This window comes from Protopterus annectens, chromosome 8.part0 (assembly GCF_019279795.1).
Source record: "Protopterus annectens isolate FY-2018-M chromosome 8.part0, PAN1.0, whole genome shotgun sequence".
NCBI classification, from domain to species: domain Eukaryota; kingdom Metazoa; phylum Chordata; order Ceratodontiformes; family Protopteridae; genus Protopterus; species Protopterus annectens.
Genome location: NC_056741.1, coordinates 7,804,561 through 7,876,649, shown reverse-complemented (window position 1 = coordinate 7,876,649; position 72,089 = coordinate 7,804,561).

The window sequence follows — 72,089 nt, the reverse complement described above, 5'->3', positions numbered from 1 at the left end:
CAAGGGTACAGGATAGAATCACATACACATAGCAAACAGCAATCCATAGAAGGAGAAAGGACAGTAGCAGTCACTCATAGCAAATAGCACATTGTAGTATGGAACAGAAAAAAACACACATTTACAATAAATAGCACATCACTGCATGGTACAGGACAATATCACACACCCACTGTAAACTGAGTCATACCATGATTCAAGATAAAATTTCACACCTACAGCAAACAGCACATCACAGCTAAATATATTCTAGTATTATAATATCTGTGCATGATGTTCAGGTATTTGTGGAAGCAGCCTGAGTCAGAACGTATATGGTGTTTTCAGATATTCTGTAACTACTGTTTAATCCAAAGTAGGTGCTGATGAAAGTATATTGGTCATGTTCTGGAACAAGTGTAAATAATAAACTTTTCGAGTTGCATAAAAACTCCTTACCATATGGAGAACGTCGACTTCTGTGCAATAACTGAAACCTGGTTCAAGGCTCCACAGAGCACCCCAGCACTACCGGGCTACAACTCATACCACACATTTCGGCCACAGAACATGGACCGAAACACAAAAGGAGGGGGTGTATCCATATTCATCAAGGATACCTACACCTCTAGGTTAGTGGCACAGCATGATACCTCTGAGATCATCCATGAGCAACTAACATTGGGCAAATATGCAAATCAAATTGTGGCCTGCTATAGATCACCCTTCATGACCCAGGACCACCACTCTGCCTTTCTGGAGACACTGGAAAACATGACGGTCCTACTGAACACCCTGATACTGGGTGATTTCAATTGCCTTACCGTTAACTGGGAAAACTACTCAAGTACAAACACCCAGGTCCAGCAAATGCCCTGGATCAGCTAGTAAATTCCCCCTACCAGAGGTGAAAACATACTGGACCTGGTCATCACCAACATGGGCGACAGGTGTTCCTCACAGGAGGTCAACCTATCACTGGTTAGATCAGACCATAAACTAATCACTCTGGTTGTCAACACCACACCACCACCAACCAAGGAAACCACAGTGAAAAACTTTTCTAGAACAAATTTCACCTTACTTAAGACAGAGGTGGTAAGTTTCACAGCCCCCACACTAAAGGATAACAGTGTCCAAGATGCAGAAACCTTTACAAATGCACTCTGTGAGCACCTACAAGGATGCATTGATCGTGCCATCCCTAGCAAAACCAAGACTCACTCCCCTAAGAGAAGGAAACCAGTCTGGTGGACCCCTGCCATAAACAGGCTATACAATAGAAGGAGGAAACTAGTTCAGAAAAAAAGCAAATCCCAAGAAGGAAAGACATCCCTGATCAGTATCAGTAAGAAACTAAGGTCCTCATAAAATCATCCAAGGCAAACTTCGAAAGAAAAATAGCCAAGGATTCGAAAGAAAACCACAAAGCCTTCTTTAGCTATGTCAAGAATCTAAGTGGAAACTCACAGATATGCTCTGAGCTAGTGCAAAATAGCACAAAATATACTGAACCTATTGATATTGCCAACATCCTGGCACATAGATTCAGTGCAAACTTCACCCCCCTCTCACCCCCAAAAGGGCCCACAACAATACCGGAAAAATGTACTGTCCTGGAAATCACAGATACAAAGGTGAAAACAGCCCTTTCAAAAGCCAAATGCACAGCATCAATGGGGCCAGATGGTGTCCCAGGCTGCATCTTGCATGGACTACAGAACGAACTAACCCCCCACCTAAACACACTGTTCAACCTCAGCCTCTCCACAGGCTACACACCCACAGAATGGCACACAGAAATGGTTATTCTGCTCCACAAAGGAGGGGCCACAACTGATCCTGGTAACTATCGCCCTATAAGCCTGACTAGCCTGGTCTGCAAGGCTATGGAGTGCATCATCATGGAGCTCATTAACAAAAACATTGGGAACCTTTAAATACTTGACCCGACTCAGTTCGGCTTTGTTAAGGGCAAATCATGGCTACTAAACCTGGTTGACATCATCGAGACAGTCACCAAAGCCATAGATGAGGGGAAGGTGGTTCACACACCCTACCTTCACCTCGCCAAGGCTTTTGACACCATTCCCCACTTGTGAATTATAGAAAAACTCAACAGCCTAAACATAAACCCCTACATCACAAGATGGGTTGCCAGCTGACTTACAGACAGAAATCACATGGTAAGAATAGCGGGCTCCAGGTCCGACTCTAAACCAGTCACAAGTGGTGTCCCACAAGGCTCTGTCCTGGGGGCCCCTACTGTTTGGCATATACTTCTCAGAAGTACAGGCAGACACAGGAGGACTATGGCTAGCCAAGTTCACCGATGACTGCAAACTGGGAGCCATAATTGACTCCCCAGCTGAGACGGACATTCTCCAAAAGGGCCTTACTAAGACGGACACCCGGTGTCAAAATCATGGTCTCAAGCTAAATGCCAAAAAATGCATAGTCATCCCATTTGAGAAAAACAAAACACCCATGAATTACCACATAGGTGGCAGCCCCCTTAATACAGAAGAGGTAATAAGAGATCTGGGGACCGAGGTAGATAGTAATCTCTCCTTTGACAATCATATTCCCAAAGTAGTTAGGAAATCCTTCTATGTAGCCCATCTAATTACTAAATGGTTTGCATCTAGAAATAAAGAGGTTATAGTGTCCCTCTACTTGTCACTCATCAGACCCATCATAGAGTACAATGCCCCATTTGGTATGTACCTCACAAGACACTACCAAAAGCTGGAAAGACCACAAAAGTAACTCACCAAGAGGATTACTGGCCTCAAACATATGTCCTATGCAGCCCAACTAGAAAAACTCCAGCTGTACTCAGTGGCATATCGCTTACTCAGAGGTGTTCTCTGCCTGACTTACAAAGCCATGTCCAACTCAGAATTGATGGACATGCTCCACTTAAAGAAATCCAAGTCACTGCAAGTCACTCGCTCTAGTGAGCTAAACCTTGCCACAACAATAAATAGAACATGCTGGAGGGATAGCTTCCTGTCACAGAGACTCCACATGCTTTGGAACAAAATTCCTAACTACATTAGGCAGAGTCCCTCACTAACACTCTTCAAGAGAAACCTTGATGAGTGGATGGGTAACAGAAAATACACCCCTGGGATCACTTCATTGGCTCTTCTTGACAGATGCTCAGTTAATTAATCAATGGGGTGGCAAAAGCTGACACACTCTGGCTAGGCCTATAAATGCCCTTGGTCAGATAACCTAATACCTACCTATGAACTAGGCATCAATTCACATGTTACCAGATGGGTAGCTAACTGGCTCACTGATAGAACCCACCTAGTCAAAATAGGGGAAGCCACCTCAAGCAGTAGACCCGTATTGAGTGGCATACCCCAGGGTTCAGTCTTGGGGCCTCAGTTATTTGGGATATACTTTTCTAAGGTGCACACCAAAACCAGTGGGCTATGGCTGACCAAGTTTTCAGATGACTGCAAACTGGGAGTTGTCATCAATTTCCCTGGTGACGTGGACATCCTCCAAGAGGATCTCACCCAAATAAATGACTGCTGCCAAAAACATGGCCTCAAGCTGAATACAAAAAAATGCATCATCATCCCCTTTAGGGAGAGTGACATCCCCACAAATTATCACATTAATAACAATGTCCTAAGCATGCAGTCAACCGTGAAGGATTTGGGCACCCAGATTGATAGCAACCTAACTTTTGACCACCATGTTGCTTCCATTGTACAGAAAGCTTTCTACATGGCCCACCTCATAAGTAAGGGTATCTCATCCAGGGACAAGGAGGTCAAAACATCCCTGTATTCTTCCCTTATAAGGCCCATTATTGAGTACAACGCCCCATTCGGCATGTACCTGGCAAAGCACATGCAGCAGCTGGAGAGACCTCAGTGGTTCCTCACCAGGAGAATCCAGGGCCTCAAAAAATCTACCATACACAGATAGGCTAAAAGCCCTATCCCTCTACTCTGTTTCACACAGACCCCTCAGAGGTGACCTCTGTATGGAATACAAGGTGATCTCGGATCCCACCTTGATGGGACTGCTGCATATCCGCAAGTCAAGCTCTACTCGAGTAACCCACACACGCAGCCTCAACCTGGTCTGTGACATAAATAGGACTTGTTGGCGGGACAGATTTTTTGCACCAGAGTTTCCCCCATCTGTGGAATAGACTCCCTCTCCACGTCAAGTAGAGTGCCTCTTTACCCCTTTTTAAGCACAACCTGGATAACTGGATGGGAAGTAGAAAATACATCCCTGGGATTCCACCGTGTCCCTGCTGGACAAGGTCATTGGGTGCTTATTTGTCTATACATGTGCTAAAATCTTGACTAGGCTTATAAGGTCCTCAGGGCCAATAGCCTAGTAAATTCCTATGATTCTATGATCCTATGTCCACAGTGTACCCTACTGGAAAAAAAACAAAAGTGTATATAAACTATATACCATGCAAATTCATGTTTTAATAGTAGAAGATGGAACATACAGAGTTAACTTGCAAACCTTCCAGAAAATTAGTTGAAATTGTTTTCTGATTGTGTTATCTCTCAGTTTCAGTGAAGCAGACACAATGTCTAGAGCTAGAGGTTTTTGTATTATCTTGAAACAGAAATAATTACTAGATTTCAAATGTAAAAGTGTTTTATTGTTTTACGACTTCCAAGTTCTGCAAACATCCGAGAGATATGTACTTCTCACAGAGAGATGTTAAAATTCTGTTAGTATCTGTTTAGCATGAGAACTGAAGTCAGGTGACAAACAGTGATGTCATCCAAGCCAATCTTGCAGTAATGTTTATTATTAATTTAAGAAGTCTCTCAGATAGAGAGAGAGGGCATTTTGTATTTTGTCTTGGACCTAGAAACATTCAGTCAGCACTTCTGCCTGCATGTTGTTTGTAAGTAAGCCTAAGGGCATAGTATCTGTTAGATATAGAAAGGAATATATTACAGATTAGTTTAGATGTTTTCTGTATTTATTTGAGACTGTCCTGCAATGTTGTTTTAAAATATTTCCTGTGATTCTGAACTCAGAAGTAAATGTGTCTATTTTCTGAGTATTATCTTGTTCTTTTATTGTTTGTTATTAAATATATTTAAACCTATCTTTATGACCAATATTTGTGAGACATATTTAAGCTCATAGAGTACTTGCATATGTATTTGGTGACACTGTACAAGCCACTCCTAAATAGCCTTGCTCTTGGTCAGACTACCATTTGGATTAATAGTAATATTACACAGTAGGATTGGTCACCCTTTGTAAGGGCCTTATAGTAGCTGATAAGTAAGGGTGGCTGGTGGCAGCTGGTACTACCTTGTAGTCTGGGCAGAAAGGGGCATAGCTAGTAAACCTGTACCAGCCTTTCCCACGTGTGTGTGTGTGTGTGTGTGTGTGTGTGTGTGTGTGTGTGTGTGTGTGTGTGTGTGTGTGTGTCAGCTACTTGGGCAGGAACACAAAGAACTGGTTGGACAGAGAGGGTGCTGGAGGTCTTAGCTTGGTCACTCAGCTGAGATCTTAACCCTATAACTCACCAAGGATGATACCACATAGTAAAAAATATCACATTGTCCCACTTCTCAAGGGAGGTAACTGCAATGATATTTCCAACTTTAGACCAATTGCCACTCTCTCCTCTTTCAAAAATCCTTAAAAAATGCATTCATAATCAACACTCCTGTTTCCTTTACCCAATTCCTAACTTCCATTTAATCATTTAGCACTGTTCCCAAATACGTTTCTCCCTCACATAGTGCTTTGCTCTAAACACATTCATAGTTACACCCCTCCCTAACAGCACCTATCTATTCTACATTGTATATTCTACCTTTCCCACATTAACCCTCACTTCTTCTTATTTTACTGACATTCTGAAAGTCATTCCAAAGAAGATACTAAGACAACCTAACTTTCTCCCTTCATAGAAAATACTTCTTCCCTACCTACCCTCTATCAGCTTTCAGACTCCACCACCACTAAATAACCTTCTACCCTGCAGTTTCTTTTTTCTTATAGATCCCTAATTCCCCAACCACCTGCCAGCTATGACATCCAGATCCCTTTACATAATCATGTTACTGCTCATCTTATCCTCTGTTCTCCTTCTGCTGGGCCATCTGGCATCCTACCATGACTCTACAACAGCTCTCAACATCTCTCCAGCTCTGTCCTAACCACCTATCCATACTTCCTCCCTGCACTCTCCAGACATTGTACCAAACCTGTTTAATGATGCCTCTCCCCTTTACTCCAAATATAGGCTAATTAACTGCGTTTCACCTCAGACCAAAACAACATAAGGTGGAGAAATGCTTTCCAAAAACAAGTATCAGTAATTCCCCAATATACTAAAATCCTTCTAGGATGAGACATTCACCTTAATCCTGGCCCCACCTATCAGAATGAACATCAAGACAATTCTCTTCCACACACTTCTCTGACCCTACAACGGACAACTGCCAACCCCGGTAATCTTACTTTCACTGCTATAAATGTTAGAAGAATAAGAAATTAAATTTCTGAACAATACATCAGGATTAGCAAACACAATCCTCATATTCTCACTGTAACTGAAACTTAGCTTAAACACAGCATAAATGACTCCAAACTACACTCCCAGCTATGATATCTTACATAATGACCATATAAAGAGGAAAGTGGTGGTATTGTTTTACTATTTCCCAACAGGCACCAAATTTCACCTTACAACAAACTAATACCAGCATTTAGTCCATCAGGCCTTCCTATAACTTTCCTGAAATTAAGCAGTTATAAACAAATATATATCACTGCTCTTTACATCCCTCCTGGTGACAATATAGCTATACTGGAAGATAATCTACACTGGATATCCATAACAATTCCACAAGAAATAATACTACAAGCTGATCTGAATGTCAGTTGGTTGGACACAAACTCTAATTCCTCTACATCTAGCATTAACTTATTTGGCTTCACACAACTAACTGATAGCTCCACACATTATAGCAGGACATCAAATTCCCTATTAGACTGGATCCTAGTATCAGACCCTAGCAAATACACCACCTCAGGTACAATGTCTTTCTCAGTGATCATCTCACAATCTGTACAACCAGACATCTCACACATCCACTTAAACAGCATGTTTATAAAACAATGTGCAGCCTTTCCAAGTTTAACTTAGAAATGGTCATTACTAATCTATCATATATTAACTGGAACTTCCTAAAAATTCTTGTCTTAGATGATGTTGTAAATATCCTAAATAGCCTTGCAGCTCCTAAAAGGAAGAGGCTAAAAACAGATAATGCAATTTGGTTATCCAAAAAAAAGAGTGAAATGCTAATGCAGGATAGAGAAAAAGCATGGCAATATAAAACACCACAATATCTTGAAAACCTCATAACTTTTCACAATTGAACTAAAAAGCAAATTAATGAAGACAAAAACTATGCTATAATAGCTTGCAGAATAATAGAAACACAACCCTAAAAAATTATGGACATCCAGTAAAGAAATCTTGAATCCCAAACATAAATTTGACCCGAGCCCGTTTCCCAATAACTCAACACTCAAAACTACAATACAGTTCATCTTGTGTTTTACAGATAGTATAGCATGTCTAACCACGGATTACTGACATCTAATCCTATCCCTACCCAGCAGCCACTTATCACCAGCTCTACTTTCACCTACAAACCTGTGCCCACATCCTTTTAAACAAACTCAAACTATGCTCTCCTTCAGTTGAAATAGCAGCCGACAGCATTGCCTACTCTGTCTCAATCCATAAAAATAGGTCAATCCAGAAATCCCCACATTCCCTGTCTCTGGAAAAAGTCACACGTTGCTATCTTATCCCCACTCTCCAAAATACTTGGAAAATATATTCAAAAGCAATTGCTGCACTATCCCTGCAGGAAGAACTCATATCCACCACACAAATTGGCTTCTGTCCTTCCCACAGTATAACACTAGACTTCTAACCTATATAGATACTGTCAATAAAGCTAGAGATAATGGCCAACTAGTCTCCTCCTTATTTCTAGACTTGTCTAAAGCCTTTGACACAGTTTTAAACACCAAACTTATACTTCAAATGTCCTCATTAGGTCTCTATGGTTCAAACATTACCTATCCAATATGTATCAGCCAATAAAATGGCACTCCACCCTCTCTCTATACCTCCCAGTGTACCACAAGGCTCTATCTTTTGTCACGTCCTCTTTTACATTCTCACCAACAATCTTTACACATCCACACGACAGGCCTCCCTAATACAGTACACAGATGACTCAACACAAATTTTTGCACATTTGACAATGGGTCTACCTAAAAACATCAAAAGCCCACAATATTAAGGACCATATTCTTGAGAGGAAAGCATCAAAACCTCATTTCAATGAACAACCAGATCAGCAAGTAGACCCCTGACAACATGGTACACCTCAAAAATATTACTCAGGAAGCTTGACCACTAACTGAAACATGGCTTTGTAACTCACAACTCATGCTCAAGGCAAAACAGACCAAACTACTACTTTCTACCCCAAATCCTTCTCCCTTGAAAAAACAACATTTAAAGTCCCCTCTTAATAATACAACCATTGAAGTCACTCTCATAGCAAATTATTAGGGATGGTAGTAGACAATAATCTTAAATTCACCCTGCATATACAAAACTGCATAAGAAAAAGTCATCAAAACTAGGAATGCTTTATAGAACCAAAAACTGTCTCACCAACACAACTGAAGCTACACTTGCCATTACGTATCTCCTCCCTTCACTTCTTTATGGTGCTCCCATCCTTACTAACCTCCGGGCTTCACAAAAATTAAAACTTGAACAAAGTTATAAAATAGTTGCTACATTTGCAGCAAATTTCCCACTCAAAACTCACCACAGTATAGCACTAAAAATCTAAATTGGTTAGAACTCCCCCATCAAATTAACATGTACACAGTTTCTTACTACCTGTAAAATTAGTCAGAGTCCATCTGCTTGTCCAGCATTAAATTACATTCTACACAACTCTGTTCCCAGTCGGTCATTACCATCCAATGAGCAAAAACTCCTGTCTGTCCACAAACCTATCAAATCTGCTGGGCATTTGTACCATGTTGTTAAGGCCTGGAACTCTTTATCTCTATCCATCAGGTCAATACCCTCACTCCCAGCCTGCAAAACCGTTCTGGAAAGATATCATAACCAAAAGCTGGCTCTGTTCTTGCTCAACACCAGGATAAACTATATCCCTAAATGTGGACAAATACCTGTTCACACCTCACATCTCCTTACTCTCCCTTCTTCACTCACTTCTTTAGGGTTAGGGTTAGGGTTAGGGTAAGGGTTAGGGCCTTACTCTCCCTTCTTCACTCACTTCTTTAGGGTTAGGGTTAGGGTTAGGGTTAGGGTTAGGGTTAGGTCCTTACTCTCCCTTCTTCACTCACTTCTTTAGGGTTAGGGTTAGGGTTAGGGTTAGGGTTAGGTCCTTATTCTCCCTTCTTCACTCACTTCTTTAGGGTTAGGGTTAGGGTTAGGGTTAGGTCCTTACTCTCCCTTCTTCACTCACTTCTTTAGGGTTAGTTTTAGGGTTAGGGTTAGGGTTAGGGTTAGGGTTAGGGTTAGGTCCTTACTCTCCCTTCTTCACTCACTTCTTTAGGGTTAGGGTTAGGGTTAGGGTTAGGGTTAGGTCCTTATTCTCCCTTCTTCACTCACTTCTTTACTTCTACCAATTTCTCTGCCTTGGCTTTCTCTAAATATACCATAAGCCTGTTTTTCTCTCACTTCTTATTACAATTCTGATTTATATTAGACTAGCTTACTTTTAATTTCTCTATAAACTATAAATTTCTTTAACTATTAAAGCATTGTCATACATAGAACTTGTGTCTATTCTTAACCAATGTTTTCACATTACGTCTAATCTGGTATAATTATTTAAACTGCAGTTATTTCTTTATTATTATTATTTTAAAGACTATAAAATTATTATTAATACAGTATTTTGTAATACTTTTGAGTTTTTCTTTCTAGGCACCCGCTGGAAATGTGCTCCTACCCGGTCGAACTTTTTCACCAGTCAAATGTCAATAAATAAATAAATAATGACTCACTTACATGCTAACAACCTCTTCATCCCCACACAAAATGGTTTCAGACCAGGGCATAGCACTACCACAGCCCTCTTAAACTTCACCAGCACTATTAACCTAGCCAGAGACAGTGGCCAAATAGTTTTTGACGTCTCTGTCCAAGGGCTTCAGTACCATTTCCCATAGCCTACTTCTAAAACAACTCTCTTCTCTTGGCCTATCAAACACTTCCACCAATGGGTCTATATCACTTTGTCAAACATTTATTTAATCGAATAACTAATCATCGAAACCTGTACGTCAAAGTTCCAATTTAGCGAAGTACCTAAATATCGAATGTAAATTGATCGAATTGTTTTACTTGGCCAACACCACAAACATAAAATACTCTGCACAAGGCTTATTTAATAAAGGTTTTTAAACCTTTAATATGAGAGCTACTGCCTTCAGAAAAGATTCAACATCATATTTATCTCTGTTCTCAATAACAGCCTAGAGATGATTCCATACTACAGTTTACCCTTTTCCTCAATGTAGTGAGATCTTGGAGTTGGTATATTTAATTTGCGGGGGGGGGGTGCAAGGTGGCTTGCCCCCCTGCAAAATCGAAAAAGAAAAAATATGCGCAGACCAGTGTTATTGCACTTTATCATTTACAGACAAGTTTGGTGTTAATAAACTCATAATTGGTGTTAATGCACTTAATTGTTTACAGTTTATTGTCACAACGTATTTTACGTTTGCGGTGTTGGTCAAGTTAAATAATTTGATCAATTTACATTCAATGTTTAGGTAGTTTGCTAAATAGGAACTTCGATGTATAGTGTTTGATGATTAGTTATTTGATTAAATAAATGTTCAACAAAGTGATACAGTTCTCCACCAACTGGTTCTCCAACTACCTTTCCAATAGACTCCAGTCTGTTAAATGGATTCATTCTTAATCCTTCTTCCTACCAGTCAAAACAGGTATTCCCCAATGTTTCATGCTGGGATCATTGCTTTAAAACATATTTACCAAAAACTTACACTCCGCTAAATGTCAAGAATCCCTCATAAAATATGCTGATGATTTCACATTAATTTGTTCTGCTAGTAACATAATTATCTACAAAACCTCGCTCAAGAGTTGTATTCATCAGTTGAAAGCTGGTTCAATAACTCCTAGCTTCTACTCAATCCAAAAAAAAAAAAGCTGCTGCTATTCCTCCCAAAAGCCTTTATACACCTCAAATAACATTTCTCAATAATAGTATCTGATGCCATCCCGATAGAAGTCCCCCCCTCATACCAAGCTACTAGGCATGACAATTGATGATAACCCAAAATTTGACTTACATGTGCAATAGGCTATCATAACAAACTCATCAAGTATTAAGGGCACTCTGTAGACAAAAAACTACTTAAATGATTCATTCAAGAATCACCTAGCCTATGCACTCCTACTCCCCATTTTGCTATATGATTCTCCAGTACTGCTTAACTATCAAGCTTCCATCCAAAATAAGCTAAACCAGTGCTACAACAACGTACCAAAGTTTACCACTAACTCATCAAACAGAACCCATCACTGCTTAGCCCTTAAACAACTTGATTGGCTTGAATTATACAAGCAACTCATTTAGACACTACTACTCCTGGGGGTCTATATTCTAAGTTCAAATGCACAATTGTCCGAATGCTGAAACATCGAACTAGGAAGTTCGAAATGTAAAAATAGCGAAGCTGCGGAACACCAAATTTTTTCCCAGGGAAATAATGTGGTGGGACGTTTCCTCCACTGTGGTGCACTTTCGGAGTTGGTATATTTAAGTAGGGGGGGGATCCCCCCACATTAGGTACAGTCTGAAGTGTTCATGTGTTTTTTTTCATTTTGTACTGGAACAGCAATTTTTTTTTCCCTGGGAAAAAAAATCACTGTTCTCAGTGTTCGAAGTTCTTGCATTTCGAACTTCTGGGTTTGATATTTACAAAGTCGAACTTATGACAGTTAGACTATGTAATATAGACCCCTACTCCTGGTCCACAAATTAATATATAAACCAGAACAAAGCAAAAGCCCTACTAGACTTATTGTAAAGATGCACCCCTGCTAGGCTACTTCAATCTAGAAACAAAATGCTCCTCACTAGCTACTAGCCACAACTGACAGCAGGAACCTCTCTGTATCCCAGCTATGTAGTGCACTCCAGGAATTCTATCTCTTATCTCTTAAACACGCTAACAACCTTTCCAATTTCAAGACCTGAACAGATGAGGTGGCACTTAAATAACAGCACAGTAAATTTATAAAATAATACATTTAATCAATGTAAAGCGCTTTTCGTTTGTGTAGCTTACACAAACTTCTTCAGACATGTAATAGCAGATAGCGTGTGCCTTATAAACACCAGCTTATCAAAGCAATTAAACAATAAAAATACTAATTAACTTTTAAAGACGCTATACTAAAAAGTAGTACTGATAGTAATAGTAATACGGAACCACTTATGGTACAGGCTGCTGTGTGTGAAACCTCCTACATGAAAACTAAAAAGGCAACTAAAAAATACATAAGAACCATAAATTCGAAAATAAAAATATTAAAACAACAATACTTGAACAAATTAAATTAAAATAATATGATATAATTTCAAACAAGTTCATCTTAATAAACTTTTAATCTTCAAAATACTGCTTATAGAGCAGTTTTCATTTAGACCAGGGACATTATATGCGTTTAATCTAATCTGCCAGATGAGTTCAAGCTCATCCAATTTTAAGCCAGTTGGGCCCCCTCTTTTGTTCTCAGTGATCTGGTCTATCACCATAAATTTAAAGGAATGGTCTGGGTGGCAAAGGACATGTTTTGCCAGGACATTGTCATGTTTGTTTTTTTAATGGCGTAGATGTGTTCATAAATATGATCACGGAGACGTTGCTCTGTCTTACCAATATAAAATGCTAAACAACTTTGGCATTGAGCTAGATAAATAATCATTTTGGAGTTGCAATTGACTCTATGTTTCAAGCTATATGTATAACCTTCTAGCTTGAACCTATTAGATTCCGTAACGTATTTGCAATAATTGCAAGATTGACATTTATACATACCTACGGATCTACTTACACCCTGCTTCTGTTGTTCAAACAATACTTTGAGGTTTTTAGCTTTTATAAAAATCAGTTTTGGTTGGTCACCGAGTCTTTGGCACACACTATGGTCACTCCTAAGTGCTGCCCAGTTTTTACAGAAAATCTCAAAGCAATCCTTGCTATTCGTGCTATAGGTTGTGATAAACGCTGGCCGTTGAGCATGTGGGTCAAAAAAGGCAGTACAACTTTGAGATGGTGGTGTGTCTATCCTATCATTGTACTGTTGTTGCATTTGTACCCCATCTATAATGGGTTTGTAGATACATCGAAGGCATTTATGCAAGACTTCTTCTATGATGTCACTGACCATATGGTCAGGGTAGCCACGATGAAGGAACATGTTCTTAAGAAAGGAACATTCCGCTTGAAAATCTTCATCAAGAGTGACAATACGGGCTGCTCTGACCAACTGGCCCTTAACGACTGCTCGCTTTTGGTGGTGGGGATGGCAACTAGAATAGTGTAAGAAAGAGTTCAAATAAATACTCTTTCTATGAATACTAGCAGTAAATCTCTGGAGCCTCAAATCCTTATTCAGCTGGATATCAAAGTAGGCTGTAGTCATGGTGTTAAATGTGAACGTGAACTGTAAAAAGTGTGTAGTGGTGTTGAAATAATCCGTAACATTATCACTGATTGTGCTGTCACCATCTAACAATATAAAAATATCATCAATGTAACGAGTATAAAAAAATGAATTTATCCTTGAATTCACAATTACTAAAGACATATAGATGTTCCCAATTAGCCATGACTGAATTGGCTACACTTGCCCCACATGGGGAGCCCATTGCGACCCCAACTTGTTGCAGGTAAAAATTGTTGGCAAACATGTAGTTTTTATCAAGGAACAACACCAGTAGTTCATTAACCAGTGACATCTCTGCATTCTCAGCCCCATTAATTCTCAAGAATTGGTTGACCCATTAGATGAGGTACACATACAACAATAGTATGATGATAGGATAGACACACCACCGTCTCAAATTTGTACTGCCTTTTCTGACCCACATGCTCAACGGCCAGCGTTTATCACAACCTATAGCACGAATAGCAAGGATTGCTTTGAGATTTTATGTAAAAACTGGGCAGCACTTAGGAGTGACCATAGTGTGTGCCAAAGACTCGGTGACCAACCAAAACTGATTTTTAGAAAAACTAAAAACCTCAAAGTATTGTTTGAACAACAGAAGCAGGGTGTAAGTAGATCCATAGGTATGTATAAATGTCAATCTTGCAATTATTGCAAATACGTCACAGAATCTAATAGGTTCAAGCTAGAAGGTTATACATATAGCTTGAAACATAGAGTCAATTGCAACTCCAAAATGATTATTTATCTAGCTCAATGCCAAAGTTGTTTAGCATTTTATATTGGTAAGACGGAGCGACGTCTCCGTGATCGTATTTATGAACACATCTACGCCATTAGAAAAACCAAACACGACAACGCCCTGGCAAAACATGTCCATAGACCAGATCACTGCGAACAAAAGAGGGGGCCCAACTGGCTTAAAATTGGAAGAGCTTGAACTCATCTGGCAGATTAGATTAAATGCATATAATGTCCCTGGTTTAAATGAAAACTGCTCTATAAGCAGTATTTTGAAGATTAAAAGTTTATTAAGATGAACTTGTTTGAAATTATATCATATTATTTTAATTTAATTTGTTCAAGTATTGTTGTTTTAATATTTTTATTTTTCGAATTTATGGTTCTTATGTATTTTTTAGTTGCCTTTTTAGTTTTCATGTAGGAGGTTTCACACACAGCAGCCTGTACCATAAGTGGTTCTGTATTACTATTATTATTACTATCAGTACTACTTTTTAGTATAGCTTCTTTAAAAGTTAATTAGTATTTTTATTGTTTAATTGCTTCGATAAGCTGATGCCTGTTGTGTTTATAAGGTACACGCTATCTGCTATTACATGTCTAACCAAAACCACATTATCAGCTATGCGCCTTAGAGACAAAGCCTGGGGACTCTACCTGAGAAATAAGACCTCAGAACAACATATTGCATATAAAACCCTTAGAAATAAAGTTAAAAAGTTAATTATCTCTGATAAACAACAATACTTCTTCTCACTCCAAAACAATAACAAAACTAACCCCCAGAGATTCTGGAAAGGGATCTATACCCTTCTAAACCCTAGCAAACCTCATACCCCAACCCCAGACCCTAATATCCCAGACTTGGATTTAGCTACACAGTTCAACTCCTTTTTTATCGACTCCATTAGCAAACTCACCTCCTCCTTTACAGGCCCCACCTCACCTTCTAAGACACCCCTTCCTTCTATTGCAAATAACCCTATCCCCAATTCTATTTCACCCCACCTATCTTCCACCTTAACCACCTTTCAGACTCCCCCTCCACCTGTACCCCCCTCTAATTCTCCCTCTCTCCATCCTTCTCTACTTTCACTAAAACCTATACCCATGGCCACTATAAAGAAACTCCTTCAGAAACTGAAGCCATGTACTAATGCCCCTGACAATATTCCCTCCTACTTCCTACGTATAGCAGCAGATGCTATTGCTTATCCTATTAGCATCTTAATCAATCGCTCCATCCATGAATGCATTGTACCCCAATTGTGGAAGCAAGCATTCATAATCACCCTACATAAAGGAGGCAACAATTGCAACATCAGTAACTTTCGTCCCATTGCTATTCTGTCCCCCATTTCTAAACTTCTAGAAAAGTGTAAACACCTTCAACTTCTGCCACATCTCTTAGACAACAACCTGCTAACCCCTACACAACATGGATTTAGGCCAAATCATAGCACCATGACAGCCCTGTTGGCCTTCCTTGAGACTGTTAACACAGCACGAGATTCCGGTCACATCGTCTCCACCTTACTACTTGACCTCTCCAAAGCCTTCGATACCATTTCACATAACTTGCTCTTAACCAAACTGTCAGAACTTAACCTCTCTCCCTCTACCATAAACTGGTTCTCCAGCTATCTATCAAATAGATACCAAGCTGTAATATGGAAAAAGGCTACTTCCCCATTCCTCAGTACCCTTACTGGAGTTCCTCAAGGTTCTATTCTTGGTCCCCTCCTCTTTAATATATTTATCAATGATTATCACAAATCTATCCCATTTGCAAACATCATCCAATATGCAGATGATTCAACCATCATCTGCTCTGCCACTTCCCTCTCTGCTCCAAAACTTACTCAGGAAGCTTTTTTCAATTACTGAACATTGGATGAAATCAAATCACTTAGCACTCAATGCCTCCAAAACAAAACTTATGGTATTTACTCCCTCAAAATCCACTTCCTTCGACATGAGCTCATTCTCAATTACCAGCCAAAATAACTCACCCCTTGAAATAGTGTCCGAAACTAAGCTACTTGGTGTACAGATTGACAATCAGCTTAGTTACAAATCACATCTTCAACTAAACATTAAAAAAACCCATCAAAAACTAGGTATGCTATACCGTCAGAACCAATACCTTACAAGTTCTTCCAAAATCACACTCGCTTCCTCTTTTCTCATCCCCTCTCTTCTCTATGGGGCTCCATTATGGACCAATCTTCAGACTTCTCTAAAAAAACAGCTTTCCTCCTGCTATAACAAAATTGCCAAATTCGCCAATAGCCATAGGTCCACTACTCATCACTGTTCCTCTCTCCATAAACTAAACTGGCTCGAATTACCGAACCAACTCATATATATACAGCTGACTTTTGCTTACAAGCTCATCCTTAGCCCCTCTCTCTGTCCCTCCCTGTCTTCCGCCTTCAATATGCACCTACCTAACAGAGTCTTAAGGTCTAACAATCAAAACCTACTACAAGTACATAAACCATCTCATCCCCCAGGTAAGCACCTACTATCTTTTACCCTTGCTCGTCTCTGGAACTCACTTCCACCATCCATTCGTACCTCCTCTAACCAGTACATGTTCAAAAAATCTCTTCATTCATACCTAAGATCCCAATGGGATTGTTCTTGCTCCCTCCCCTCATAATTCTATGTTATCCCATTCTTCTTCCCATTCTTCTTCCCATATACGATACTTAACTCTTCCTATCTAAGCTTACATTCCCTTAGAATACCTACCCTGTAATGCAAGTCTATACAACTTTTTGAACGCATAAAACATTACTCTTTTAACTTATTCCCCTGACATTTATTCCACATCAGACTGCATTGTTTTAAATGCTTCTTGAATTTTTGAACCTAAATGTATTAAATGTTTTTATCTTTTACTCTGTATAAGTATTATTGTAATTTTTGCATGTACTTGTTTTTGTCTGTATTTGGAGCTTTTCTCCCCAGGACTCCATTGAAAACGGGTTCTTTTGGCCCAATGGACTATCCTGGTAAACCAACTGCAAATAAATAAATAAATAAATAAATGTCTGAAGAAGTTTGTGTAAGCTACACAAACGAAAAGCGCTTTACATTGATTAAATTTATTATTTTATTAATTTACCATACTGTTATTTAAGTGCCACCTCATCTGATCTGTTTCGTTTTTGTGTTTAACAGTTTGTCATAGCCTCTAGTCCGTTTTCTCAATTTCAAGACCAATCTAAAAAAATATCTGTATGACACCTGGACCTGCATAACCCTCAAAACAGATGCACAACCATGTACTCAGTATAACTACGCACCTCTTACTCTAAATTAACTACCACCTCCATATATTAGCAGGTAGTAATGGCCTCACATCAAAGACGCTCCCACTTTAATGATACCTGCTACTAATGTATGGTCTTCTACCTCTTCAGCCAACAATTATTATTTCTTTCCTCTCTTGTGTCCTTTCATAACATTCTCATCTTTCTACTAATAATTGTCTCTCCATGTCCTTCATTTTTCCACCTACTCATAACTTCTCCTCTATACTGGCACCAGAATACTCTGTTATTTTTCAGGTCCATACATTATTAGAATTTTGTCAGTATTTTGAATAACTATGTGTTAGTTTGCTTGACATGCGTTATCCACTTCTGCAGTGCGTCTTGCTACTTACAGTACAAATTACACCCCCCCCCCAGCATAATGTCTGCAATGGTAAGATCAGATCATAATTCAGTCTCCTGTGAAATGAATGTGAGGACAGAACCCCCATCAAGCCATAAAATCCTAAATAATTTTTCCAAGGCAATTTACCTTCTATTAAGTGATAGCATAGGTACTTTTAAAGCTCCCCTTAACCCTGAAAACACAGAGGCCTGTGCAGAAGTATTCACAAATGCCCTATACAACTACTTAAACAACTGGCTAGAAAGGGTAGTACCTGACTGAACTAAACCCAAGTCTAGCAGGAAAATCAAGCCACCATGGTGGACCCCTGGTATAAACAGACTATACAACAGAAGAAAGAAATTCTTGACTAGAAGTAAGTGGGAGGGTACACAACAGAGACAGAGAGAAAAAATCCCTCATTAGTCTCAACAGGCAAATGAGGGAACTAGTCAAGTCTTCAAAAGTTAATTTGAGACTTAAGTAGTCTCCCAGCAAAGGCTACCCACAAAGCATTTTTCAGTTATGTCCTAAATCTGAAGGGAAACATTCAACAGTGTGTTGAGAGCACTACCTGTACTCAGTCAGAAGAAATAGAAAATCTGTTGTCTGATAAATTCAACTCATATTTCACCCCCATCACCTCCAGTCAGTCCCCATGAAATACCCCCAGCCATTCCTTTGCCTAGTATTACAAAAGAACAAGTCATCACTGCACTCTGTAAAACTAGGAACATGGCATCAGTGGGCTCTATTGGAATCTGCTTGACACATGGCCTACCTGACCCACTCGGATCTCAATTTAACTACTGTCTCCAGACAGGCCTTGTCCCAGTAGAGTGGAGGACAGCAACATTCATTCTTCTGCACAGGGGGGAGGACAATCAACTGACCCAGGAAACTACCAGCCATTAAGTCTGACTAGCCTCATATGTAAGAATCTGAGGAAGGCACATGGCGAAAGCGCATATCCTGTTCTTGTTTTTGTTGTATTAAAGTTCCAGTTTTATGTCTGTGGTGTTACACTCCTTTTTTGTTTTCTTCTAATTTGTGTACTGGAATGTTCCTTGGTGGTGCTACTGGATTTTTGTACTGTAGCCTCATATGTAAGACTACAGAAAGGCTAATCATGGACCTGATTAACAACGACATAGGAAATCTCCCGACTTTAGACCCAACCCAGTTCGGCTTTGCCAAGGGCATGCCCTGCCTGCTCAATCTGGAGGACTTATTTAAAAAGGTCATTAAGGCCATGGCTGAGGGTAGGACAGTGCATACTGCCTAACTTGACCTGGCCAAGGCATTTGACACAATACTCCATTTGGGTATTATAGATTAACTCAAAAAATTGGTCATAAACCTCTACCTCACCAGATGGATAGCCAAATGGCTCACAGATAGCACACATGTTGTTAGCATGAAGACAATCACAAGTGGAGTACCACAGGGCTCAGTTCTGGGCCTCTTCCTGTTTGGGATATACTTCTCAGATGTCCAGGCAAATGTAGATGGGCATTGGCTGACCAAGTCTGCCGATGACTATAAGTTGGGAGCAATCATTGACTCCCCAAATGATGTTGATATCCTACAGAAAGGACTGACACAGACGAATGACTGGCATCAGAGCCATGGTCTCAAACTAAATGTGAAGAAGTGGATAATAATGCCCTTTGGGAAATTAAATACCAGTGCAAATTACAACATTGATAGCACCCCTTAAGTGTGGACCCAGTAGTGAGAGATCTGGGTACTCAAATAGTAATCTGAACTTTGACCACCATGTATACACGGTAATGAGAAAATCCTTCTGCATGGCTCAGCTTATAAGTAATGGCATGGCATCTAGATCTAAAGATGTCATAGTACCACTGCGCTTATCCCTCGTCAGACCAATAATCAAGTACAATATGCACCCTTTGGTGTATACCTTACCAGGCATCTGCAACAGCTGCATTGCCCTCAGAGGTTTCTCACCATAAAAATACAGGGTCTAACCAACATATCATATGCAGACTAATTAAAAGCCCAATCACTTCAGTTTCCTACTGATTACTGAGGGGTGATCTGTGGCTGACCTTTAAGGCAGTCTCTGACCCAGCCCTGATGCAAATGTTACATATTTTCAAAACTAACTGCACAAGGGCTACCTGCTGCAGAGATCTAAACCTGCTGTCTGACATGAATAGATCATGCTGGATCCATGAATAAATCATGCTGGATTCATGAATAGATCATGCTGGATCAACAGATATGTGACACAGAGATTGCCCCTCCTCTGGAATAGGTTTCCTAATCATGTGAAGCAGAGCCATTCCCTGACTATCTTCAACCACAATCAGGACATATGGATGAGAAATCGCAAATTCACTCATGGGGTGGTGCCCATGTCCTTTATGGACAGAGGTAGTCTGTAAAAATTGTCAAAATACCACTTGCTGACTCTTGTTATCTTTCCCCTAGGAATAACAAATTAGGTAAAATCTGTGTATAACTGTCTAGGCTTGTAAGGGTTCTTGAGCTGTTAGCTTAGTAATCTAGGAATCTAAGAACTTATAATATTTCTGTAAATCTATTTCAGTCTGTGTTTTTATCTGTTGTGAGCATTTTCTGCCCTTGTATATAATTACTTAGCAGTTACTATAAATGTTTTATGTGTATTTTTGTTGGACCTTTCTTCCCAACTCATTGCAAAATATTTAATCTATTGTGGGCCTTTTTCCTCTTGTATATAGTTACTCAACTACTGTTTATATGTTTTTGAATCTGTTGTGAGCCTTCTCCCTGGACCTCCACCAAAAATGGAACATTGGTTCAGTCAGACTTTCCCGGTTATCAAAGGACAAATAAAATAAATAAATTAAATAAAATAATAATATGAGCAAAAAATAATTGATTTTCAACAACTGGGTGTCTTTCTGGTGTCATTCTAGGGGGATCCAATATCTGAGAACAAACCACATTGTTTTGTCAAGGATGGTCTGCAACATTCCCCTCTAGGCTTTTGAATACTGACTAAAACTTTATTCATCCCCATAGTGACATTTTTAAGGCATTGCCAAATTGACAAACTTACCAACATAGCAAAATCAACTTAGCTGAAGCTCAAAGTATTACTGCTCATTGCCAAGAGCTTAAATAAAAAAATACACTTCCTTCAAGCCCTCCTCACATTTAAGAATACAGACATCTGTGCAGTTCCTGAGATATGGCTTAAAGCATCAGAGAGTACGCCAGCAGTGCAAGATTTCAGTGCCATCCAAACATTTAGACCAGTAGCTGCACAGACAAGGGCTAAAGGTGGAGGTGTTTCAATATACATCAATAACAAACATACCTCTAGGGTGGTCAGACAGGATGTCATGCTGGAGTTCCTCCACTTGCAGATCACCATAGAAAAAAATCTTATACCATATCCTAACCAGATATTAGTCACCCCTCCCCCATGTCCCAAGAAGCTCACCAATGCATACTTGGACTTACTGGAGACATTTACTGTAAAACTTAACACCCTGTTCATGGGAGACTTTAATTACCCCTCTATACCATGAAAATCCTACATGGCTTCAAATCTATAGGTACAGAGATTCCTGGACTTTGTAAATGTAAACATCCTTGACTAAATAGAGTATAAACCCACTAGAGGCTCCAACATACTGGACCTCGTGCTCACAAATATGGGAGAATGCTGCACCCCACCAATGTCTTGTCCTCCCTGTTAAGGTCTTACCAATAAGCAGTCTCCTTCAAAATCAACTCCATAATCCAACTATTCCAAGACAAATTGCCTGTTATTAAGTGATGGCTTGTCAAAATTCAATGTGTTTCCAAACCCCAAGAACACAGCAACCTATGCTGAACTGCACTTAGAAACTCTGTGCAACCATGTCAATGGCTGCATAGGGGCTGCTGTACCTACCAGAAGAAAGTCCAGGACTAGCCCCAAATTAATCAGAATATACAACACAAGGAAAACAATTATGGCAAAATTCAGGAAGTGTAATTCCAATAAAGATAAAAACTCGCTCATCAAAGTAAGTAGGCAACTGGGAGTCCTAATTAATGTCAAGTAAAGCCAAGTTTGAGGTTAAGATAGCCTCCCAGGTTAAAGATAACCATAAGGTCTTCTACAGTTATATCAGAAACTTCAAGGCAACACACAGAAATGTGCTGAACTGGTGCTTAATGGTGCCACATTCACTGAGCCTGTCAATATAGCAAACCTTTTAGCAGACAAATTCAGTTCCACCTTTAACCCCCCACCCCCAAAAATGCCTTCAAACATAACCCCTCCAACTATAACTAAGGAGCCTGTACTGGCTGCACTCACCAAAGCCAATAACATGGCCTCAGTGAGTCACAGTAATATCCCAGGATGCCTCGTGAATAGTCTAAAATACAACTTATCAGGACCCTGTAGTCATTATTTAACTATAGTCTTAAAACAGGCTTTCTTTCTTTCTTATGAATGGAGGACTGCAATGGTCATCACCCTTCATAAGGGAGGGGCTTCAGTTCATCCTGGAAATTATAGACCCATTAGTATGACTAGTCTTATTTTTAAAGCCATGGATAGAATTATCATGGAAGTTATCAAGAAAGACATAAGAGAACTCAAGATATTGGAGCCATCCCAATTTGGTTTTGTCAAAAAGGTCAGGTTACAGAATCTGGTGGACCTCTTTGCAAAGGTCACTAAGGCAGTGCATGAGGGGAAAATGGTGCATACTTCCTATCTAGCTTTGGCTAAGGCATTTGATACAATACCCCATTTGGGTATTGTCAACAAACTTACTGAACTATGTACAAACCCATTTATAGCATGCTGGATAGCTAGCTGAATGACTTGTAGGACCCAGGAGGTTAGAATCAGTGAAGCCACCTCCAAAAAGAAGCTGATTACCAGTAGAGACCCCCCAGGGCTCTATACTAGGCCCACTCCTCTTTAGCATCTATTGCTTGGATGTCAAAGCTGATGTCAAAGGCCTCATGCTAAACAAGTTTGCAAATGATCGCAAACTGGAAGCAGTCATTGAATCCTCCTAAGACAAGAACACTCAGGAAGACTGAATAAGATAAATTCTTGGTGCCAAAGTCATGGCTTTGAACTCAATACCAAGAAATGCATTTTAGTATCTTTTGGAAAGTCTGCCATCTCAGGTAGCTATGTCATCAATAAAAACACCCTTAAAAGTTGATTCATTTGTCATGAATATGGTAACTCATATAGATAGTAAACTCACCTTTGACCAACATGTGTCCAAGGTTGTAAGAAAACACTTCTACACTGCTCAACTTATAAGCAAGGGCATGGCATCTAGGTCCAGAGAGGTCATCATACCACTGTATGTGGTCCTCATCAGAACCATCATCGAGTACAATGCTTCTTATGCACCTGACCAGACACAAGTAGCAAGTATACATGGAGTAAACACAGTGTCCTGCACTGATTGCCATAAAGCCCTGTCTCTTTAGTCAGTATCATACAGACTCCAAGAGGTGATCTTTGCCTGGCATACAAGGTATCCCTAGACTCTGTTTTGATGAACCTTTTGGACATCCACAAAACAAATAGCATTAGAGCTACTAGATTAAAAGACCCAAATTTAGCTTGTGACATAAATAGGGCATTTTGGAGAGACATATATGTTTCTCAGATAATTCCCATTCTTTGGAACAGGCTCCCCAACCATGTGAAGCAGAGTTCTTCCCTATAGGTATTTAAGCACAATTTGGACCAATGGATTGGTAATCTGAAATTCACACTGGTATGGCTCCTATGTCTCTGTTGGACAGACACAGTCAGTATATCACCCCCTGTGTAAATCAAATTTGTAGATCACATTGGGCTGCATGGCTAGGCCTATAAGGACCCTAGTGGTCATTAGCCTAGTATATACCTATGAACTTATGAATTGTAACACTCAACTTTAAGAAGAAAAAAGCATGATGGTGTTGGCAGTCTAGCACAGAGAGTTAAAGCTCAGAGCTGCTAACAAACTTCATCCTGCACTACTGGGTTTGATTCCATCAGTATCCATTTGCCAACCATATGTCTCTGAGCAAGTCAGTTAACTAGACAATACTGCTAAGTATTAATGATAATGGGCTGTTACAAAGTTTGACAACCTAGCTAACAAAACATGCAACTAAGTTCACAATAACAGGACATACTGCCTAGCATGATATGTGAATCTCATATTTTTATATAATATGCGATGTGAAACAACCCTTTTAAGTAATCTATAATTACACACACACACACACACACACACACACACACACACACGCACACGCACACGCACACGCACACGCACACAATCGCACACGCGCACATGCACACACACGCACACACAAACACACGCACGCACACACCCACACACACTTGATGTAGATATTCAAGAGTAACATTTGTCATATATTGTACTAACCTGTTCCAAAAGTCACACATTACGATATGAATGGCCAATAACTGCAACAGGACAATTTCACTGTAGCCAGAAATGAGACCCTAACAAGCTTCTTATGTCCTTATTGGATAAGGGGGATACATTTGGCCACCCTAAGTGGCATACAGAGGAGATAATCTGCAGAGTGAATGCATTTGGTGGCTATGACTACACCATGCAAGCATGTCATTACTGTGTTATACGACACCGTTGTGATCAACATGCAAGGGAAAAAGAAGTAGCGAGACATGTCAACAGTGGTGGTCCATGACCACCACTGCTGCCTCTGAATGAGACAGCGGAGTTTCCTTGTATCACTAGCTGGCTGTGGATTCAAATGTAGAATCTTCACTGGTAAACTTAAAATGTGTGTCCCTGATGCATAAGTAAATAATGTTCTTATCTGCATCACATTCACATGATTGCACTAGTGAGGTGTCATTGCAAGCTTGTAGCGACATAATATCCGTTACCTATTATTAATACTGATGTTTAGTTGCATGTGTGTAGTGACATATATATTACATATTTTTACTACTAATGCATAATCGCATATGTGTAGTAACATATATATCCCTAACTAAATATACTAACTCCGAGATCGCTCTACAGTAGACAAAGCAGCAAAATATTTCCCTGCATTAAATCGGCCGTTCGGTGTTTTTTGCTTTCGATATTACAAGTTCGATGTTTAGGTGTTCGATCACCTAAGCATTTGATCTTGTAATATAGACCCCCATTACATATTATTACTACTAAGTTGTTGCATGTGTACAGTGACATTCATATCCATAACATATTATTACCACTAATGTGTAGTTGCATATGTGAATTGACATATATATCTGTTACATATTATTATTGTTACTAATGTGTAGTTGCACGTGTAGTGGCATACATATATGTTACATATTATTACTACTAATGTGTAGTTGCACATGTGTAGTGACATGCATATTATCTGTTACATATTATGGGTATTATGTTAAAGATGGTCAAATTACATGCATGACTTTGAAGATTATACATGAGTCATTAAATCACAACAACACCAGCTACTGACCTTGGTACATGCTGTTCATGATTCAGCATGTGAGTATCATGCCTGATTCAGATGTGGACTAGATGTTCATAACTGATCTGACCAAACAAAACATGCCTTGAGGCTTTAAGCAGGAGCTTCTTTACAGACCATGGTCACTAGATCTGCTGTCTCACGTCAGTACAAAGCATACCTTTCCATTGCCAAAACCAGGCTGTGGTGCTTTATCATCCACATCAACACTGTGGTGTACAACGTGTAGTTCTGCTGTGGCTACTGATGTCCATTGACTAACCTCATGTAGTGAAGATGCTTCCTCTGCAAGTCTGCTGGCTTCAGCATGCAGTGGTATAACAAATGCGGTTCCAGCCGCCTCACACACACCGTGGCTGCCCACATCACAGGATGCAGCACATAACTTCATGTCCCATGACACAAAAATGTTACATCTGTGTCACTGTACGTGGACACTTTTTCTGTGTGCCCCCAGTGCATATATAGATTATACCTACTGTAGTACACCTGTATTGTTTTAAACAGAAGTTGTCTGATGCCATATGTTATCAGTATATCTACATATTAGCATGCCCGAGGTTGGTAACATCATGGCAGTTGTATCTGGATGAACATCGTGTTTCTATGTATATTAGAAGTATCTGATATGTATCCTAGCAGATGTATTAGTACCAGACACTGCCTTATCGGTTGCACATTGGCTGTTACTCCTTAACTGGTTCCTCATTAGCACCATACAGGGGACAGCTTGGAATCTGCTTATATTCTGATCCTGGTCAGAATAGGAAAGAGTGCATTGATTCCTGACTCTTTCTGGTTGGAGGCTGAGTGTCTGTGCTTAACATGCCTGATTGGTCTGGTTATTATTCGAAGCATCTATCAAAAAACAGGCTACAAGCCTGCAGACCCTTGCATCATCTGGGACAGGCCTGCTTCTCTTCTTGGGATTGGTGCTAAAACTAGCTACTTTTATCTAGAACTAGCCAGTATTTTAGTTTCAGCACTCAAAACCGTTTCCTTGTGCTCAGCACTTGCTCAGAACTTGTTGTAAGTACTAAATAAACTACAAATTTCTACAGCACTCGACTTTCCTCACTTGTCAAGAGGAAAACAGTTCTTAGTACTTAAATAAATAAGCACCTATCCAGGCATGTCCATGGGTCAGCTCCTGATGTTTTCTCCTGTCCACCTGATGAATCTGGGCATCTTGGGGCAATGTAGCAATTGCCTCATGTACACTGACAACCCTCTCCTCCTACCACCCAACACTGCAACCTGTGAGTGATGTACTTATATAACCAAACTGGAAGCCAAGCTCTCTCCAGCCAAGACTGGACTAGACAGTCAAGAGGAGAAGTTTAACACCTGCCCCACACCACACTCAACAAATAGTCCTTCAAAACCCACACTACCAAAACCCACACATAGAAACAGAAAGCACACACCCACATTCACGGAGGATCTCAATAAAAATCTGCCCAAGCAACAGAGACCTCCCAAGCTGAAATGCAGACAGCCACCACCCCCCAACACTACCCAAATGACACATAGCCCACAAAATCAGTGTGCCACTAAACCTCAGCCCATAATGCAAAACAACTTACCCAACACACTACACTAGTCATAGCTGACTCGTACCCAACACACTACCCTAGTCATAGGTGACTCTATAGTCAGGCACACTGATGTCCCACTCACCAGGCTAAACAAGGAGAAAGTTACAGTCAGCTGCCTGTCGGGTGCCAGGATCTGCCACATAACGCATGCACTCAGGTCACTCCATGACAAGTACAAATATGGCTCTATCATTGTCCATGTTGGTGTGAATGACCTGAGACATACCTCCCTGGACTACATGAAAAGAGACATGGAAGAGCTCTCGAATCTTGTAGCCCAGGCAGGTATGACCTTAGCCCTGAGTAGAATCCTGCCATCGCCCAGAATGATACCACAGTACAAGGACAAAAGGATAGACTTCAATAATTGGCTAAACTTCTGGTGTCATTCTAAGGGGATCCAGTATCTGTCTGCCTGAGACGATATGATCGACAGACTATGATGCTTTGCCAGAGATGACCTGCACCTGTCACCCCTGGGATTCCCGATACTGGCTAAGGCTCTTAGCACCCTTATAGTGCCTTTTTTAGGCAAGGTTCAAATGTCAAATTCACCACCATAACAGATACAAGTAAGCAAACTCTGAGGGTAATGCTACTCAATACTAGAAGTCTAAACCTCAAAATGCAGTCACTCGAGGCACTCCTAAAAATGGAGAGCATTGACATCTGTGCAGTGACAGAGACCTGGTTCAAGGCTACAGAGAGCAACCCTGCATTACCAGGCTATAATTCATACCACACCTTTCAGCCACCTAACCTGGATCAAAACACTAAAGGCAGAGGCATGTCCATAGTCATTAAGAATATCCACACCTCCAGGCTAGCTGCTCAACATAATGCATCCAAAATTATCCAAGTGCAACTAACACTGGGCAAGACTGCAATCCAGGTTGTAGCTTGTTACAGATCCCCCACCATGCCCCAGGATTCCCACTCTTCATTTCTTAAGATACTGGAAAATATTAAGGTACAACCCAATACCTTAATTATGGGAGATTTCAACTACCCCACCATCAAATGGGAAAACTACTCATGTAACAACTCATTTGCTCAATGTTTTCTGAAATTCATAAATTCCAGTGCCTTGGATCAGCTTGTTCACATCACCACCAGGGGCAGCAATATCCTGGACCTGGTCATTACCAATATGGGTAACCAGTGTTCCACACCAGAGGTCAACTCCTCGCTGGTCAAATCTGACCACAAGCTAATCACCCCAGACATCCATATCCCACCCCTATCACCCATTAAGGAAACCACCATCAAAAACTACTCCAAAGCCAACTTCTTGCTTCTTAAGACAGAAGTGGCAAACTTCACGACACCCCTTCAGATAGAAAATAGAGGTATAACTGATTAATCTTACACAAATGCACTGTATAAGCACATACATGAGTGCAGGGATCATGCCATCCCCAACAGAACCAAGACACTATACTCCTGAAAAAGGAAGCCAATCTGGTGGTTCCCTGCCATAAGCAAACTCTACAACAGAAGGAAGAAGCTGTTGCAAAAAAGAGTAAAATCCTAAGATTGGAGAAACTCCCTGGTCAGCCTCAGCAAGAAGCTGAGATCCCTCATAAAATCCTCCAAAGCCAGTTTTGAAAATAAAATCGCCACTGATTCCAAAGACAACCACAAAGCATTCTACAGCTATGTCAAGAATCTCAATGGTAACACTCAGATCTGCTCTGTGTTACAGCACAAAGGCACTAAATATATAGAACCAACCCATATTGCCAACATCCTGGCAGATAGGTTAAATGCTAACTTTACCCCCTCTCACCCTCCAAAGGGCCCATCTTAATACCAGAAGAATGCAAAGCCCCTGTAATCACAGATGAACAAGTAAAGACCGCACTCTCCAAAGCCAAGAACACAGTATCCATGGGACCAGACAACACCCCAGGCTGCGTACTGCACAAACTACAGAATGAACTGGCACCCCACCTAAGTACCATGTTCAGTTATAGCCTCACTTCAGGCTATGTGCCAACTGAATGGCGCACAGCAACGGTTATCCCACTCCACAAAGGGGGTGCCACCATGGACCCTGGAAACTACCACCCCATTAGCCTAACAAGCCTGGTCTGCAAGGCCATGGAACATATCATCTTGGAGCTTATAAACAAAGACATAGGTAACCTCCAAACCCTGGACCCCACTCAGTTTGGGTTTGTAAAAAGTAGATCATGTCTACTAAATCTGACTGACTTCTTTGAAGCAGTCACCAGAGCCATAGACGAGGGCAAGATAGTGCACGCAGCCTATCTTGACCTCACCAAGGCTTGCAATACCATCCCTCACTCTGGAATTATAGATAAACTCACTAAACTGGGAATAAATCCCTATGTCACAAGATGGGTGGCCAACTGGCTCACTGACAGAACCCACACAGTAAAAGTAACCAACACTACTTCAGACCAGTGACGAGTGGAGTACCACAGGGTTTGGTCCTGGGTCCTCTCCTGTTCGGCATCTACTTCTCTGAAGTGCAGGCCAACACAGATGGTCTTTGGCTAACAAAGTTCGCAGATGACTGCAAAATGAGAGTCATAACAAAATCACCTAATGATGTAGACATTCTACAAAAGGGCCTTATAAAGACAGATGCTTGGTGTCAAAGTCATGGCCTCAAGCTCAATGCCAAGAAGTGCACTGTCAACCCCTTTGGGAAAAACTCGGTACCCATGATCTACCACATAGGCAGTAGCTCACTAAACACTGAAGGTGTGATAAGAGACCTTGGGACACAGGTGGGCAGTAGTCTCTCCTTTGATAACCACATCGCCACAGTAGTCAGGAAATCCTTCTATGTGGCACACCTCATCACAAAAGGGTTCTCCTCTAGAAAAAAGGAGGTCATTGTTCATCTCTACTTATCCCTCATCAGACCCATTATACAGTACAGTTTACCTTTATAACGTCGAAACACATTGGTGCGATTGCTCATATAAGTGAACCGTAACAATGAAACTGAAAACAGCGACAGTTGTAAATGTTCGAAAATCAGCAATTCGAAAAGCCGATTCGCTGATTTTCGAACATTAATGTCGACAACAAAATTAGATAAAGTGTAATGCAGGGGGCAAGCCCCACCTGCACCCCCCACACACCCCTACTTTATTATTCTAACTCCAAGATCACACTACAGTGGGGAAAGAAACCATTTCCAAATCCCCACTATAGTGCAATCTGCCCCAGAATGTCGAATATGCAATGAACGAATCTCACTGTGCATTCGCTCATTGCACATTCAAACCTTTTTCCGTTTGGCGTTTGCAAACCTTGCAAACTGTCTTTCAACTAATTGCAGTTCGCCCATGTGCAATACGTACATGTAAAGGTAAACCTAGAGTACAATGCCCCATTTGGCATGTATCTCACAAGACACCTACAACAATTGGAAAGGCCACAGAAATACCTCACTAAGTGGATTACCAGCCACAAACAGATGTCATATGTAGACCGTCTCAAAAAACTCCATCTCTACTCCGTCACATATCAACTACTCAGAGGCGATCTCGGCATAACATACAAAGCTATGTCAAACCCAGAGCTGTTGGACATGCTACACTTAAAGAAATCCCAACCTCTCTGTACCACATGCTCCAGGGACCTAAACTTTGTCACCACAATAATCAGAACATGCTGGAGGTTTAGATTCCTGTCCCAGAAACTTCCCATACTCTGGAACAAAACTACCCATTCATGTCACGCAAAGCTCCTCATTAGCCCTCTTTAAGGAAAATCTTGACGGCTGGATGGGAAATAGAAAATTCACCCCGAGGATCACTTCTCCGGCACTGCTCAACAGGGGCACAGGAAAATAATTTTCTTGGGTGGCGAAAGCCAGGGAACCTTTTTGGCTAGGCTTATATAGGCCCCAGGGCTGATAGCCTAGTACCTACCTATGAACCTAATCACACATTATGGGCGTTGCTGTTTCTGTTCAGTTGCCTGAGATTCTTGTGATAAGAATATTACATCCCAGACAAGAAGTTCACAGTGCTTGCTGTTACTGTGCAGGATTGTGGCCATGATGACAGCCTGAGATGTTTTCTCATGTGTATATTCCACTGCTCCCTTGAAGCACTAAGCCTCCTGAATCAGAAAATCAGCAGACCAAACATATGGTCAGTCACATTCATGCACAATCTATCTTCTTCATTATGTGATTCCTCTACCAGTGACTGAGGATGGGGTGTTGACGTCACTAGCCAGGGCTCCAGCTGATAACCACTGTCACCTGAAAAACATATCAATATGTTACAGGTACTTCTGTGCCTCTGCTAGTCTGGTTAACATTTATGTGTCAACATATTAAATGGGCAGATGTCCTTCAGGTTTGCCCTTGGTTATGAGCCTGCATCATAAGGCAAAGGTTTTCCATATGTAGCAATCATGTACACAAACGGAGAATGCTGCTGTGGTCTGCAAAATTTGTTCCTGTAGGGATAATCTTGTTAAGAAGGAAACCCCCTGAATGTAATTACAGATGTTACCTGGAAAGTTGTGTACCATCTGCAGAGACAGGCGAGGTGAAATGTGGGGGTGGCAAAATCTAAGTGACAGATGCTACTATAAGCTTTGTCCTACTTTCAAAGTTCACATACTCTCCATTAGTTGGCTTCCTGCCCTTTTGTGGGTGGTTTCATAAAGAAACACTAGTTAAAACTGTCTTAACTTGTTCTCTTTTCCAAAACTAATCCCTTATTAACTTCCCTTATTCCTAGTACTCTACTTTGTCTTCTTTTTCTTACCTCCTATCCTTGTTATCTTTCTCAGACAAGTATTTTATCTTTGTGTAATACTATTTTGAACTGTTACTGTGTTTGGTAGTATTTAATTCATGTAGTAATAATTTTAAATTGTAGAGTTTGTTAGTTTTTTACTAATTTTTTACTAATTTTTATTTTTACTTATGCTGGTTTTCTTCCATGTATTTACTTCTGTGGAGCTTTTCTCCCCGGGCCTCTACTGAAAATGGAAATATCTCCAGCTAGACTAGCCCGGTCAACAAATGTAAAATAAAATAAATAAAAAAAATAAAATAATGCTCACAGCTGCATCACAGGCCTATGTGATAATGAGCTCAACGCAGCCTGCCCAGAATTGAGTTTCACCACAAGAGTTACACGGCATTGCAGGTGGCAGGCAAGAAACCTAGGACCTCTGACATGAGCAAGCAGGAAATGTGTACAGTGAAATGATGTGCTCCGAATACTTGTTTTTAACAAAACATGTATATAGATTTACATATTTTTAATAGTTAATAGGCAAATGCTATAAATATCACTACTAGTAATAATACAACTTCAGTTTTATAAAAAGCCTTCAATAAGTGTTCCATACAATTCAATTACAATAAATAACATATGGACTTAAAATCAAGAGGTAATGGTGTTTACATCAAACATTTGATAAAATAATGTACTTCTCAAAACAATTTTCAGCTGTAGTTTATACCATTAACTGGGGTCTGTTTTGTTCCTAGTATGCCAGCTTAGATTCTTCCAAACTGCTGAAAAGGAAAAACACGAGGCATCAAGCCATGTCTTGGTGTACCCTCAGAATCACACAGTACAGAGCCATTTTTTTATCTTTACCTTCAGGATCATCTAGCTCCAAACACTTCTTTCTGGACCCTCACAGTTATATGCCATCCTGCTGTTTCCAGGTGTGACATCAGAATGATAAATGGTAGTTAGGAAGGTCCTGTCTGTATCATCTGATTATGAGATCCTGGAATTTCTGGTTGGACCCTTGGAATGATATGGCACCCTGCCATTTCCAGGTATACTTTGGAATGATATACTATCCAGACATTTCCAGGCAAGTCCTTGAGATTATATGACATCCTGCCATTTCTAGGTATACTTCAGAATGATATTTTTTCAGGTACATCTCTAGAATGGAATGATTCCTGCCATGTCCAGATGCACCACCAGAATGATATAATGTCCAAGTATTTCCAGAATGATCTTCAGAATGATAGCACATCAAGGCATCTCCAAGTGACCTCTCAGAGGATGAGTAGAGTTGGCAATCTATAAACTATAATGCAGTGTTTCCTTCAGGAAAACAAATCCAGCTGGAGAATGGCTGTGGGATGCAGCATATGGTTATTATGAAGAAGCTGTGGCATTTGGCAGTCAATAGCCAGCATAACACTGGGAAGCTCATGTTGTTACTGGCTACTGGGCTGTAGCCCCCAAGGGGAGAAAGAAAAAAAAAAATGTGCTAACTCAGAAAGTCAACTATTATTTTTAAATTAAAAATAATAGTTAACTTTTTGTTGTGCTCCAGTACTTCAGAAGTCCATGCATGCACGTGTGGAATTCTACGAAGATCCAAAAAACTAATGTCTGTATCTTAGAATTACCAGGCTGGTTTGAAAGCCCAAAATTAGGCTGCCTGATAATCAATCGGGTTTAATTGGCAGCATTCGGCAGTGACAGAAGTGTTACTCAATGAATGACTCACAAGACTGCTACATGATGCAGCAAGGAGCCTTTTCTATTGGTTCAGGCTGCCTCAGGTGACTGTGACATCCTGAGCCAAGAAGAAGGAAGTAGCTAATGTAGAAGAGGTAGCCCAAGAGTGGGAATTTTTTTTTTTCTTTTTTCCTTTTAAAGCATTTTTTCAGACACTATAGGTGAGAGGATGTGGAAAGATGGTAACTACTTATAGTGTGTGCATGAGTGCATGTATATGTGAGTGTCTATACATGGACAAACTACTGAAGGGATCAGTGGGGGAAATGTTTAATTTAAGTGCTTGAACTTACATGAGAAACTGCTGAAAGTGTCATTGGGGAAATGGTGCCATTTATCCCTCGTGCATGTATGGACAAATTGCTGAATGGATCGATATGAAAATAATTGATGGTCACATCTGTGGAGAGGAGGTTAAAATAAATTACATTGTCCAATTACTCCTATTTTTATTTTATTGCATTTTGATATCTGAGGTATATTCAGCCAATAAATTTAGCTTTAATTAGATTCAGGGGTTGTCTGTATATAAAAGTGGCTGACACTGTTGTCATTTGCTTAAAATAAGCTTTTATTATTCTGGCTTTGCAGAAGTAGTCTGCATATTTTTTCACTTTCTGTTACAGTCAAGCATCAACATTGCACTCAGTAAGTTGCCATCTGTAGTAGTCAGGGCAGGATGTGCATGACATAAACTAATCACAGTCAGAGTGTTGCACTGAGAAGTGTTGCAGTATAATAGTCTTTGATTTTCCTATTAACTTTTTGGCTGTTCATTCCTTCTTTGTGCAGCCCTTTTCTCTTTGTGGATTTTATCCAAGTGCTTTGTTTTTTTTTCTCCCAGATGCTCAGCAGTACACTGTATACCTCTAGCCATTTGTTCTTTTACTTTTCATCCCGGTCTTACTCTAGAGTGGTACAAAGAAGATAACTCGCTTTTTGGAAGGGTAGAAAGCCAGCAGAAAGAATAAATATATTGCTTTTCTCACAACTTTTTGCTCAGGCCATCATTATTTTAAGTAAAAAGTTATTTAAAAAAAAATCTAATATGCACCTCAGCTTTATGAATTCTGGGTTATTAGCAGACCCCCATCTTAATTCAGTTACTTCCTCCAGACTTAAATTATAGTGGAGTCTGACCAGTTACCAAGTGTTAAAAGCATAGGGAGTGGGGACATTAAGATGAAGTATGATAAAGCAAGAAAGAAGTAGTCTGCCTGGATGGTGTGGAGCCAGGATTAGTGGAAAAAAGAGGAGGGCACTGTGGAAGTGCAGGTGAGGCTAGTCTGTAACAGGAGTACCCATGGAGTGTTGATTATGGATAGAGAGCTGAGGTGTATATAGTCAGTAAAATGGCTATAATAAGTGGGTTTACAATGAAGCTGTCTGTGGATGAAAGTGAATGACAGCATCTTTTTGGTCATAGGTAACGATTATTGACCTACTGTAATACAGCCCACCCCACTGTATTTTGCTCCACCCATTCAATGGCTTCCTGCAGCCCCCCCCCCCCCACTGTGCTTTGAAATCACCAGCCGCCACTGCATAACATAAAGAGGTACATATAACTCTTCACCAAGTGAGATTCAGAACTCTGCACCATTCATTTCATGTTATGCAGAATGCAGAGTTCAGGTCCCAGGTTCAGAATCTACTGAATTCTTGAGCTCAGACTTTCTGTTTTTCTTCCTGCTGAAAGAACTGCAGTTCATATCCTAATAAATTACAGGAAGTCATGTCATGTGATGTTGTATTTCTTTTCATCATTTATGCCTATTTAGCTATGGAATTTTCTCTGTGGCCCAGTATGCCAGGAGGTGAACACATCTTATGCAGTCTTTTTTTACAGTTTAAGGAAGTTAAAGTCTGGAGGATGATTTTTAGTTAATTTATTTCTAATTGTAACGTCAGTGGTATAACAAGTAGGACAATTACATTTGATGCAGAGGGTGGGGTGCTATTCCTACACCAGTTAGATAGATTTCTGACTCTGCAATGTAGCATAAAGGGGTGTTGCACTCCTGAGTATGTTGCCCTTTGAGTGAGAGATTAAACCAATGCCCCATCTGCTTGAGTCGGTGGTAGTTCAACAAAGATCCCATGGCACCTATTGAAAAGGGTAGTGGTCCTTTATTTATTTACAAAAATAACTCTTATTTACAAAATATTTACATATTTACAAATATTTAAATATGTAGAAATATATAAATATACAAATCTGTTTACACATATTCATAATTTCCTTTACACTCATGCTAAATTTTCATCCTTATTAGACCACCACTCATTTTTCCATAACCACCATATGATTTTACCTAATATTGTTGATTTAATCCATTTATTATTAAACATAATTGTATTTTTCTTTCATTCCATATAGCCCACATACCATAAAATAAGTTTTTATCTATTCTTTTAAAGTATTCTTTACTTCTATTCTTATAATATCTATATTTAATCATAGCCATGTTTATTTTATCCACCTCTTTTATATCTTACATTTCAAAAACACGTTCCACAATTTTTTCTTCTTCTTGACAATGTAACCATATTCTATAACTTCTCTTTTTATATGGCATATTTACTTTTACTGGCAATTTATCTATTACCAGTCTCCAAAAAAATCTTGACATTCTACTTTCTGATTACAACATCTGCTTCTTATTTTTATAGCTTTAACTTTTTTTTTCATATGTTAGATTTCCACATGGTTGTACATAGTAATGTTTTATCATTACGTTCTTATACCATACTTTTTATCTTTTTCTATATCATCAATTTTTATTTTCAACAAAAGTATATATTTTTGGCAACATTCTATTTATTCATCTATAAACTATTTTTCTCTTTTACTCTTTTTTTTACCATACCCCCAAATTTATCATACTTACATTTATACAGTTGTACTGCTAACCTCTTATCTTTTTCATTTATCTACTTTAACTTTGTACAAATTTAATGAAACAACATATACCATTGGGCTAATTAGCCATAAATTTCCCTCTTCTTTATTTACATACAAAACTCCTCTTTTTTACAGGGTTTAATTTAGAATCCCATATAAATGAAAAAAAAACTACAACAATTCCTTTTCAAATACTTTTGGCAACATAAATACACTTGCTAAGTATGCTATTTTTCCCATCAGTTCTGAATTTATCAAATTACCCTTTTTTTCTGAATGATAATTTATATGTTCTCCAGAAAGGATAGTTTGTTTTATTTCTTCTATTGTTTTTCCTATTAAATTCTTCTTACATCTTTATTCCCAAATTTTATATCTACCACAGAAATTTCATTCACTGTAAAATATACACCCCTTACCTTAATTACATCACCTAATCCTTTAGTTTTCACTTTATTTAAAGCCATCCCTATCACCTCTAGACACTTATTTGTCCAAATTATTACTTATTTTATACATTTTTGCTATTATTATATCATCTGCATATGTTAACAGAACTGGAATCCTTAACCCTTTAGGTGTTATATACCCCCACCTTCTTCATTTTTAACTTACTTCACATACTACCACATTCATAACTAATGCAAAGAGTATATAGGTCAATGGACACCCACGTCTTACCCCACTCTTCATATATACCTCTTGGCTTAACCAGACAATTACAAGTATCCTTACTTTATTATTACTATCTGCTGACAAAGATAATTTCCTAACTTTCTCAACTGAATTATATTCTTTCATTATTACTCATAAGATTTTATGTCCCTTTGTGTCAAATGCCTTATTAAGGTCTCCTATCATGATTTTTGCTTTTTCTTTTCTATTCATAATATCATCCACAGAAACTATCACTAACCTTTCCCTTTTATACTATATTTACTATCTTCCATAATATTTCCAATTTTAGTTTCAAATCTCTTTTGTATTATTTTCATAATTTTTTTATAATCATTATTAGTTAATGTGATGTTCCTGCTGTGGGCCAGTAATCAAGGAGCCTGAATCCTCACCACTGATACTGGTGAGGGGCATTCACATGCAACAAAAATAGATATACACAGTATTTCAAGATGCTGCTCTCTGCACCAACCACAATTTCCCTTAAGAGCACACAGGGAACACATTCAGTCCGGGGATGAGTTCTCTTTCTCTCTCTCTCCAGACCTCCAATAATAAGACTCCCCATTGACACAGCTATAGTGTTGAGTCCTCAGCCAAATGTTCCAAGCCAAATCTTCTACCATCCTCTCATTGAAACCATTGTTCTGTGTCTCTGCTCCAAGTAGCTGACACACACTCTGAGATTGGATTTTCACACACACACATAGACACACACACACACACACACACACACACACACACACACACACACACACACACACACACACACATACACACAAACACACACACACACACACACACACACCTGGGAAAGGCTGGTAGAGATTTACCAGCTATGCCCCCTTCTGCCCAGATTATAAGGTAGATACTACCAGAACACTCCAAAGCCAGCTACTCTAAGGTTCTTAAGGGTACCCAATTATACTGAGTAGAGTTAGTACTAATACAAATGGTAATGTTTGACCAATGCAGTAAGGGTTTCAGGAGTGGCCACAATGTCAACAAATAAATATATGTACTCTCAAAGATTAAAATATTCTCTAAAAGACCAGCCACAATGAAACGTTTAAATATATTTAATAATAAATAATAAAAGAGCATGAAAATACTAAATATCTATATACAATGAATACCAGAGTTTCAATCACAAGACATATTAAAAATAACACAGATGGATAGATACACACAGATACAGAAAAACAGTATTTAACTACTCTCACTATATTTTCCTAACTGATCTAAAGAATTACTATTCCCTGGTTACTTACTAAAGCAAGGTAAGATTAAGTGGGTGAGTGGTCTTCCTTCTTGGTCAGGTTTCAAAAGTAGACTGCTCTGAGACTTCTGTCTCATCTAGTATTAAAACATCATTTCAGTGCTGGATTACACAATGACATCACATACATCTGGCCATCTGACTCTGGTTCCCACATTACCACCCCCCTAGAAAATGAACCAGAATCTAGCACATACTGTAGGTATTATCATATACACAGGCAGAGCTTTGTTGAGATATGTTATAGCATCTGGAAGCTATAAAAACATTTCACAACTTCCACCCTTCCAGGGTAGCAATTAGTTCACCCCAAGGACAATACAGTAGGATTTCTAGTCTTTGTTTTCACAGACATTTTGTCTCTGGCTGAAATCAGGACTGTATGATACAATCTTTATTACCTAAACCAGGTAATTCAATTTTAGACTATTTTTCAAAGTTAGCTGGACTGAGATTAACCTCTGCTCTTCTTAGTATCCTCTGTTACAATATATTCATTTCAACAGTTACAATACAGTCTGACATAAAGGTGTATTTCATTTCTGTGCAGCATGAGCCACCGTTGGTACATTTTTAACACAAGCAGCTTTACAAATACATTTCCAGCACAAGCATGTGCATAAATCAGTTTGATATACAAATGACATATAATTCTTTACAAAACTCTAGCTAGCTATGCTGGCATATGTTACACATCCACTGCTCTACTTCTCCTGGCATAGCTGGTAATACCTCATATCATCACAGTCAATAGTTTTTTAATTGTCTTCTATCTTCCTTCTTCCATATGAATTTAATTATTCCACTGTTTATACATAAAACTTTCATTTAACCATTCATCTAAAATCTTTAAAAATATTTTTAGACAACACCTTAAATTGTTACACATTTCATATCTTATTCCATCTGGTCCTGCAACCACATCTCTATTTACTTGTCCTAATACTTTATCTAGCTCATTTAAATGTCCTTTTGCAACTTGTTATTCTCTTTTTCTATTAACTTTTTTACTTATATGATTTTTCACTATCTTCTTTTTCTTTAAATATTTATTGTACTGAGTTGTCTCTGTTTCTCCTTTTACATTTTTATTTCTCTTATTACACTACCATCTTCCTTTACTAATCTGCTTGAGTAACTCAATACTTCTCTTTTTCCTTGTAAAAAAAAATTGCTTATATAACAAGTCTCATAGTTTTTCGTGATTTCTTTCATATAATTCTTTTTCTTTGTCAATTATGTTCTAAATCTTTTCCAATGCATTGTTAGAAGTTCTTTTATATTTTTCTTTCACTGCTTTTCTCACATCATATTGCCACTGTAAAAACATTTTTTTTATATTTTCATTAAATAATCCACTATTCAGACCACTTTTTATAAAAATGTTTTCTTAGTAATATGATCTTTCTATAATTGTATTAATCTCTTTCCTTCTTCATTCCATGCTTTCTCATTTATCCTTTTTATTCCTTTGCCTATTTTATATATTTATTCTTTTCCTTTTTCTCTACCCATATTGCAAGATGATCAGAAAATCCTGTTACAGCTACCACCCCTTCTCCTATTACTAAACCTTCTGATACTATAAAATAGTTTGTTTCAGTTCTATACATACCCCTTTTGTAAGTCCATGAATTTTTGTCCCAAAGTTTTAACTTAGCACATCTTCTAACATTTTTCTTATATCATTTCCTTTCTCTTTACAGTTGCCTCCTAAATCATAAAGTCTCTGTTACTAAAATATTCACATTTATCATTACATAGTTTAAAATCTGATTAAATAAGCTTTCCCTTTTATACAATTAATATACGCATATAATAATATATTTCTATATACTTGTTTATTCTATTGTAAAACTACAGTGGTTAATCTTCACATTTTTGTTAAAGTTACATCTAATATTTTACTGTCTTTCTACAGAAAATGAAAATTCCAGACCATCTCTCATTTCTCAAATTCCAGATGATCTTTCCACAACATAGTTTATCTGTTTGTAATCTTTCTTCATATGTTAAAAATCATGTCTCCTAATATAATTACATCCACATAACATGTATTACACCACTCTAGAAATCCCTGTACTTGTTACTATATTCTTAATACTATTCACATTTAAAAAAAAAAAAAAAAAAAAAACACCTGAAGAAGCGTAGTATAACTACGTGAAAGCGTTTGTGTTTTTTACTCCAATAAAGAAGATATTACGTTTTAATGAGTTCATTTCGTGTGGTGATTCCCGTGGATTCTGTACTACTATTCACATTTACAAAAAGCACTCTAAATTTTTTTATTTTCCCTTTTACTTAAGTTCATAGCTAATTACTAGACTAGATTTCTTAATACGCTATTCTAACTCTGGCCAGTTTCCCACCCAAAGGTGAAAAATCAAACACCATGCCTTGTGTCTGTGAGTCAAACACCTTAACAATTTTATCAACCCCCAATCTTTAGCTGTATATATTTTTTATCCATTTCCTTTCTTTTTGTCTTTTGTACTTATCCCTTTAATTTTTTTTCTGTCTTTTACCTTTTTGCTGATAGAATCCTTTTTTTCCTTTTATTACCTCCCAATTTATGCATTCCTCATCACTTTTTTCAGAACCTTCTTCTATGCCCTCTTTATTATTTTTTCTTCTATTTCTACTACTTCTGAAAATTGTTCATGTTCTTCTTTGTCTTTTTTCTTTTTCCTTACTCTTATATTCATTTTTGCAATCCATCTATAAATGTCCAATTTGTTACATTTATAGGTTCATATGTTCATAGGGTCATACTAGGCTAACTGCCCTAAAGGGTCATTTTAAGCCTAGTCAATTAACCCATGTGAGAATCAAACCCTGGACCTTCTGTCTGCAAGGTAAACACCTTAACCATTATGCCAACCTCCCACCTACATTTATAACATTTCAATTCACATTTTTGCATCATGTCTCATTTCCCCACAAATATAACATTTTATTTTATCATAGTTACTTACCAAATGTCTTTATTTTCCACAAAAGCATGTCTGGGTTGTCTTCAATATTTTACAGCACTTCTATTCCCCTCCACATATATCGTGCTTGGTATATCTATAATGTTTCTCTTTCTATTTTTAACACAACATTACAATCCCAGACACCAGTCCATAAACCCATTTTGTCATAAACATTTGCAGTGTCCAGTACTTCTTTATGTAAAACTTTCTAATGTCCTTTTAAAGTCTCTGTTTCTACTTCTGTTTAAACTGTATATGAATTTTCTTTTTTGTTTCCCTAGTAAATGCTTTTATCACATAAAAATTCTATGGATTACACTCTCTTTTTTCACATTCTCCAATAAAATTTTCCATTGAAAAAAACAGTCTCAAATATAATGTTCATAAAATGCCTCTTTGTTAAGAAGAATAAATGTTCTTGTCTCATGTGTGTTTACACCCAGTGGAAGTATTAAATTGCCCCACACTTCATACCTGTCCATTTCTTTGTCTTCTTCACTTTGAATCCTTACCACATACTTCTGTTTTTCATTTTCTTCTGCCTTCTGTCATCAAAGGAGATACTGCCAGCCCAGCTATCTTGTATTTGGAAATAATTATATGTAATTTGGTAGAATCAACATGATTCAAATGCTTGTGTTACAACTGTATTAGAACTGTATGTTATGTGTATATCAAACTGCTGGTACAGAAACATGTGTTAAAAATGTATTTTACAAAGTATCCACAGTATACCCTACTGGAAAAGAACAGAAATGTATATACAGTATTGTAACTGTTTAAATGTAAATACTGTAACAAGGGGAATGGGAACACAGGAGATTAACTTGCAAAAATTCAGAAAAATAGTTGAAATTAAATTACTTTATGGCTGGGCCACAAAAAATGATGTTATCTTTCAGTTTCAGTGCAGTAATAGACACAATGTCTAGAACTAGAGGTTCACTGTATTGACTTGGAATTGTTTTTATTGTTTTATGACTTCCAGGATCTGCCTTAGATCTAAGAAAAGTCCTTGTTTATGTATTTTCACAGGTAGATGACAAATGCTACCAGCTGCATTAATTGTTGTTTTGAGCTTGGCAACTGAAGTCAGATGGCAAGAAATGATGTCATTCTGCAAGTATCCCAGCAGTAATATATGAGATAGTAAGTTAAGAACTCTCTGAGAGAGACTGAGCATTCTGTATTTGTCTTTGACCAGACAGCATCAGCTGGAAGACCCATTCATCACATCTGCCTTGGTGGCTCTGTAAGTAAGTTAACAAGGGTATAGTAATTCTCTTAGATTCAGTCAAGAATATAGTAAAGTATAGCTTAGATGTTTTCTTTATTTATGTGATACTGTCCTGCAATGTTGTTTTAAATATTTCCTGTGATTTTGAATTCTGGTGTTACTATGGCTATATACTGATTATTTTCTTGTTCTTTTATTGTTTATTATTAAATATATTTAACCCTTTCATTGTGGCTGAAAATATGTGAGACATATTTAAGTTCTGAGAGTACTTGTGGTGACACTGTGGGCCACTCCTAATATTCTTGCTTTTGGTCAAACTACCATTTGTATTGATAGTAACATTACATAGTAAGACTGGATACCCTTTGTTAAGGGCCTCAAAGTAGCTGATAAAGAGATGGCTGGTGGCAGTAATGACTACCTTATACTCTGGATGGAAGGGGGCATAGTTATTAAACCTGTGGCAGCCTTTCCGAGATGTGTGTGTGTGCATAAATCAAACCTCAAAGAGTGTGTATGTCAGGTACTTGGGCAGGGACACAAAGCACTGGTTGGACAGAGAGGGTGAAGAAGGTCTTGGCTTGGCCACTCTTGGCTGAGATTTCAACTCTATAGCTGTGCCAGTGAGGAGTCTTATTGGTGATCTGGAGAAAGAAGGAGAAACCAGCCTTAGACTGACTGTGGTCTCTGTGTGCTCTTAAGGGAAATTGCACTTGAGGCAGAGTGCTGCATCTGGAAATACTGTATGCGTACCTGTCATCCTTCCAGTATATGTCCCCTACTGGTGCTAGTGGTGAGGATTGAGACTCCTTGATTACTCTTGCCAGTGGTGGGGTGTCACAAATATTGGTTGGCTGTGGTGGGATATCCACATATTGGGATTCAGTAATGTGGACATTGAATTCCTGTAGCCTGTAAACAGTGGTCACAAAAGAAGGTGTTTGTACTGTCAATCAGCCATGCAGTCAACATTTTCATAACACAATAGTTTTATTTATTTATTTTTTGCTAGCTTAGTTAGTCAGGGACAGCAGGCAAGGATGTCAGCAGAGGAGTATGGCAAGCTGACAAGGAGCCAGTTGGCTGAGATGTGCCAAGTCACAAGACAGGGGCATGACAACCTGACTAAAGCAAAAATGACTGAAGCCTTAGTCACAGCTGCATCACAAACCAGCAACCAGGAGGACAACCTGAATGGCTTTGGGAACGTACAACTCTCAGAAAATGGACAGTTCAGCCTTTCCACAGAGGACTTAAAAATTAATCTGGAGTTAAAGACACTTGAACCGGAGGCCAAACAATTAGAATTACAATAAGCTGAGAGACTGTGTTGGTTGGAGGCTGAAAAAAAGGAGAAACACATGGCAGTAGAATCAGCAGAGAGACTGAGATGTCTGGAAGCTGAAGAGAATGAGAGGCAGAGGCAACAGGAAAAGGAGATGCTGACTCTTAGTGGGGGTCATGGAGGTAATGGGGAAGTGAGTAACCAAACCCCAGAAGCAGCAAAGTTCAGTAAATTTCTTCACAATTTACAGAGGGTGATAATTTTGACAGTTTTATTCATATGTTTGAAAGGGTATATAAACAGTATAATGTTGACCAAGGGCTCTGGGTAGGGTTCCTGACCCCTTACTCCATGGTAAAGTTGTAACTGCTATTTCTAAATTGTCTGATACTGATTGCTTAAATTATAACGCTGTTAAAAACTCTCAGAGTGTTTTAAGTTAACACCTGAAGCTTATAGAAAAAGGTTACATTGGCATAGACGCAAGGCAAATGAAAGTGTGTGTGAATATATTGCTGAACTAAGCACTTATTTTCATAGATGTGCAAGTGGGTGTCTGGTCACCACTTTTGAAGGGCTAGTAGACCTTTTGGTGAGGGAACAAGTCCTTAGCACTTTGCCTGAGGACATGAGAATCTGGTTAGCAAATAGGCAATGCAATACCACAGATGAGTTGGGAAAAAAGGGAGACCTATACCTAGCAAGCAGGGCATCACTGCACTGGAAAGGGACACCCAGTGCTGCACGTGGGTCGAAAGGAACCCATGGTGGGCAGCATAAACCACCCCAACAGAGTCTGCCAGTAGCAGGGGAAGCCACTAGTTCAGGTACGTGGCCAGGACCAAGGCTTAAATGTTTTAAATGCAACCAGGGGGGGTCATGTATCATATACCTGTCTACAGAGGCAAGGTGGGGAACAAAAGGTGAGAGAGCCAATAAGTGGGAATGACAGAATGCCAGCAGTAAGTTGTCTGGAGACAACAAGGGTACCAGACTACCACAAGAGGTTATATCCTATCTTAGTAAATGAGAAACAAGCTACTGCTAAGAGAGAGGCATGCAATGGTTAAAGAAGAGCACTACTTGCTTGAGTAGTATACTCCATTCAGAGCTTTAGGAGAGACCCCATTCCAAATACCTTTGGCTAGGATTCACCTTGACAGGGAGCATGGAAAAGGAAGCAAGCAAGTAGGTGTGTTTGAGGATATCCCTACAGATGTCCTGATAGGGAGTGATTTTAATAATGCAGTACTTTGTGTGAATGCAGTGACATGCACTTAGGCTTGGAGACAAGCATGTGGGTCTGGAAGCCTGGGGGGCACCCAGACAGACTGCAGGCTTGAAGCTAGGACTGGTGTGGTGGTTACTTCAGGGAGGGAGCTACCTGTAGCAGTGAAACTGAAGGTGAGCCACAACTGCTGGTGGGTACTGATGTTCCCTTGGACAGAGTGAATGCAAGGGCAGAGGTGAGTAGTAGTAGTAGTACCCAGGCTGACAGTGAGGCATGGCTGTCAGAGAATACCAGGCTTCCTGTGGAAGGGGAGCTGGGAAGGGTTACAAAGAAAGAGTTGAGAAAGGTTCAGATCTCAGACCCTACATTACAAGGCCTGAGGGAGGTAGCCAATGAGGTACCTGATTCTCAAGGAAAGGGGATCTGTATACTGGGACAAAGGGTTACTGTATACAGAGTGGACCCCTGAGGGAGGGCTAGAGGGTGAGAAAATGCAGCAGTTGGTAGTGTCCAGAGCCTACTGTCTGGAACTTCTAGCCATAGCGCATGACATTCCCTTTGCAGGTCATATGGGCATAAAGCATACAAAGAGACGTATTATACAGAACTTTTATTGACCTGGGATTTCCAGAGATGTAACAGGGTACTGAAAAACCTGTGAGCAGTGCCAAAAGGTAGGCAAGGCAGGAAACAAGGTCAAAGCCCCTTTGATGCCTTTGCCTGTGATTGAGGAGCCATTTCAGAAGGTAGCTTTGGATATTGTGGGGCCTCTGAGTACCCCAGTTCCACAGGGAAGAAGTATATCCTAGTGGTAGTAGATTATGCTACTAGATACCCTGAGCTGGTGACTCTGTCCTCCATTGAGGCAGAAAAGGTGAAAAATACTTTGTTAGAGAGTTTCAGTAGGGTAGGTTTCCCGAAAGAAATACTGATTGACAGAAAAGCCAGTTTCATGTCAGACCCGCTGGCTTGTCTGTGGAAACACTGTGGGGTGAAGCACTTAAAGACCATCCACTAATGGTCTGGTAGAGAGGTTAAACTCTACACTAAAGACCATGCTACAGACATTCGTAGACCAGTTTAAGAGGGAGTGGGACAAATATTAACCCATCTGCTTGCTTACAGAGAGGTGCCCCAGGAATCCACAGGGGTTTCACCCTTTGAGTTAATCTATGAGCATAGGGTGAGTGGACCTCTAGATTTGATTCATGATGAGTGGGAGATGAGTGTGTATCCCACAAGGAATCTGTTGTGGCATATGTCCTAAATCTCAGGACAAGGCTCAGGGAACTCAAGGGCTTGGCAGAGAACCTGGCAAAAGCCCAACAGCAGAAAAAGGTCTGGTATGACAGGAATGCTCAAGCTAGAGAATATGCTGTAGGGCAGCAGGTTATGGTTCTCATTCCTGTCAGACACAACAAACTCCAGGCAGCTTGGAGGGACCCTTCAAGGTGGTAAGGAAGGTCAGTGATGTTAACTACATGGTAGAGCTGCTAGGCAGGAGGCAGGGGCATAAATTGTACCATGTTAACATAATGAAACCATAACATGATAGAGAGGACCTTGTGCTGAGTAATTTCAGTGGATAGTAGGAGGAGTCTGAGGGGGATCTGGTGACTGATCTTCTCAGTGAGGTTTGGACTAACACCTCAGTGGAAGGGGTAGCAATCTCCCAGCAGCTATCCCCTACCCAGGTTCAAGAAATCCAAGCAATGTTACAAGGGTTGGGGGACATGTTCACTGGGAAACCAGGGTGCACCCACCTGGTGCAGCACCATGTGGATACAGGACCCTAAAGGCCTATTAAGCATGCCCCTTGTAGGGTGCCTGAGGGGGTCAAATAGACTCTGAGGGAGGAGATAGAGGAAATGTTGGAACTAGCGATAATCCAGGAATCCAGCAGTCCCTAAGCCTCCCCAGTGGTGCTGGTACCAAAGAAGGATGGTAGCACCAGGTTTTGTGTGGACTACAGGAAATTAAATAGTCACACAGAGTCAGATGCTTACCCCATGCCTATGTCAAATGAAGCCCTAGAGCAGCTAGGTGGGGCTAAGTATCTTACCACTGTTGATCTTACTAAGGGCTACTGGCAGGTGCCCTTAACTCCCAATGCTAGAGAGAGGTCAGCCTTTGTGACTCCTTTTGCTTGTATGAGTTCATGAAGGTGCCCTTTGGGATAAAAAATGCCCCAATCACTTTCCAGAGGCTGGTAGAGCATATCCTAGCAGGAGCAGGAGACTTTGCCCTTGTTTACCTGGATTATATTGCCATCTACAGCCATTTCTGGCAACAGCACCTTCAGCATGTCAGGGAGGTGCTGAGCAGACTACAAAGAGCAGGCTTGACCATTAAGCCCAGTCAATGTCAGATGGGTATGGCAGAGGTCTTCTACCTGGGACATAGATTGGGGAGTGGCAAGATCAGGCCAGAACCTGCCAAAGTAGAAGCCATTCAGACATGGCCTTCCCCTGTTACTAAAAAGCAGGTGAGGGTATTTTTAGGGACAGCAGGGTACTACAGCAAGCTTGTCCTCAATTATAGTACCATAGCTGCTCCCCTCACAGACCTGACAAGGAAAAACAGGCCAGATAAAGTAGTGTGTACCCCGGCATGTGAACAGGCATTCTAAAAGCTTAAAGGAGCTTTGGGAGGACCCCCTGTTTTAGCCAGTCCAGATTACATCAAATAATTTGTTGTGCAGGTGGATGCTTCAAACCATGGGGTGGGGGGCTGTACTCAGGCAGGTTTCCTCAGAGGGAGAAGAGTACCCAGTGGTATATTTCAGCTGTAGGCTCCATTCCAGGGAGGAATGCTATGCAGCTGTAGAAAAGGAATGTCTAGCTATAGTGTGGGCACTGCAGAAACTTCAGCCTTATCTGTCCGAAAGGAAATTTCATACAGAAAGGGCCACAATCCCTTAACATGGTTAAGTCGAGCTAGCCAGCAAAATGCCAAGTTACTAAGGTAGAGCCTAGGGTTGTAGGCATATGATATGACAGTGCAACACCACAGTGGTATTAGCAATGCCAACACAGGTGGGATCTCAAGATAGGGAATGGGATAACGTATTCCCAGATAGGCTCAACCTTCTCAAGCAACATTTCTTAAGGGTCACTTGAAAAATAAGCTTGAATCTTCGAGGGGGGAAGAAATGTCATGAAAGGAGAGACTGCCAGCCCAGCTATCTGGAATTTTGTAAATAATTATATGTCATTTGTGAATATCAACATGATTCATATGCTTGTGTTACAACTGTATTAGAACTGCATGTTATATGCATATCAAACTGCTGGTGCAGAAGCATGTGCTGAAAAGGTATTTTACAAAGTACTGAGCTTAAAGATGTATCCACAGTGTACCCTAATGGAAAAATAGAGAAATGTATATACACTATTGTAACTGTTTAAATGTAAATATTTTAACAGGGGGAATGGGAACACATAATATTAACTTGTAAAACTTCAGAAAAATAGTTGAATTTTATGGCTGGGCCATAAAAAAAGAATGTTATCTTTCAGTTTCAGTGCAGTTACAGACACAATGTCTAGAACTAGAGGTTCACTGTATTATCTTGGAAATGTTTTTATTGTTTTTTGGCTTCCGGGATCTGCCTTAGATCTAAGAAAAGTCCTTGTTTATGTATTTTCACGGGTAGGTGTTAAATGCTACCAGTTGCATCAATAGTTGTTTTGAGCCTGGGAACTGAAGTCAGATGACAAGAAATTATGTCATTCTGCAAATATCCCAGCAGTAATATATAAAATATTAATTTAGGAACTCTCTGAGAGAGACTGAGCATTCTGTATTTGTCTTTGGCCTGACAGCAGTATTTATTTGGTGACACTGTGGGCCACTCCTAATAGCCTTGCTCTTGGTCAAGTTACCATTTGTATTGATAGTAACATTACACAGTAAGATTGGACACCCTTTGTTAAGGGCCTCAAAGTAGCTGATAAAGAGTTGGTTAGTGGCAGTAATAACTACCATATAGTCTGGGCAGAAGGGGGCATACCAGCCTTTCCCAAGTGTGTGTGTGTGTGTGTGTGTGTGTGTGTGTGTGTGTGTGTGTGTGTGTGTGTGTGTGTGTGTGTGTGTGTGTGTGTGTGTAAATAAAACCTCAGAGAGTGTGTGTGTGTCAGCTACTTGGGCAGGGACACAAAGCACTGATTGGACAGAGAGGGTGCCAGGGCCACTCAGCTGAGATCTCAACTCTATAGCTGTGCCAGTGGGGAGTCTTACTCGGAATTTGGAGAAACAGGGAGAAACCAGACCCAGACTGACAGTGGTCTCTCTGTGCTCTTAAGGGAAATTGCACTTGATGCAGAGTGCTGCATCTGGAAATACTGTGTGTGTGCACTTCTTATCCTCCCAATGTGTGTCCCCCACTGGTGCTAGTGGTGAGGATTGAGGATCCTTGATTACTGGGCCAGAGGTGGGGTGTAACATCTTCTTTTCTGCTTCTCCACTTTTGCCTTCTTTTACTTTCTTTGCATATATCTTCTTTTCTGTCTCACCACTGTTCTTCAGGATTGTCTCTGCATCCTCCTTTTGTATTTTCTACATAATGTCCCCCCAGGAAACATCTCCTTCATTTTCTGGCTCGCTCTGTACCACCATTTCTTTCAGTAAATCATCCAGCAACCCTCCTGACTGGAGAGTTGTAATTACATCATTTTCTGACTCATCTCCATCAAACAGATTTCTTTGAAACATTTCCTCAGAATCCTGCACACATTCTCCAGTCTTGATATTTGCTTTCTCCTCTATTTGTTTCACCTCACCATCATCTCCTTCTCTCTCTCTCTGTCTGCTTCCCTGATTCTCTGGGTCACTTCTGCACCTGGAATGGAAACGGGAAATGCTCCACCAAAATGGGTACCACTCGCAACAATGATGATTAGGGAAAATAGTATACATACCAATACCAACTTGGGTCTCCCTCAAAAATATGCAACTAGTGTAGTGGGACTAGCCTTGTCAACAAAGGAAAAATAAAGTATAACAAAATCTGAACTTAAGTTGAATAAATATTGCCAGTAATTTGATATGAGCCTTCTACTTTCATGCCTATTACAATATTTTAGTGATTGCAAGACAGAGGTGAAACAATCAGATCTGTTTCCATTTCTGCATCAGACCCTGCTTTCCAGAATGCACTCTCATGACCACAATATCAGCATTCTCATCATAAATTCAGAACTGCACCTCGGTTATTATGGTCATCACTAGAGAGAACTCCCTTGAGTTGGATTCTTGGATATGCCAGTGTACTGGTACACCTACAGTGGTCTTAGAAATAATACATTCAAGTAATGATTATCCATTTACCATTGCTGTAGGTGTTCTTACTTGTATAACAAAATGAAAACATCATGACACTCATGTGGCATTGAGCTTGAGTGAGACGTAAGGAAGACAGCTCGGCCCAGTTCGTGTTTAAAAGTTGATACATTGCCTCTACTCTGCATACTGACTACCTGTACGAAAGAAGTATCCATGAAAAACAAAAGTTGTTCATTGACATCTCGAGAGCCATAAATCATGAGTCAGGTTTGCCCTTCCCTAAGACTCACACATTCTGGGGCAATACAGAAGATTACAAAGCTGGCTGATGAAGATGACCATCAACAGGTGTTTCATTTTGATAAAATAATGTCCAAATTCTCAAAAATAAGTGTATTATTTGGAGCATTCAAAAAGCACGGATAGAGAGTTTGATAAAACCCTTACAGTGCACAGAAATCAGCTGGAAGCATTTTTTCTGAACTCTGGGAAGCTAATCACAGACTAACATTATCAAAATCACACACAGAGCTATCAAAAGCATATTTTGTGCATGAAGAAGTCAAAGCCATTTGAAGAATCCAATCTTTACAGGAATCCCTGAAATGGAAGAAGGAAAAGACTGCTTAACATACAAAAAGAACAAAATAGTTGAAGGGATTGGTCTGCCTGGTGATTAAATAAATCTAGAGAGATGAAGGGTGGGCTATTCTTTAGAATATGACAGGTAAATGACTAGATGAATGGTAATCATACTAGAAACAGTTGAGAGATTGATAACATCATCACTCTGTCAACCTAGACTAGTCCACAAACTTCAAGACAGTAGACTGCTATGTGATAATGATTACTCTCTTGACACACATTAAACGAGGATGGCCTTTCAACCAGTGATTCATGTTTGGAGGAAGGTTAAGGTGTTCTACTGGGCTCAGATAGAGGTCTGTATGTAAGATGGCCCAGTTATTTTCCATGCAATGAAGGACACTGCCCAGTAATTAAATCAGTATATACTAACACTAATAACAATGGGATGGAATATACTGCAGTATTATTATCATCTGAGCAATTATCCAGGGAGAAAAGATCATGTAACTTGTTGGAGATGTTTTATGTTTTTCTGTCGAATGTCAGAAAAGCAGAAAGTGGCAGTATCAGCATAACACAGAAGCATTTGTAGCCTTGTACATGGGCTTAAAGTCTAATACACATTCATAGGCTGCTTTGTTTTTGACTAATCCTAATAACATTGGTAGACAGCATCAAATGTACTTGTTGATTTACCAAAACATTTTATTAAATGTATTTTATAGTTGCCCTTAAGTCTTTTATTCATCTTCAGGGTACAACTCTTTCTAAATGAGTAGATATCTGTAGAGGAGTCAGTGCTGTGATTCTATTTCTCACCTTATTAGAGCAGTAGAACATGGGTATAATAGATGAAGGCAGCACTTAATTACTTCTTATTGGATTTTTATTTACATTTTCTTACCAGGAAATTCAGACTGGGCATGGGTACCCCTTTTCAGTGGAGGCCCAGGAAGAAAAGCTCCAAGGTATCATATCTAATGCCATCCGTATTTACAATAACAAATATTATAATTCAGGTTCAGTGAATATATAGTATAATAGTCAGTATAATAAAATGTGCCTTGATATTCACAAACATTACATTTACAAGCCTTGTCCTGAGACTTTACAGATAGAAGACTAGTGTATAACATAGGTAGAACTAATTTAAGAAATACAAAAGAGTGATAGAGAAGTAGTGACAGAATAGTAATTTGGTTATGCTAATTAGAAGTAGGTATAGTAGTTTAAGAAGTAAAATAAAATGGGATATTAGAATGGGATAAGCAGGTTAAGTGATTTAGCGCCTTAAAGGGAGGTATAAGAAAGGTGATGAGCTATGTCCCAGATGAGGAGCAGGTACAAAGCCAGGAGGCAGAGAGGAAGTCTTTTAGTAATAGTTTGAAAAGATGAAGGTATGATACACCTGATTGATGTAGGAATTTTATTTCAAGTTCTAGCTACACTACTGGAACAGAGACTAGCCCCAGCAGCCCTTTATTGTTTTTAGATGGTAAGCAGTTTTTTATTATTTGACCAATGGGACAATTTGGAAGACAGTATTGGAGTAGGGGTGTAACTGTTGGGGAGGCATATGGGGTATGGATAATTTTTTGGGTTAAATGAGCTGAGTATGATAGGTGTTGAGGAAACTTGAGCCAGTTAATTCCTTTTAGTGCTAAACAGTGGTGAGTCTGGTAATGTTTGGGCACGTGAATCTCGCAACTTTGTTATAGCACTGTTCAACTTTAGAACTAAGTAAGGTTTGTAAGTTGGTCATGATAGGGGCTCCATATAGGAGAGAGGGTAAGAGATAAGAGGTAGCTGGAGTTACCTTGGTAGAGTCTGAAAGGAATTTCTTTACTCTGTGGAGTGTGCCTTGTTCTTGATGGGGTTTTTGATGCTGTTGTGGACATGTAAATTGAATTTAAGATTGTCGTCGATTGTCATGCTGAGTACTTTTGTATGTAGTGTAATTTCCATCATGGTATTATTTAGGGAAAAGAAATAAAGTTGTTTTCATGGAAATTGGATTTTGGAAAAAAGGGAAGTAATTTAGTTTTCTCTGAAGATGTGTTAGGTTGTTGGAAATCCATATTAGGGTTGAATCATCAGTGTATTGTATGATAGAATCTTGTTGAGAGGATTTATGTAAATTGTTAGTGAATATATTAAAGAGTAGAGGGCCGAGAATGGAGCCCTGTGTCATGCCAGTATTGACAGGAAGGAAGGAAGAAAAAAAAAAGTGGTGAGCCATTTAACAGATTGCTATGTGTCAGTTAAGTACGTGTTAAACCATAGTAATGGTGGTTTGTGACAGCCTGAGGGAAGACAGTGGTAGAGGAGTTTCTGGTGAGAGACTAGTTGAAAAGCTTTAGAGAGATCAAGGAATACATAGGAAACAAGTTTGCCTTCATGTTTGGCTTTGTTAATAGTATCTGTGAAAGATACATGGTAGTGCTATGGCTGGGTCTAAACCATGGTTTGTGGAGTTCATGAGCTTTTACAGAAGAATATGTTGAAGCAGTTGCACTTTTCCAGAATTTTTGACAAAAGAGATTATATGGTGATAGGTCTGAAATTGGTTATATCAGATGAGGTTCCTCCTTTATGAAAGAGGATGATGAAGAATTTTCTCATAGAGAAGGAACATATGATTTCTTGATAGCTCTGTTAATTCAAAGAGACACAGGACAGGATATGGAACTGGTAGCCAACTTCAGCTATTCTGGTGGGAGATTATCTACCGAAGGACAACAGGGTTTCAGGTTAAGAAGTAGTGATTTGATGTAGGAGGTTGGAATGGGCTTTAGGGTGAAATGAGGGGTATTTGCTGTCTGAGGACAGGGCAAGCCAGGATTTTTTGGCATGCAAATCTTTCATAAGGCTTTAATGCTTTCTTTAAATGTGTGCTAAATTGAGCATCCATTTTGGCGGGAGTGTTATTTGGGGCAGGATTAGGAGTGGTGGATGTTCCAAGGTGGAGTATATTATTAATATAAGACCAAACATGTTTAAGGATGGACTGATTTAGTAAGGAATTACTGCAGTAGATTCTGCTTCAAGTGGATAACCAAGGAGTAGGGTTATTCTTTATTGCTTTTTGTTCTGGCTGGAGTTAGACTATTGAGGGTTTTCAGGAAAAATTAGTTAAATTTGTGTACTTCTTCATCAAGTGGAATATTCTTAAAGATAGTCCAGTTAAAGGAGCTTAGAATTCTGTTAAATATATCAGGATTAAAATTAGTGAGCTTACGGGAAGTTCCAAATAAGTGTTGTTTGTCATGATGGCTACCGAGTCTGTTTGCATATACAGGGAGTGGTCACTGAGGGGATCAGAGAGGGTGCCTCTGGAGACCTACTTAGTGGAATCAGATGCCAATATCCAGTCAAGAAATGAACCACTGTTTCTGGAATAGTTATAATACGTGGGTGGGAGGAATGAGTTGAGACACTCCAAATAGGTTTACGCTACTTGATGGATATTTTTTGGAGATAATCTACCAATTGAAATTAACATACCCTATGATTGATTATGTTTTCATTAGAAATTGTATGTGAGTTCCAGTTTGGATGTTTTCTATGGTTGTAGTATTATTACCTGGGGAATATAGAGTTCTATAATACACAGTTGCTTATGGTTATTTAGTTTAAGATAGGAGATGAGAAGTTCAGTGTTACAGAATTTGGGAATAGTTTTATTTTAGGGTAGGATTTCAGAATAGTCAGGGTACAGTAAAGCTACTCCACCACCTTTTTTGGGTTCTGTCATCACTGATGATATTATAACCAGGAAATGATATTTCAGAGTCAACTATATGGAATTTTAGCCAAGTTTCAGTTATGGCAAGAATATCTGGTGTATTGTGGGAGATCCGAGCATGGAGTTCTGACATTTTACCATAGGTGCTATGAGTATTTAAGGGAATGAATTTAAGCCATTTGGGTGAATTTCAGATAGGCGGTTTGGGTTTTGATGGTTCTGGTGATGGTGGTGTGATCCCTGTTTTGTAAGGAGACGGTGAGCTCAGTAAGAGGGAGGTGGCTTGGGATGCATTTTGGAGGCTACTGGGAAGTCAGGGTGGGAGGAGGGGCCAGGGTTGGGATGAATATCCCCACACAGAGTAAGAGAGAGAAAAATAAATATGTTTGATAAGCTTATTTTGGTTTTTAACTTTAGCAGTTAGTTTATTTTGTTGTGGTTGATGTGAGGGTTTAGTCATTTGAATTTGAAGTAAAGACTGGGTGAGTGTATGTACTGGATTAGTGGTGAAGTGGGGTGATCCGAATGGTTAGAGGTGGAGCACATAGTGAGAGAAGTGTGTACAAGATAGAGTGATGTATGGTAAATTGTAAGGTGATACAACAGGAAGAGTAAGGATGCAGTAATATTTAAGAGAAGTGTGGTATGTAGCTTTGTAGAGAGGTATGTCAGAGAAAGAGGAGCTATAATATAAGAGGGGTATTAGAACACTGGGCTATGGATATAGGAGGAGTAGGAGTAGATAGCTGAGTGAGGTAGATGGTGTAAGTTGTGGTAACTGTGATTGGTTAGTAAATATAAGAGAGGAAAGAAAGTTAACGTGTTTAAATACAGACTGACGGTTTAGGAATTGTGTGTGCATTGTTGCGGCCAGGGTATGTCTATATTTACGTGTATGCCTTTAAGAGGAGAACATGGGTGGAGTTCTGCGTAGAAAACAGGTCCTATAAATGTAATGCTATGAGGGTTGGCTGGGGAATCGGGAGTGGGAAGGGAGCATAGTGGGGAAACAGCTAAAGACCAGCAGGAGGAGTCTATATCTGTTATACTGTCTGAGGAACAATGTTATGTAATATGAACATTATTAGTCTAACACATGCTTTGGTAGCACAAGGGATATGCTACTCCAGACTGCAGTTACAGTAAAGCTGTTTAAGTAGAGTAAAGCACTGCAAAATACAACATTAATCTGCAGGTGGGGTTTCCTTAGACGTTTACAGTTTCACAGCAAACAAGCTGAGTGCAGGAAAGGTTGCAGAGAGGAATGGAACCAATTAAATTTGGCTGGGAGAGCAGCAGCAAGAATATAACCAATTACCTGAAGGATAAAAAGGCCAGATAGTAATATAATAATTATTGTTTAAGGTTGTGAGCATAGGTTCTGTAGTAGGACGCAGTCTCACCACTATTATAAGACAACAGACAATAACAACTAGAGCAGCAATCCACTATAAGCCATAAGTGAATGTTACAGTGGCCCTAAGCAACATTACAATAGTACACTCTGACTTCCCTGATGAAATGTATCTGAGGGACTGAGCTAAGAGCTCATCATGTGTGAGCAGTTCTCAAGCTTCATTTGTTTCTTGTTTTGTGTTATCAGAAAGGATGATGTTTTACCTTAACTAAAGCATTGATTATACTAAATGTAAATGAAGGTCCCTACCTGAATAAGACAAATATGTATTTGTTATGGACAATACTTGCTATATCTAGGAAATGTGTAACCAGAAGGTGGAATTCAAATACACCCCTGACAGATGGAAGAATTCTACACTTTACTGAAGACAACTGCATTGATGCAAATAAAAATCAAAGAACTACAAATCTATCCCAGGTGATTTGTAAATAATCCTTGGAAGAAAGTTATATCTTTGTTTGACACTCTGCAATAATCAATATTCTATCTCTGATAACTGATCTGTTAAATCTGTATTTAATAACATACAGTGTATATAATTGAAAGTCAGGCTATTGTAAATATTGTATATAGCTTAAAATGATATTTAAAAATATTATGTAAATGTTATTTTAATTGAAAATAAAAACAATTTTTGAGGGGAAAAAAAGAAAAGATGGTGTGTCAGAGAGAGAGAGTCTTGAATTTTAGCTTAGGTATAAAAGTGTGGACACAGTGTCTTGTAACAATTTAAAAGGAGAAAAGGGCTATATGGACATTATTTGCCTTAGAATGTGGCACAGGAGGCAATACATGCAGGTTACTTAACTCATTCACTCCAATGGAGCTCAAGAAATTTGCATTGTAACTTTCAATGGACGGAGCCTATGTTTTTTGATAGAATCAAATTATGTCTTCACATTTCAAATAAATGTTTGGAACCATAGAGGTTACTAAAGAAGTGTAAATGGCAAACTCTTCAGCACAAACTATTTTTTATAATGGTAGTATTTTTTAGGTTCTAGGTCTTAAACCAGATTTTATAATTCACAGTAACTATTAAGTTTGTAATATTTTATAATAGTGAAACGTCAGTTGGTTCGCATAGCCAGAATGTGCTCTGATTTTGAAATAGTAAAGTCAGAGATGGACAAACTAACTAAACTGTTTGTAGCAAGGGGATACCCGTTGGATTTTGTGTTAACCATCAGTGATCAAGTTACAAGTGAATGGGGCAATAGATATAAACCATTACTTGGGGTCATTCAGAATAAGGAGGTTGAAGTTTCCCATCTACCAACTAATGATATTTCATACTCTATGGTACTAACCTACGGGGGAACCTTTAATTTAGTCAGAGAAATTATAAAGAAAAACTGGACACTATTCAAAGGTAACCAAGAACTGATGGCCATGTTAGGTGACAAAACAACCTTTTCCTATAGGACAAACAGGAACTTGAAAACTCTATTAGAACATCCCATTTAGAGTAAAATCAAGAAAACTAAGGGAACTACAAAATGTGGGGCATGTAATTATTGTAAATATATTATTTCAACCCCTGCTGTATGTTTAGGTTCCAATGACTTAGAAGTAAGGTTGGCTGCAGGATCCTGTGTTACCAACGGAGTAGTTTACATTGCTGTCTGTCAGGGTTGCCATGATTTTTATATAGGTAAGATGGAAAGGAGATTCTGGAGAAGAATTTATGAGCTCCTATATAGTATTAAGAAAAGTGACGAGAAAAATGCACTATTTAGACATATCAATGTCAACCCTGACCACAGTTTTCTATTTGGTATTTTGGATGTGGTTGGTAGAGACATTAGAGGGGGTGACTGGGCTAATAAACTGGATAGGGCCGAAATGAGATGGCAATTATGACTGAATGCTACTGTAGCCCCTGGTATAAACAATCACATTTCTATTAAATCCAAGTTGAAGTTTAGGGCAACCAAATTATAACATGAAGAGACTCTATATATATATATATATATATATATATATATATATATATATATATATATATATATATATATATATATAGTTTCCCTTCATATGATCACATTTCTCTAAACTCGAAAGTCATAAACTCGAAACCAGAATTTAAATTTAGAGAAACCTGAACATATGAAAGGGACAAAAAAAATTAACACCTTTCAAATGTTTTCGCAGGCCTGCACCTCCCACACCTCCCCCCACTTAAATATACCTACTCCGAGATCGCACTATAGTGAAGGAAAGGGAAATATCCCATTCTGCGCTATACGCGTAAGCACAAAATGGAAGATTTTCCATTCTTCCACTATAGTGCGGTCATGGAACATTCACATTTAAACTGCTAGGGTACAGGGGGACCTGGCCCCCTACAATAAGGTAAGTTAACTTTTTATTTTTTTAAACCTAAGGCTCCCATTCACAATTTCTAGTGAATGGAAGTTCGAGATTCTGGTCTCGAGATTATGAATTTCGAGCTTCAGTCCATTCGATCTTGTGAAAGGGAACTATATATATATATATATATATATATATACATTTTTTTTTTGTTAACCAACATTTTTGCAGTAGTCAACACTCTGTTTTGTTATGTTTTTTAACTTCTTTCTTTGATTATTATATATGTATAAATATTTATATTTTTGGACGTTAAGATTTAATTAGTAGGGTTAAATGTGGGAGTAATTTTTTTTATATAAGCTGTTGTTTTGCCTCTTTTTCACAGTTCTGATGAAGTCTTGGATGACAAAAGCGCTTGACTGTGTTTTTTCTTATTGACCTTGTACTTGCATGTGGAATAAAAACTTTCACTACATTAGAGCAACTGAGTCCGGTCACTGGCTATTGTTTTAGTGGTAGTTTGGGATGTTATTGGTGCTTTTGACCACTCTCTACACCACTTGCTGTTTTTTGTAATATTTTATAACTTACAATATCTCAACAATCACTCAAGCTACACATATACTGTCAGCAGCATTTTGTTCACCCAAATGAGAGATTTAATATGAGACTAAGCAGTTCTGTTTTTGTTCATTGGTTGCCAAAGTATTTAGAAAATCACAAAATGTATGATATAAATAAATATCATATAAAGAGCAATTCATTTATCTTTACCTGCACTAGACAGAGATCAAATATCAATACAATTGTGTCTGCCATTGCCCAAGCTTTAATATTAAATATTTTAATACTTTGCGTTTAGCGTGGTTTTGGATTATTAATGCAAAGTAGGATGGAACACCTGTTGGTGTTACTCAGCTTGTAATGAGTTAATACACACATTGCAGCAAGTCCTATTTCTTTACTGATTATAGAGGAAGACCTACTGAAGAGGAGAAGCAGAGATGGTCAGCACCGTGGTGCCGAGGGATAAAGCCCTAACTATGGCCTATGCAACCTTGGTTCAATTAGAGTCTTGGTTGTCCGAAGTCCTGACACGGAGGGATGGGCAAGCATTCTCAGATGATGCTCCCTAAGGAGATGTGTGGTCCAGTGAAGGGGGTAGCCATTGGACAAGGTCAGCAAACATAGAGGAGGGGTTGGAATGCCAGGTAGGTCATAAAAGAAAATAATTGGATTGAACGTACATAGCACTGCCCCCAGAATGCCCTTAAGCTTCTTGCTGGCTCCAGCTTGAAATTTGACATTGACGAAGGGAGACTTGCACACCAATACATCTGGCAAAGGACATGGGCACTGGGACAACTGTCAGTATGATAAAAAGGGGACATAAAAACAAGAGAAGTAAAGCTTCTTTAATAATTTGTTTTCAAAGCAGCATTTTTGATAAGGCAGGCATTTGAAATGGAATGAATGGGAAGCTGCTGGCCTGACCGATACAGGACCTTTTCTTACAACTGATCCTTAGCATCTTTGTAATGAAAACTGATGAGCAGCATACAAAGCTGCGGAGGAAATGCTGAATGTGCCATCACTGTTACCACACCAACAACATCAGGCATCACAGATTCCAGCGGTTGTTAACATTTAGTTACTTTGAGAGCATTTTATCTTTTATATACTGATCATGATTCATTTGCATTTCTTTTCTGTTCTTGCTTGCCTTGTACATTATGAGGTTAAATTTAATTAATTTAAAATTTAAATGACTATTTTCCTGATGATAATTCCACTTAAACAGCTCGTAAATAAGCCATGACATTTCACTGCATGGCGGGGGTGTGACTCATAAGAATACATGGAGTTTTATTCTTTTTAAAACCCTGTTAATGTTTTTTTCTATATAATTTTTCTGGATCCTGCGCCAGCCACCTATTGTGCCTCTACCCATACATGAGAGCAACCCATTGCACAGCAGTCATACATGCAGCCAAGAGGGATATTTCTATTTAGGTTCATAGGTTAATACTAGGCTAACTGAAGGTCCATTTTAAGCCTAATTGTATTATCCCATTTGGTGTTCACATTACCCTTATCATGATGTTTATTCTTATACTTCCCATTTGTGAATGAATGTTTCTGGGGTCATACTGCTGAGTATTAAGAGGGGACCCTAGTATAGGGTAGGGCATTTAAGTGCTACCTCTGTCCATTAGTAACACAGGAGGTAGCCCTGGGGTAAATGTCCTTATTTCCATCCAGTGATCCAAGTTGCAACTGAATAGGTACAGGAATGAGCTTTGTTTTATATGATGGTGATTCTGTTCCAGAATAGTGGTATCTTCTAGAATATGCACCTGTCCCTCCAAACCATTTTGTTTATGTTGCAGAGGAGGTTGATGTCTCTGGATCAGGTATTTCTGATACCATTTAACTTGAAAATGTACAGTAGGTCCATTAGTAGTGGGTCAGAGTGTGCCATATAGGCAAGGCACAGATCACCTCTTTATAGTTTATGTGAGACTAGGCATATTGATAGGGCTTTGAGGTGGACCATGAAGGTTGTGTCTTTTAGTTCCTGCATTTTCTTTGTGAGTAATCTCTGTCGGAGCTCTAGTTGCTGTGCATGTCTGGATGAGTGCATTCCAAAGGGAGCATCATACTCGATGATTGGCCTGTTGAGGGCTAAGTGCAGTAGGACAATGACATCTCTGGATGCGTGTAAGCTGAGTGGTACAGAAGGACATCCTCACAGCAGTAGATATTGGTCAAATGCTAGGTCACTATCCACATAGGTTACCAAATCTCTAACTACTGGATTGATTGTTAGTGGTGTATTGTCAATATGGTAGTTTTTCAGGGCAGTTGGTATTCTAAAGGATACAATAATGCACTTTTTGGCATTTACCTTTAGTCTATGACTCTGTCACCAGTTATTTATCTGAGACAAGTCCTCCTGGAGGATGGCTGGGTCTTTTGGGATTTCAGTTGCTTTTCGGATAAACTACCTAGCTAGCTGTTTTCTTTGGCTTTTTCACTTGTAATAACTTTCAAACAGATGCCAGATATATATTTTTTAAGGGATGGTTGCTAATACTTATTTTATTCAGCATTATGATACATACTGGATTATGCATTACAGAGTATGCATCATAATAGCCCAATTGTGGAAAGATATCAAACTGTGAATGTATCAGCAGTTGTATCTAAAGTAAACGGTCTATTCTTTTGAAGGCATATCATTTTCGTTTATTGTTGACATACATTTCTGGTTATCATATTTTAGTCAATAGTTAGATCATGTTATGCCCTTCTAAAGGGCTCTTGTATGGGCCTTAATATTCACTGATAACTGCCATTATGTTGGTGTATATATCTTGCATTATCAGCAGCCATTAATTTCTGTAGTATGTTTGCTTATTGAACACATTGCAGTAAGCGGTAACCTCAGGTAAGAAGTATTTATTTCACAGACTGGTCAGTAACAACCCAAGACACAGCACTACTGGATTACTGTGTCGGGTAATGAGCAGCTGTTGTTCTTCTCCTTGAAGCATATCAGTTTTGGAGTGATACAAGATACTTTATGTCATGAGCAGATGTTGTTTTCTCAATTCTAAACAAGGCTTTTTTCATCTTCCTTGGGAGCATAGCATGAGTTTGTACAGTATTGCATTATCAATTCTATAGTGTTCATTGCTATGAGGTACTTTGTTTTTCTTTTCATGAATATGCTTTTTGCAGCCTGGAGGTATCAAACTAATCCTCTTTTTCATTTCTTGAGAATATTCTGTACATTCCTGATCCAGCTGGTGGAACGATCCTTTCTTATATGGATAACTATGGAAGATATTCTTTTTGGGTCTATATTATTTGAACAAAAGTTCAAAATATCGATCGCTGTAAACAGCAAAAACACCAGACATCGAATCCTGTGTTGTGGGGGGCTGTGCCCCCCCACCCTCCGCTAATTATATATACCAACTCCAAGATCACACAACAGTGAGGAAAGGGCAAATTTCCCGATCTTCACTGTACCACGATCTCACAAAACACAAATCGATATCCGGCATTTTCGCTGTTTACAGCAATCAATATTTTGAACTTTCTTCAAATAATATAGACCCTTCTTTTTTACTCTCCTGGAAAGTTAATAGGTTCATAACTACTGCTAATGAATGAAGGCTATGATTATATTATGCATTAGGCACTTTAAGCCCTCTGTTGATTTTCTCAAGACAACATAATTAAATATTCATCAACATAGTAAACCGGCAAAACTTGGATATTTTACGTTTGCTTTCTTAGACTATCTAGACAGTAGCCTAAGGAAGATCTCTATATTGGCAGGAAGATGCACACTTTTCTAATGTCAGGGAACAGGGAAGGCAGGCATGCTACATTTAAATGATTCACTGAAGAAATATATGTCACATTTATTAATGCATGTATACCTCTGTGACAGTCCAAAAGCAGCTATCCATTCTGAACCATGATTATAAAATGTTTATGGCTCTTATGGCTTAAGGGTTACCAACGTTGCTTCTATTTTTCATTATTTATAATCAGTTTTGTCCTCAGATGTAACACATTTGATAAATTAAGTCAAGACTTGATTGATAATGGAAGGTAAAGAGGACATGTTGTTTTGATATAATTTTCTAAGTAGTTTTGTGTCAATACCTGCCAGCCATCAAGCCTCCCCAGTAAGACATAGTCCATTTATTTTCTTACTCATAAATATAATTCTGGATCAGGACAAAAAGGGGTTCATCATTCAGGCAGCCATGAGGTGCTTTCTGCCTCTGCTTTTGCTTTGACCACCTCCTTGATCACTGTTGAGGTCAGTACCCTTCACCGCAGCCAGGTGAGTCTGGTTTAGCTCCTGGCCTGGGATGTGAAGGAGTTTTATCATTCTAACCCCGCCCAAGTCTAGGGTGTCTGCCCATCAGCTAGGTGAGTCTGACTTAACTTCCTAAACTAGGACCCAAAGTCAACCTGGCTGTCAGCCTTGGCTGCTAGGCACTCCCTCCATCAGCAGTTCACTTCATCCTTTTGCACAAGTAATGTATGTATTTCCCCTGCTCCTAACCTCCACTCTAACCTCTCCCCAGTGCCTTACATATACACAGCAAACAGTGTCACCTTGCAGCTTCCAGTGCACTCTCCATGATGTGTGTCCATGTGTGCATGCTCCCACATACACATGCCCACTGGGAGGTAGAATCACAGCCTTGAGATGCCATACCTATACCCCCTGCAGTAAGTGGCTTCTGTGCAAGCCTTTGCTTTCAATGGAACATTTAGCTAATCAGGAACCATGGCTCCCTCTTCCTGAATGGGTTAGCTGACTTTTGCCTCTCACCATCATAAGCCCTCTGCCTGTCTGTTCCAGTGCTTCCAGTGTCATCTGGGGTCACACTCAAAACTTTACCCCTCTATGACACAGTATTGGGAACATTTGGGGACTATGTTTGAAACTTAAAATTATTTGATCATGTGGCCTGGTCATATCCATTTTACATTCCTAGGAAATTTGAATTTCCCTCAAATTTGATTAAAATTACTCAAGTTCTACTTACTTTGGTTAAATGGCCCAAGTAAGAGCTTAGTTTTTATTAGACCATAAGCTGGCAAATGGTATTTGGGGTGTCCTTTGTTGCCTTACAAATTTGCATTACATTTAGAACCTTTGGTTTATAAGCCAAGATGCCAAAAAGCAAAGTCTACACAGTTTCCTTCACTGTCCAAATAGCAAAAGGGGTTATTTTTTTTACCTTTTTGTATGTCATTCACAGTTTTCAACCAGCATTTAAAATTCCTGGTGGATTCTAAAAAATTTGCTCTGATGAAGTTGTTATGCAGATGAAAGCTGTCAATTTTTGTAAATAAAGTGACTGATATCTGTAACATTGTTTCAGTGGATTTCTTATGGTTCTTATGGTTAAAAACCAAGACAATCACAAACTCAAAAATATGGGCATAAGGGAGGAGGGTTTTACCTATCTATATGTTGATGATCGTTTTAGTGTCCAACAGTTTCTGACACAAATATGTATTTACTATTTAATGGGTTATCTCTTTTTTATCAGAGATGTTATGAATATATGATTAGTAGGGGGAAGACTAAAGCTTAAAGGCTTAATTATGTTCCAACTCATCTGATCCAAACTCATTTTTTCTATGGAATTGTTCAGAAATGAAATCTTTGGTATTAAGCTTGAGAACTGTCTGGCAAACACCCTTAATCTCACTTATAGTTTCTTGAATGAAAATTCAAATATTTGTTTTTCTTTGCTGGAAGTCTGTCTTGAATTTTACTCAAGGAGTTCAGCCACTAGGGTGGTTTGTCATTTTAATTCTTTATGCTGCACAAGATCTTCCTGCCTTGCCCTCAGCTGATTTTATCTTAAATTGCATAGGATCACAACCACACCTCTATGATCTAATGAAAATCTGAAACAAGTTTGAGGGGTTGCCATTTTCCCCTTTATGAATGATTTCTGTGACTAATTTTGAAATGTACTGCAAAGATTCTCAATTAAGGAAAAAAATTTGAATACCAGTGTAACAAATCCACAAAAGAGAACCACAGAAGCATTGTCTAGGCAATACACATACGATTTATTCAAAAAAAGTTTAGCTCTTTCATTCCTGTCTTGTTTAGAACTTCCAAAAACCAGGAAACACAAACTAAAGCTCCAAAAACATAAATGACGACAGGCTGTCTGGAACACAAATCCAAATGTATTTTAAATATTAAAACTCACCAGTAAACACATTCATCTTCCAATCACAACTTCATCAGAATCGGAATCGGTTAGAACTTCCACAGAACTATTACGTTTCCCTTTCCTATGAAAACACAGTCAGGATACTTCATCAATCAATTTTAATACAATAACAAACACGTTAAAAAAGCCAAGAGTTTACATGTTCAAATCAGTACATCATATGTAAGAAACATGAACATCTGAGTCATAAAAATTTAAATATGTATGCAAAAATGCTAAATATATTTTATAAACAAACAAAAACAATAAAGACAGTATTAAAAATCTAAAGTACAACTTTTATCCAATATTTTTTAAAAAAATGCATCATACTTCATAAATCATTTTTCATTGTCATGCAGATATTTAGTTTCACAATTTTGTTACATATAGTGCCAGCACGCATTTTGAGTTTGTTGTTTAAGCCAGGTGGGTGGGGGTGACATCCAGGAACAACTTCCCGTATATTTCCTAATATTCCATTCTTGCTTCTCAAAATTATCTTTGCAATAAGAGGGGAATTTCTTCAAAAAGCACAAATATATTTTTAAAAACCTCTGCATGCTTTGGAATGCCTATTTAATGTATTATTTGCATAATTTCTGTTAATTGCATAAAGGTTTTTCATAAATAAGGTTATTTTATAATTTATCTGCAATCAATTATGAATCATATTGGGAATTAAAGTTACTATAAGAGTTTTATGGGTATGCAGAGTGTCAAGTAATGCCTTCAGGCAAGTATTTCCTATCAAAGATTTACTTTTTTTCCAATGACAAATGTTTTTCTCAGTTGTTTGGAATGGGCTTTTATGACAACCATCACCAGAACGTGGACAGAGGAAATTCCCTGAGTATTTCCAAAACTGGGCAGTACAAAGGGTGGAAGCGAATCAGTTGATGCAGACATAACATGAAATGCAGTACTGGGAGCAATTATATCGTAATGGAAAGATTTTCTTTTGGGAATAATTTGTCCAAGTTCACAGGCTCCACCAGAAATAATATATTGTCCAAAGAGGTTGGCAGCTATCACTGCCAATCCTAAATGGTTCATTTAGAAGTTCAAGGATAGGTCTGTTTTGGTTAGTTGGATATTGCACATTAGAACAATACATTTTATTTTGCTTATTTTGCCATGGTAGTAGTCCAATCAAAACTAACCCATTGCAGACATAACCCAGGTGAGCACACATTCAGAGTTTACAATACATACAGTGACAACAATAAACATAGTGGATAAGACGTACCAAAAACAAAACAGTCAAACAGTATTTAGATTATATATGGTAGAATTGATGACACCTTTGGATTGTAGAGCAGTAGTACAGTGTCTTCAAGACGAAGGTAGAAGTTGTGACTGAGTTAGCTCATGTGACCATTTGTGAATCAAAGCATCTGGTTTGGGTCTGAAGGTAGATTTTAATCTCAAATTAGAATGAGTAAGTTGGATAGTCCTTTAAGGTGGGAAGAGAAAAATTGACAAAGAGTGGGGGCTGTTGTGGTGAGTGAATATTTTGTTAAATGGAGGAGATTCCTGTGATAGAGAATGAAATGTTATTGTTAGACAATATTGCCTTAGATTACTGTAAGATTTTTTTCATGGCATTTTGAAGCAATGGGGAAAAAGTTTCCAGCTTTAGTAGATTAAAGAGTCAGGATTCTGGTAAAAAATTAATTAGATATAAAATAAATGAAACATATAAAATACTCTTTGGTGGTTTGACTAAAGATTTGGATATGCTTAGGAGGAACTGAGAATAAATCGACACATACCAATCCCTAATGATTTCTGGTCTAGATTGCTGAAAATTCCAAGATATGCCACTAGGTACAGACATTTTAATGTTTTGAAATATAGTGTCTTCAAATATTTATATACTCACTAAAGGTTGCTTGGATGTTCCCAATGGTTGACACTAGATGCTCATGCTACATATTTGGATCACTGAAAGATTATTTTACATTTACTAAGAGTGTACTCAACTAAATGCCATCAAAATGAGACCCAGGATGTTTATTATATACTTTGACCTGAAAGAATAACTCCGAACCCCTTTCTTTTTAATCCGCTGTGACCAAAGATATGAATATGAGTCTTTTGAGAAGGTGTTTTTAGTCTAACAGATTTCTAAAAAGGCAATTACTAGAAAATGGAAGAAAACATATCCTCATACTGGAATGGAAGTTGGAGCTATTATGCATGAGAATTGTGGCCTAGACTTTGCAACTACTTAGCCTTATTTTAAAGAATAGTTTGCTAATTAATGTAGCCTTTGGGGTTTTACAAAGGATGCATGAAGTCTAATTAGAACGTGTTTGATTGCCTTTTCTTTTTAAAATTTGATTTTATTTGCTAATTTTCGAAATAAATCACCTTTTACATCTGTCTAGCTTACCTTCAGTTTCTTTATAATGTACAAACAATGACTCCATTAAAAGGGATTTAATATATGTTCTTAGCATCTCAAGGTCAAAAACTCTTCTTTGATCTCAAAGAAGAGTTTTTGAACTCAAGGCACTAATATATATACCAAAACCCTTTTAATGGATTGAATTGGTTGTTTCTGTGCTTATTTTTACTATTTTGGTTGTTGTTATTGCTTTATAATGTACACCTGCTAATGGTACCCACTTTTATTTTCCACTGATTCTTATTTGGGAATATTTGTGTTTTTCTCCATTATTGTTATTGGAGTTGAAAGTCTTGGTACATTTTGTTGTTGCAGTGCTGTTCAATTGTTAATAAAGAACTTTGAAGCAAAATAGAAATATCACAGGTTAGCTTCACAGTATAATACTAATTCATATTATATAGTTCTATATTTTTTTAAATATACAAAAGTTGTTAAAAACTGCATTTCGTAATGCATATAGCCTCACACTGTTTACCTTAAAATGTTAAGTAATAATGTAAGCATATTGTAGTTAAGTACGATTAAAATATTACACTTGTTCTGTTGTTATCTTATAGCAATTCGCCTATGGTATTATCTTATTTAAAAATATTCATTGTAATATTTAATAGAACTGATAATACATTTGTATCCATATGGCAAGGTAAGGCCAAAGTTGTCTCTGTAAGATCTGCGAGTTAACTTCTGTTCTTTGTATAAGATGGAGTTTGAAAATTCCCCTGGACCAACAAAGTCATCATATGTAATTGATACAAAATGTATTCAGAATTATTCAGACATTCGAAAATATTCTGAATTATTATGCATTTTGAAAATACATGACACAGTTAATGCCCAGTATATTACATCTTCTGCGTTTAGGATTATCCTATTTACTGAGACTTATAAACTGCATTCAGAAATGTTTTATAAAGAGTTATGCATAACTGTCTAAAATACATCATTTAAAAGTAAAATTTCTGCAACACATTTGCTGAAAGGTACTGTCTTTTGAAAAAGTTAACTTTCACTCAAAGACCACCACTGACAGAAAATATATATATTTTTTAAATGCAGCAATTGTAGGGTTGTACTTCTAATGGAGTGGGACTCTTTGACAAAAATAATTTCTGTAGAAGTTTAATCTTACTTTACATTAAAACAACTGGTGTTTCTGAAAAGAGCAGTGTTGGTTGCACTGGTTTAATCAGTTATAAATTAAACACATGAGTAAAATTAATTGCCCATAACCTACTTGGTGTATTCATTTTTAATTAGGTGCTGACTTCCCTAGCAGGTCCACTTACCGGACATTGCTTCTAGCAGCCTAGACTGACATTCTCCTGTTCTCCATCATCACTGAACTATTTGAAAGGCTTACTTCCCCATGACAAGACAATAATGTTCACCTGCAAGGGTTAATGAATTTTAGAACTATTGTTTAGATGCTGCATTGGTAGGCCTACTTTGTTCTGTAATATTGTACAAATTTATAGGAAGTTTTCTGCTTGTATGAATTACTTAAGCAGTATGGGTCATCTTTCCTCCTCATCTTTTTTTATTCTTACTCTGTGTGGAGTTTCTCAGAATAAGGAGGTCAATACTCTATAAGTGACATGCTTCTCAACTGTTCCTTATTTTGCACAATGTCCCATATTTTCTCTCATAATTTCCCTGTCTCTTCTAAAATTTTTGATTTTCTGGTAAACCACTAAAGATTGCAATCAGCCAGTAATGGCAGACAGTAGAATTTTGTGCTCTTATTCTTCAGAAATTAAAGCCGCGGTGGTACAGCGGTGCATTGTTGCCTCACAGCAAGAGGTTCTCCTGCTCGATTCTCGGTTGGAGTGCCTTCTGTGTGGAGTCTGCATGTCTTCCCCATAGCCGAGTGGCCTCCAAAAGACATGCGTGAATGGGTGTGCCTTCGCTGAAGGTTGGGCATCGAGCTGGCAACTCAGCACCATAAAAATCGACTGCCAATCATTAACGGACTGCTGATTTTGGGCTTTATCCCCCATTATTTTTGGCTTTGTCCAGAATTCATTATCAAAGAAGATAAGAACTATGAAAAGGGAGTTTTTTTTTTATATGAAAAGAGAGATTTTCTTTTATTAGGCTGTGGCAGTTAAACAGATTTTTTGTAGCAAGTCTATGATCCACACAACGTGCAGACAACATATTGAAAAGTGGCACAGTCTCTGGAGAAAGATATGATTAAATAAGAGATTCAATGAAATGGACAGGGGTGCTCTATGAAATGTTGATAAAGAAAAAACTATATATTTTTGTAACATAACATCATTTACTAATTAATGGGAAAGTAAAATGAAAAATGTTGGGATATGCTAGCACTAAATCAAAAATGTAATTGTTGCAAAGTTCCCCAAGACTCGCATTTAATAATGGCAGAAGTTTAGGAAAATATTCAGATTTCATGTCATATTTGTGTCGATAGTTTTATGCCTACCAGGATGTGGAGGGTGCTCTGTTTGTTCAAGGTTTGTATCTTCTTTTAAATTTCTTAATGATAAAAAGATTTGATGCTCCAGGAAGGTATAACTGTGTTATTGAAGTACTGAGTTATATCCTGAAGTGTTCTTGTTAGCTCTTCTGCACATCTGAGATGAAGAGAAGTTTAAAATATAGAGCACAAGAACATATCAGATGTATAAAAAGAATAGCAATCTACCAGATGGTTATTTTTCTGATAAACATGACAGTTATCCTGAAAGTATACAGATTTCTGTTTTAGAACATATTTACATTGGTACTGGGGAGATAAAACTGAACAAATCCATCCATTTATCCACAACCCCTTTTTTCCTATTTTTGTACATGTAAGACTAAACAAATATTGGAATATAAATAAACTCAAGAATTCAGGGAGAACCCCATGATCACAGTATAAGCTGTTGTAAAAAGGGCTTGTTTTGGCAATGCATAGATTTGCCATTCAGAAATGCATTAGATGCAATGAGAAAAGACCTCACAACCAGCTAATTTGCATATCTGTGAATCACACACACACACACACACACACACACACACACACACACACACACACACACACACCACTTACTGCTTACCTGTCCAAGTTGTCTAAGAGTTAAGATAACTTCCCCAATGCCTCATTTTAGGTTTTTGTCCCTGCCATCATAAATCACATATCCTTACATTCAGTTAATCATGACAGACATTAGAGTTTATGCTAGAGCCCCAGTAGTAATTTCAATTATCTCCATGGTGTCTTCTGGTTACATACTGGCTTTTTTCTAAAACCTCCCCCACTCTCACTCATGAGTGATGGGCTGTTACTAGCATTAGATCATATCAGACATTAGGGATTTATACTTTGTATTATGTAAAATAAGAAAATTAGCTATACTAACAGATTAGTGGATCAATGCTCCTATTCTCTGTGTAGAAGGTGTGGGGTTCAAAACCTTCCCCTTCTCTTCACATTGCAACCTTTCTTTTACAGACTTAGGTAATATTTTAGAGTCTCTCTGGTATCTAGTGGAGGCACAGAGGATTGATATTCTTACTTTAAGGGTACAGGGTTTGAATCTTTGATGCAATATACTGCATCCCTAGTGCCTAGAGTTTCTCCCAACCCACTTTCTCCTTTTTTATTTTATTAAACGCTGCTAAGGCATGATATGATGATTATCCTTGATGGTCAGTTTTCCCTCTGGTCATGTCTCGTTTTATTTAATTCACGCATGATACTGACTATGTATCCCCAGTCTAGTAATCCGCCAGCCCTCTTCTTCTTTAAGTGTTGGTAAGGCACAAGAATCCTACCTGGTATATAGTGAGCTCCTTGACCCATGTCTTTAGAGCTCTCCCGGGTATCTAGTGCACTCCTTCCCCCAAGTGTTGCAGGATTTTCTTGTTACTCTAGGGTAATGTGGATGTAGGTTAGAACAAGGAATAGAAAAAATGAACTGTAGGTTAGAAACACACCTGTTGGCTGGAGTGCTTGAATGGTAGCACTCACTCCATGCATTTATATGCATATGTATTCGTTGTTGTTGTCTTTCGGGTTTTCCCCAGTTAGGGGTCTCCACAGCGGAACTCCGGCCCACTAATGATTAGCAATAGATTTTCACGAACGGTGAGGTGCCAGCTCAATGTTCAACCTTCAAC